The sequence below is a fragment of the Sphaeramia orbicularis genome, chromosome 21 (assembly GCF_902148855.1).
Source record: "Sphaeramia orbicularis chromosome 21, fSphaOr1.1, whole genome shotgun sequence".
Lineage (NCBI taxonomy): Eukaryota > Metazoa > Chordata > Actinopteri > Kurtiformes > Apogonidae > Sphaeramia > Sphaeramia orbicularis.
Genome location: NC_043977.1, coordinates 43,708,455 through 43,780,543, shown reverse-complemented (window position 1 = coordinate 43,780,543; position 72,089 = coordinate 43,708,455). Strand labels below are relative to the sequence as shown.

General features: G+C 39.9%; 5 protein-coding genes and 1 pseudogene across 5 annotated transcripts; all 6 read right to left on the bottom strand.

Moving 5' to 3' along the window:
- Nucleotides 1-922: 922 nt before the first annotated feature.
- Nucleotides 923-1,845, bottom strand: LOC115412050 (olfactory receptor 6N2-like; annotated as a pseudogene).
- A 21,111-nt stretch (nucleotides 1,846-22,956) lies between these two features.
- On the bottom strand, nucleotides 22,957-23,883 carry LOC115412049 (olfactory receptor 6N2-like). Its single transcript, XM_030124348.1, has one exon. The coding sequence runs from the start codon at nucleotides 23,881-23,883 to the stop codon at nucleotides 22,957-22,959; it is 927 nt and encodes a 308-aa protein (XP_029980208.1).
- A 4,616-nt stretch (nucleotides 23,884-28,499) lies between these two features.
- On the bottom strand, nucleotides 28,500-29,426 carry LOC115412048 (olfactory receptor 6N2-like). The gene has a single exon (XM_030124347.1). The coding sequence runs from the start codon at nucleotides 29,424-29,426 to the stop codon at nucleotides 28,500-28,502; it is 927 nt and encodes a 308-aa protein (XP_029980207.1).
- Nucleotides 29,427-40,911: 11,485 nt separating this feature from the next.
- On the bottom strand, nucleotides 40,912-41,835 carry LOC115412047 (olfactory receptor 6N2-like). Its single transcript, XM_030124346.1, has one exon. It carries the CDS (start codon nucleotides 41,833-41,835, stop codon nucleotides 40,912-40,914), a length of 924 nt encoding a protein of 307 aa, XP_029980206.1.
- A 12,827-nt stretch (nucleotides 41,836-54,662) lies between these two features.
- On the bottom strand, nucleotides 54,663-55,589 carry LOC115412046 (olfactory receptor 6N2-like). The gene has a single exon (XM_030124345.1). It carries the CDS (start codon nucleotides 55,587-55,589, stop codon nucleotides 54,663-54,665), a length of 927 nt encoding a protein of 308 aa, XP_029980205.1.
- A 12,919-nt stretch (nucleotides 55,590-68,508) lies between these two features.
- LOC115412045 (olfactory receptor 6N2-like) lies at nucleotides 68,509-69,438 on the bottom strand. The gene has a single exon (XM_030124343.1). It carries the CDS (start codon nucleotides 69,433-69,435, stop codon nucleotides 68,509-68,511), a length of 927 nt encoding a protein of 308 aa, XP_029980203.1. The 5' UTR covers nucleotides 69,436-69,438.
- Between the last annotated feature and the right edge of the window lie 2,651 nt (nucleotides 69,439-72,089).

Here is a 72,089-nt window from a genome sequence, read left to right as displayed (position 1 = left end):
CAGCTAAATTAGTGGAATAAATCAGGATTTCGATTGGTGACCTCATCAACCATTTGGTGCTGTTGGTACTTCTGAGAAAATTAGACCCTGTCCCATGTCTCCCAATAATGAGGAAACCATTAAAAAGTCTTCAATGTGAGTCTGGAACATCTTCTATGAGGACCAAAATATGGGAAAACCTACCTTGTCCAAGATTTTCAAGTCAAAACATGTCATAGGTTTTGAGTTACAAGTGTGGATGTTAAGCGTGAAATGTAGAAATCCATATTTAGATTATTACAAAAATTTTATAGGAAGAAAAACTCAAACTTAGTCAATGATATGATTTCTGAAATATTTATTGTTTATTATTGTTTACTGATATTTTAAAAAATATATATTTCCATTTAAAAACAAGATTAAAAGGTTGAAATAAAGGTTTCCATACAGACACATAAGAATGACCAGAAGTATGATCTATATATCTAGATTGGATGGACGTATGAGATGCTGTTGTGTTCACTGCTCACTTTGGCTACTGTTATACTAACTATAAGCACTATCTTTGATCAAAACAGACTTAAGGCTCGTTAAATTAAATCATCTCATTTTGTACTTCTGTGGGTATAAAGAAGTATAAGGCTTTGAAGTTATTTAAAGGGTTGACAGAAGCTTAGCAAAGTGATGAGTAAAATGCAAAGTACTGTATTTCACCTCAAAGACTAATGTGTGTGAATAAATAAATCCATTTTTCAAACAACGTGCTACATTGTGGTATTAGGCCATATGCATTCAGTGAGGACAGACGAGATGATCAAAAAAACAGCAGAATCATGCTTCCAAAAAAAAAACAAAACAGTAACAACCTGTTGACAACTAGTCTATCCTATTTATTACTCATTAAATAATTTCATGCAATTATCTCATAAAATAAAGAACTTTATCACTGTGAAATTTGACAAAACAACTTTTTTAGGTGTTTTAAAATTTCTTTCATTTTCAATCCATATATTATTGGATTTAAGAGAGGATTATACAGTACCATTTGTAAAGTCATTACTAAATGTACTGATCTAGAAAAATTAGATTCCAGTCGAGCTATAATTACATCATATGCACCTAAAAAGGAGAAGCTGAATAAAGCCATCAGGTGGGGTAAACATGTCTCTGCAGCCTTTTTCCTGACTTCTCTACCTCTATTATAGGTTATTATAAATATCTTTGCATATGTAAAAAGTACAAAAAGCACTGGTATAACTGCAAAGTTAATCAAACCAAACACACCATATATTGCAAGTGCTGCTGAAGGGACACAGTTAAGTTTCAAGATAGAATTGTTACAAAAAATTCCTGTCAAAGTAAAAGTACAGAGTTTCTTAAAACCACCCAGTACAACTCCCCCGCCATCTGAACAACAGGTAAAAGCCATGCAAGAAAAAGCAAAATACTCACAGTACTTTTCCTCATGATAGTAGGATACTGCAGAGGTTTACATATAGACACATATCTATCAAAGGCCATGGCTGCCAACAATAAGAAATCTGATGCTGCCAAAGAGTAATATATGGAACATTGAAAGATACAGGCTGACAAAGATATGATCTGTTTCACTGATAGAAAGTCAGTCAGTAGTTTTGGGTAGATAACAGTACTGAAAAGAACAGAGTTGAATGACAAAGCTGCAATGAAAACATACATAGGTTCATGGAGGTTTTTGTGAATCAAAATAAGATAAACAATAATACAATTACTGCACATTATCAGAACATACACCATGAACAAGATGAAAAAATAAACATACCTGTACTTATTCATGTCTACAAACCCATCAAGTATTAAATATGTTACATTTGATTTAACGTCCATTAAAACAGACTAAGTGATATGAAAATGACAGTATCTCACACTGAAGGTTCATGAACATGGAACATTAGTCAAACAAAACTGAACTTTAAATACATTTAGGATTAGTTCATTTCCATTATTGAGTAGATCAACAGTTTACGTCACAATATTTAGTTAAACTTCATTACACTCTAAGGATCTCATTATCAGACTAAACTACAGTACATGTCAACAAACTCTGGAGGTTTACACTATAGAGATGTTACATTTGACCAAGTGGTGGCTGATCAACAGACAACACTGAATATTTATTGAGATATTATGATATTTTCCTTCCAAAAAAAGGTACAAAGTGCTTCATAATCAATCTAATCAAAGAACCTTAAAAGTAAAGTATACACCACTTCTCCCTTAAAGAGAAATGTGTTCAAACCCCCCCCCCCAACTCAGAGAATGAGGAAGAAACAGACTGAATGTCAATGAGTTTATCAAAGACAAATGCTATGCAATAGGGAAAAAAAACACTCTTTCTGTCCCAGTGGTTATATTCTAACAAACCATACCCACACTCACACAGTACTAATAAACAGCTGAAACACAAGCCTCTTTATTTCTGTATGTGTCACCAGCCCAGCAGGTTTGTTAGAGATGACAGGCTGATAGACCACTGTCCTTATGTGTGATTTATCCTGTGTTTTGTCTCTCAAACAGAAAATATGTTAAGTGACAAGAGTTTTTATATTTTTACCCCCAGGCACGCTAGGTAGTAGTGTATGGCGCCATTCTGGGATCAAATGTTTTGTACATAAAAAAATTTAATTTTAAGTCAAAAATTAAAATTTTGATCTTACGGGACTTCAGGGCCCTGTAGTGCCTTCTTGAGGACAGCAAAGACAAGATATGGTGGAAGGGGTGAGTGATTTCTTTGATGATCTTGCAGGCCTTGCTTTGACAGTGTGACCTGTAGATGTCTCTCAGGGAAGGGAGGGGGAGATCGATGATTTTTTGAGCCATGTTAACTATACTCTGACCAAAATGCAGGGGACAACAGTGTTAAAAGCAGAGCTAAAATCCAAGAATAAAAGCCTTGCATAGGCCCCTTTCTGTTCCAGGTGGGACACTGCTATGCGGAGCACAGAGTTTAAGGCATCCTCCATGGATCTATTTGCCCCGTAAGTGTACTGATGCTGGTCCAAGGTGGGCGAGAGAGTCGTCTTCAGGTGCCCCAGGATGAGTCTCTCAAAGAACTTTAAAACGATTGGGGTTAGGGCCACTGGTCTGTAGTCGTTGAGGGAGCTGATGTTGGCTTGTTTTGGCACCGGGATCATGGTAGCCAATTTGAGGCAGGCAGGGACAGCGGCATGCATGAGGGCAAGATTAAAAATGTCTGTTAAAACCTCTCTGAGCTGGTGAGAGCAGTCTTTGAGAACCCTGCCTGGAATTCCATCAGAGCCTGCTGCTTTCTAAACGTTGACTGATTTCAGGACTTGTTCGACCTCATATGTCTGTAGGGTGAACGTGAAGTCAATTGTACTCAGTAAGGGTAGAGCAGCGTCATCTGATGGTCTCTCAAACCTGGCAAAGAAATTTTTTAATCCCTCTGCCAGTGATGTGTTGTTACCTGCAGGTGGGTCTCTGCTGCTCCTGAAGTTTGTTATGTGCTGGATTCCCTATTTGTGCAGTGTCCCCGGTTGAGCAGTGGCCCTTGATCCTCTCTCTGTAGGCCGCCTTAGCTGTTTTAAGGCCCCTTTTGAGGTTGTGTCTGGCCAGGCTGTACTCCCTGTCCCCGACTTGTAGGTGGCATCGTGTTCCCACAGAAGGAGCTGGACCTCTTTTGTCATCCATAGTTTCCTGTTTGGGAAGACACAGATTTGCCTGTTGATGGTAACAGTGTCCACACAGCTCCTTATATTAAAGAGAACAGTTGATGTGCATTCTTCAGTATTGTGGGTGCAAAACAGACTCCAGTCAATGCGTTCAAAGCAGTCCTGTAGCTGTGCAGAAGCTCCCTCTGGCCAGGATTTTATTGTTTTTATGGTGGGTTGGAGCCGTCTGATTATGGGACAATAGTCTGGAGTGAGAAACCTGGACACATGATCTGACTGTCCAAGGTGCAGGAGGGGAGAGGATCTGTGTGCTTTGGGGATGTTTGTGTACACACAGTCCAGTGTTTTCTCTCCTCTGGTGTGTTAGAATTATACAGTTGGACAACATACATGTATAAAAACTTAAGTGTGGCATGTCGGTGTGAACCTTTACCTGTGTGGTGATTGGTAGGTGGCACCGAGCAGAGCCTATAAGTAGTGGGGCCGTCTGTGCACGCTCACAGGACTTGGTTCAGGTGCGGCGGTTGCAGCGTTTGTTAACCGGTCAGAGTTTTCTTTGTCTGGAGCACGCCTGTGTGCCCGGGTGCTCTGGTTCAGCTTGTGCCGTGGGTTCGGGACGTCTGGCTCAGGGTAAGTCGCTCGTTGCTCTGCCTTGTAATTTGGGCCCTAGGCCAAGGCTGACCCAAATTATGCTTCACTTCAGGTCCTGAGCCGCTGATCCCCTCCATCCGGCTCTCCCCCTCCTCTCGCTGCCCACAAACACATGCCTTCTCCAGCAGGCATGAGAATTCCAGGTTGCGGTCCTCAACCAGGACTGCTGCTCCCAGAAAGGACCCGCTGTTTTGTCCAGCTTTGTCCCACCTCGTTCAGCATATCTGCCTCCAGTGTAGTCCAGCGCCACCGCTCAGTACCGGCTCCAAAACTGAAGACGCGGGAGCCCTGTTTGACAGCTACCCTGGGCATCCGAGTGGTGCATTTAGGTGCGCTTGGACAAAATCCTTCAAACACTCTCCACCTATACTAATGGGAAAATCGGACTATTAACGCTGGTTTTACTTCTTTTGAGTCGATTGGATTCCTCATTTGGTGAGCTTGGTTAAGTATTGCGTGCTTTACTTTTGCTTTATTACCTTCGCCAGGAGGTATTGTGATCGCTTTGCTTTGTGTGCGTGTTTGTTAGCAAGATAACTCAAAAAGTTATGGACAGATTTTCATGAAATTTTCAGGGTATGTTGATACCGGCACAAGGAAGAAATGATGAAATTTTGGTGGTGATCGGGGGGGCACTGATCTGCCTTGGCGGAGGTCTGCACTCTCTGAGTGCTTTTCTTGTTTATTTCTTTGCTTACTAGTGATGAGCTAGTCAGATTTTTTTTTTCAACCTGCAGGTGTGGAATTATTTGACCTGCATCAGACCAGTGAATAAAAACAGCTTTACTTCAGCCTCGATTGCAAGTAAATGTTACAAACTTCCTTTGTGTCACTTGTCAAAATAAAAACACTACCTGCACTATACCTCTGTCAGACAGCAAACTTCCTGCCATTCCACAAAGCCATGCTACAACATAAAATATAATAGGCTATACATCACTAAATATTTTAACATTCTATAGCAAATTTATACATGATACTGTACATATTATTTTGTGCCTCTGCTCAATCAATGACCCGCCCCAACCCGAACTGCAAATACAGTGACATTTTTTGACTAGCCCCAACCCGTTACCCGCTGATCCAGCATCATTTTTTACCACACATATCCATCAGCTTTGGTGAGGACGTTTAGGTGTATGGGCCTTTTGCAAGTGGGGCAGACCATGTAACGTGTTAAGATACCTCTTTTTTGCATCCACACAACTATTTACCTCCGGTTGCGTACGTTGTCCTCTTGCTGTATTAATCAACGAATTTCATCACTTAACAAATTTGCCATCTTTGCATCCAGTGATGATCTTTGCTCGCGCCCAAAATGGCCCTCTGGGACTGCTGCGTTCAAATTAAATTAGAGCGCTGGTAAAAAGGATTCGCGAAATGGTAAAAGTGAATTTAATATTTGTCCAAAGCATAATTCTTGACTGGGAACTTGTAAATTCTGCTGTCTTTCACAGGTAATATATTCAGAATTTTTTATGAGTATTTTATTTGTTATTTTACATTATATTGTTGTCTCACAACAGTAATTGCAATTTGTGAATGTTAACAGCTATTTCATTGATTAAATGGAAACATTAGTTGAGAGGTTATGTGAGTAAATGAAACTGAATCAACCAACTGAATTTATTTACAGCGTGACCAAAATTTAGTAATTAGCAGAATTCAGAACCTCCGAGTTCCGATTTGAAAAAACGTAGTGCAGGGCATTAGGAGGACAACGTGGAGACCAAATTGACTGCAGCTTGTCCTTGGTGAATGGCACATCAAACCACCGTCTCAGGTAATACCCTATATTTCAATGCAGAATGTATAAACATGAACAATACATATAAAGTTATTATTTGATTTTAGTTTTCCCCAAGTTTTTTTTAACCAAACTTAATATTAGCATCAAGGCGAAGTATTACACATGGCTAACTTATTTAAACTAATCCAGCCAACGTGTTGAACAAAGCTAATGTAAGCTAAGTTAGTGTGTAGTGTGAACATGGTAGCATCTTTTGTAAACATTTGAAGAAATTTCAAGCTAACATTAGCCAAATCATTACACTGCTAATATTAACCCTCTGTTGATCATGTTTTATGTACAGCCATGCATACGAGAAGGGGTGCTTTGAATCCTACGAAAGATGTTACTTCCACCTCTGCTGGGGATGAAGAGAGGATGGGTATGTATTTCCATTTTAGGTTGCCTCTTATTCTGTAAACTGTCTAATTTGCATTATTCAATGTGGGCTTTGTTTATAATATACAGACATGTAATTTAGAGCCAAAACCATGTTTTAACTGTCACTTAACAAATCTTAATTCTATTGGTAATGTGTGCTGTTGTGTTGTGTGCAGCACCAACAATCTAACATGAGCTGGCCATGACAAAACTTCAACTAGAGGAAGAAAAAGAATGAGGGAGGCTCAGAGAAGAAACAATTGCAATGCTGAAATTGGACAATGTTGTATTTTCTGCGTATTTCCTCAATTTATACTTAATACAACATGAATGAACGGGACATAGATCAGCTCGGGAACAGGGAGCAACATGTGCCTGCTTCATTCATCTACTACTCAACAACGTATTCAGGACAGTGAATAGCGTAATACCTACGTACAACAACGGGTGGCAGTAGTGGCCAATAACCCCAATACGCTCAATACATAAAAGACAAGGAGTACCTTCAGCGGGAACTGATCAGCAAAGGTGAAATAATGCGAGAATTACTCAGAACTGGAAACGGATCGATGGAGCCTTCATCCAGTTCAGGTGATCAGTTATGCCAGGTTGTGTTGCTCATTGGTCATTCCATTTCATTTCACACATAAAATGAATTTGACATCCACCATCTTGGATTGTTCTACAGTGCTTGTAACTTGTAATTTAGGCACCCAAATTGTACATTTTTTGGGGGTATGTTTTCATATTATTCTGGAAGTACCCAACATCCTATTTGTCCCAAACTGCGACTGGATAAAGATGAAGCCACAATGCAACCCCATGCAAACAGTTCCCTGTATTCTGAAAGTAAAGACAACTCAATGTATTTTGGTAAGGTGAACATAGGATTTCAAATCTGAAAAAAAAAAAAAATAAATAAATAAATTGATAAATAAATAAATAAATAAAAATAGATAGATAGATCGATCGATCAGTGGCGGCTGCTCGTCTTTCAGACAGGGGAAGCTCATTGTCGGCTTACATCAAAAAAAAATTGTCAAGTTATTTAAACATAAATTCGGCCCTCTGTTCCTTTTTAAGAAAATGGTCAGTGATCTTATCGTACCAAGTAGGCATCTTTTCCAGGGACTGGACCAGTGTCCTGTCCAGCAGAGCTAGGCTGCTTAGACGGCCTTGGCCCATTGTGTTGTGGGTGTAAGACTTCAGCCTTTATAAACAAGAGGTGCTCCTTTCACTCCAACCTAGCCGACAGTATGATTGATTTAACTATCTACAAAACGATATTAAACTCGAACAAGAAATGATTAAATTATGTAACTGAAACAAGAAAACGTTGAAATTATGTTAAATTGAAACAAGGAAGTCCAATGAGTGTGTTTTATTTACAGTGCAAGAAATGAACAAGTAATTTCGTAGTGGTTTCTCTGATTTCACAGCAGAATGCACAACAGTATTAAACTGAACTGTGTCAGTGAAGGAGGAGATCTCAAAATAGCTGTCAATCAAATGGGATTCAGCCTTATGACCGATCCTCCAATCAGCATGTGGGATTTTGGCATCCAGCCCAGCCGAGCTCCGCCCACAGCTCCATTCACCCCCAAAGATGTCCGGCGTCAGGAAAACATCGTGGCATTTATCCAATTACCGTCCAGTTTTGAGGCAATGAAAAAAACTGTTCCACTCAGTCCCATTGAAGCCCAGAGACACCCGGCATCTATGGACAAATGCACTGAGCAGAGATCGAATGAGAAAACAGTGCAACGGGAATGTATGAGAAGTGAACAACATCGCGTTTGTTGATTTGTGATAAAGCTGATTCTGAACGAACTCATCTTTGAGATAAATGTGTTCGAACACATTTTTAGTCAATGAAATGTCAACACAACCGTACATATTTAACCATTTAATTTTTGTAATTTTAGGGGAAGCCAGGCTTCCCTTGCAGTCTATGAGAAATCACCACTGATATATATATATATATATATATATATATATACACATCTCCAGTAAGGGAACACAAGGCTGTAAACATGGCTGAGGAACTGAAGTGATGACCCCATCCTGACTTTATTTTACTTGAGTATAATAGTTTTAAAAGTGTGCACCTGTCTGATATATTGCAGGAGAGTCTCCTAAGATGCAAAATCAGATGAAGAGTCTTGATCTCTGATGAAGAATCTGAGGCTGCTTCAGCATTGGCCATTGATTCATCATTGTCTGATTCATCCATGGAAGATGACTCGAAGAAGAAAAAAATAAAGAAGAGAACTCCAAAGTTGAGGGGAAGCCCCAAACCAGAAACCAGTCGTGTTCGTGGTAAGATTGTTTTGTAGCAAAATAAATGCATAAAGATAAGACGCTGGAGAAATTAGTGTATTAGTGTATACTACATACATACATACAAATCTGAATGAGTAAACAGGTTGTCTCCTCCAGTGGTGTTAGGTCACCCTTTGTACCACTCATACAAACCATCGTTCATTAAGCTGGGTTTCCTGAAACCGTGCATTTTCATGTATGTATCCATAGGTGGAGACTGATCCATAGTCCCACCCTCCACTTTCATGTTTGGGGACAACTTTTAGTATATTACCAGTTATTACCATTTATCAGAATTAGAAAGTGTTATTGATTCTAGAGGGGTAATTGAGTAATATTACTGTTGCAGTCATGAAATGACAGAAGAGTCATAAATAGAATAAAACATGTTAGTTGTATATACAACTAACTTCCCCTGCTCCCCCCTTCTCCCCCTCTCCTCCAGTCTCTATCTCTATTGCTCTCTCTTTTTCTCTTTCTTTACCCTCTCTCTTTAACCCCAACTGGTCAAGGCAGACGGCCATCCTCCAGGAGTCTGGGTCTGCTCCAGGTTTCTGCTGTTAAAGGGAAGTTTTTCTTCACCACTGTCACCAGTCACAAGTGTTTGCTCCTTTTGGGTTTCTGTAAATTGGCTTAGAGTCTGGTTTTGACCAACTCTATATATAAAGTGTCATGAGATAACTTTTTGTTGTGATCTGGCGCTATATAAATAAAGTTTGATTGATTGAGTGATTTGATTGGTTTTCCCCTGTAAGTCGCTTTGGAAAAAAGCGTCTGCCAAATGCATAAATGTAAATGTACAACAATATGTATACTCTTGTGTCATTAACGTAGCAGTATGTGCACTGTCTTTACAATGGCATTTGGACTTTTTAAAGGGGAGGCAGAGTGGCATTCTGCTCCAGGGATTGGCATGAAATGAAATTATGAATTTTATATTATATTTTATTATTATTTTATTTATTTACATTTTTCTTTCAGTGAAAAACTGCAGAGACATCATCAAAGTCAGTGCTGAAGACCTATAGTGTGTGTGTGGGGGGTGTGTCTATGAAATCTGCCTTTGAGGAAGTTTGTGTTGACCGCAACACGATCGCCAGAACGGCAGTCATCGCAGAGCTCAGCCTCACAGCCCCTGAAAAAAATCCAAAAAGCTCTCCACATTTGTGGATAGGTGTCGTGCAGCTATTACAGCTGAGATTAAAGAGCGCATAAGTGAAATGAAGGAGAATGGTACTTTCCTGCCTATTGCACATTAAGCTTATGGTTTGTTCTTCAAAGTGCATTGTTTAGTTTCTCACATGCTTGGTTTTAAGTTAAAAGTTATCAGATAAACATTGGTAGATATGGATTGTGGGAAAGAAGCAGTGTGGAGCAATTTAGTTTTTAGGGTGGGGAACTTTTATTAGGTTTTGTCACTTGTCCCCATACCCATCTATTTTAGGGATTTAATTTTTATTTAAAAAAAAAAAAAAAGGGTGTGTTTGAATAAAAGATTTAGAGCTGGCACATAATTTTTTATTTATGTACAAAGCAACATGTAACACTTCTGTGTGCTGTCTCTGTATGTTTAATGTTTTGTTTTTGCAAAATAAAGAGTTAATAAGAACATGATGTATAATTTTTGGCTTACACTTTACTTAGAGCCAGCAGATACTGCTCATAAGTCATCATGCTTGTGTTATCATATACAATTGCTAATAACCTTATACAGTGTTATCACTTTAGTAAAAGCTCTTAAAGTCATCCTGTAACTTATTATTGATGTTTATAAAGCATTATTCACTTTCATATACTACATATCAGAGCAGTTCTCTGTGTCTGTATAACTGGCTAGAGTTATGATGGTTATAATGTGTTATATATCTCTGCGCTTGAGATTCTTCCTTCAAACACTGTTGTCACTTTGACATGGAGGTATAAAACATGAAAACAGAATTTATAATACATTATGTATACACTTATAATACTTTATTAACCTTGGTATAAGTTGTTGTACATGATCATAAACTGTTGTAATGACTTTTATAATACATTATAAATGCATTATAATGTCTTATGCATATGTGCTTAAAGCATTACAAACCAGACCTTCAAATAAAGTGTTACCACAACTTTTTTAGGTGTTTTAAAATTTCTTTCATTTTCAATCCATATATTATTGGATTTAAGAGAGGATTATACAGTACCATTTGTAAAGTCATAACTAAATGTACTGTTCTAGAAAAATTTGATTCCAGCCGAGCTATAATTATATCATATGCACCTAAACAGGAGAAGCTGAATAAAGCCATCAGGTGGGGTAAACATGTCTCTGCAGCCTTTTTCCTGACTTCTGTACCTCTATTATAGGTTATTATAAATATCTTTGCATATGTAAAAAGTACAAAAAGCGCTGGTATAACTGCAAAGTTAATCAAACCAAACACACCATATATTGCAAGTGCTGCTGAAGGGACACAGTTAAGTTTCAAGATAGAATTGTTACAGAAAATTCCTGTCACAGTAGAAGTACAGAGTTTCTTAAAACCACCCAGTACAGCTGCCCCCGCCATCTGACCAACAGGTAAAAGCCAAGCAAGAAAAAGCAAAATACTCACAGTACTTCTCCGCATGATAGTAGGATACTGCAGAGGTTTACATATAGACACATATCTATCAAAGGCCATGGCTGCCAACAATAAGAAATCTGATGCTGCCAAAAAGTAATATATGGAACATTGAAAGATACAGGCTGACAAAGATATGATCTGTTTCTCTGATAGAAAGTCAGTCAGTAGTTTTGGGTAGATAACAGTACTGAAAAGAACAGAGTTGAATGACAAAGCTGCAATGAAAACATACATAGGTTCATGGAGGTTTTTGTGAATCAAAATAAGATAAACAATAATAGAATTACTGCACATTATCAGAACATACACCATGAACAAGATGAAAAAATAAACATACCTGTACTTATTCATGTCTACAAACCCACCAAGTATTAAATATGTTACATTTGATTTAACATCCATTAAAACAGACTAAGTGACATGAAAACGACAGTGTCTCACACTGAAGGTTCAGTAACATGGAACATTAGTCAAACAGAACTGACCTTTAAATACATTTAGGGTTTGTTTATTTCTACTATTGAGTAGATCAACAGTTTACGTCACATGTTTTTCAAACTTCATTACACTCTAAGGATCTCATTAACAGACTAAACTACAGTACATGTCAACAAACTCTAGAGGTTTACACTATAGAGATGTTACATTTGACCAAGGGGTGGCTGATCAACAGACAACACTGAATATTTATTGAGATATTATGATATTGTACCTTCTGAAAAAAAGTACAAAGTGCTTCATAATCAATCTAATCAAAGAACCTTAAAAGTAAAGTATACACCACTTCTCCCTTAAAGAGAAATGTTCAACACCCCCCCCCCCCCAACTCAGAGAATGAGGAAGAAACAGACTGAATGTCAAATCCTCAGTCTGTCCCAGTGGTTGTATTCTAACAAAACATGCCCACACTCACAATAAGAGATAAGATAAGATCATCTTTATTTGTCACATACACAATCATACACAGTACAATGCGCAGTGAAATGTGTTTTGTACCTGCATCCAGTTTCAATAGAAAATTTAGAAATAAAGGTTCAATAAAAAAAAAAAATAATAAAAATGAAGGTTCAATAGAAAAATAAGGTTCTGAAATATATGTACATATACATCAAATATGCAGGAGGAACACTGTTATACATTATATAAGGTGCATGAGTAAAAAGATGCCAGTGTGTAGTGCAATGTCTCGTTTAAGGCTCGGAGTTGATTAAACGGATGGCCTGAGGGAAGAAACTCTTTCTCATCCTCTCAGTTGCAGTCTTTATGCAGCGATAGTGTTGACCTGACGGCAACAGGGAGAACAGAGAGTTTCCAGGATGGCTACGCTGCTTCAAGATCTTCTCAGCCCTTGACCTGCCTCTCTTGATGTAAATGTCCTGCAGGTTGGGGAGGAGGATCTAATGGTCCACTCAGCTGAACGCACCACCCTTTTGAGGGCAGAGAAGTCCTGCTTGGTACAGCTGCCCATCCAGATGGTGATGCTCTGCACAGGATGCTCTCAGTGGTGCAAGTGTAAAAGTTCCTGAGCACTGTTAATGGGAGCTTGAAGTCTCTGAGGCGTCTGAGGTGGTAGAGACGCTGTCTGGCCTTCTTCACAATGGTCTTAATGTGAAGTGACCAAGACAGGTCTTGTGTGATTGTCACACCAAGATATTTGAAACTGTCCACTCTTTCCACCTCAGACCCACTGATGCGGAGTGGATGGAAGACCCTCTGCTTTTTCCTGCTGAAATCCACAATCAGTTCTTTAGGTTTGCTGACGTTCAACAGGAGATTATTCTCCTGGCACCAGTTCTCCAGGTGGATGACCTCCGTCCTGTAGGCCTGCTCATCACTGTGGGGAATGAGCCCCACAGCGGCTGTGTTGTCAGCAAACTTAATAATGATGTTACTGTCTGATGTGGATACGCAGTCATATGTGTATAGTGAGTACAGCAGAGGGCTCAGCACGCAGCCCTGAGGAGATCCAGTGTTGAGAGTGATGGGGGATGTTGTCTGTCGGTTAGAAAGCTGTGGACCCACCTACACAAGGAGGAGTTCAGTCCAAGGTCACACAGCTTAGTGACCAGCCTGGAGGGCACTATGGTGTTGAATGCTGCACTGTAATCCACGAACAGCACTCTTACATAGTTCCCTCTCCCATTGTCCATGTGGGAAAGAGTCTTGTGGAACATGAGGGCTATGGTATCATCTGTTGATCTGCCTGGGCAATATGCGAACTGTAATGGGTCCAGGGTGGCAGGTAGGGAGGAGGTGATGAAGGTTTTAATTAGGTTTTCAAAATATTTCATCACCACAGATGTGAGGGCTATGGGGCGATAGTCATTAGGACTACTGGGCTGAGTTTTCTTAGGGATGGGCACTATAACAGACTTTTTAAAACAGCTGGGAATTACACATTGAGTGAGGGAGATGTTAAATATTGTAATAAACACAGGTGCCAGTTGTTCAGCGCAAGCCTTAAGAACACGTCCACTGATGTCGTCTGGTCCAGCTGCCTTCCTTGTGTTCACACTCTTAAATATCCTCCTCACGTCATGCTCCATCACAGTGAGTGTCCCTGGTCACAAGCCCTGTGTTGTAGGCAGCAGTGCAGGATCTCAGGGCGTCATGGTTGGTTGCATCCACCCACGGCTTCTGGTTGGGAAATGTCCTGATGTTGACTTTAGGTGTGGTGTCCTCCACTACTTTCCCAATAAATCCCACAATGGCTTCTGTAAACACGTTGATGTCACCGCCTGAGCTGTCCCTGAACATGTCCCAGTTGGCTGAATCCAGCGCACCCTGCAGAGCGGCCTCTGATTGTCTGGTCCACCGCGTCACTTCTTTGACTGCAGGCGCCGCCTGCTTGAGTCGTTTATATTTTGGCATTAGAAGGATGGCGGCATGGTCTGATTTACCAAATGGGGGCAGAGGTGTGGCTTTGTAGCTGTCCTTGAGAGGAGAGTAGCAGTGGTCTAAAGTTCTCTCTCCTCTGATGGGGCAGGTGATGTGTTGTTTAAACTCCGGCATCACTTTCCTCAGGTTAGCGCTGTTAAAGTCACAATGAGGGCTGCATCCCGGTGGTTAGCCTGGTAGCTGGTAATAGCCTCATGTAGCCCAGTTAGTGCAGCGTCCGTGTCCGCTTGAGGTGGAATATAAACGGCTCTGGTGATGACCGAAGAAAACTCGCGGGGGAGGTAGAAGGGACGGCATTTAATGGTCAGGAGCTCCAGGTTAGGGGAACAAGAGTGACTCAGAGGAACAATGTTCTCCTTGTCACACCACTTACAGTTCACCAGAAGACACACTCCACCTCCCCTTGTTTTGTCATACTCACTCGTTCTGTCCGTGTGATGAACCGTAAAGAACTCCGCTGGTTGAACGGCGTGGTCCGGCTTCATGGGGGTCAGCCATGTCTTAGTGGGACAGATGCTGTTATAGTCCCATATGTCCCTCTGGTACCTTATTCTGGCCCTGAGTTCATCCAGCTTGTTCTCCAAAGACTGGACATTGGCTTGTAGGATACTTGGCAGTGGCGTTTGGTGTGCTCTGCGCCTCAGCCTGTTCCTAACGCCAGCTCATTTCCCCGGGGCCTTTTGTGGAGTCGGCTCGTCCTCCTTTGTTATTGTTGTTGGCCCCCCGCAGAATGTCCTGGGGCCAGGCCGGGTCTGGAGAAAAGTTCGTAGGAACACTGCTGGAGTGCTGCATTCCTATGTTCAGGAGTGTCTGCTTGTTTTATGTGAAACGACACAGCACAGACAAGATTAATACATTAAAAATAAAAAGTAAAACAACTAAACACAAACAGAAGGTCAGAGCAGGTACGACAGCAGCCAGCCTCACCGATGCCATCTTGTTTACTATACAATACTAATAAACAGCTGAAACACAAGCCTCTTTATTACCTCCGCCAAGGAGGTTATGTTTTTGCTGACGTTGGTTTGTCTGTTTGTCTGTCCGTGTGCAAGATAACTCAAAAAGTTATGGACAGATTTGGATGAAAATTTCTGGAAATGTTGATACTGCCACAAGGAACAAATGATTAAATTTTGGTGGTGATCGGGGGTGTGGGGGGCCCAGGGGGGCCCACTGATCTGCCTTGGCGGAGGTCTGCGCTCTCCGAGTGCTTTTCTAGTTTTTGTATGTCACCAGCAGGTTTGTTGGAGATGACAGGCTGAAAGACCAGTGTGTATATGTGTGATTTATCCTGTGTTTTGTCTCTCTACCAGAAAATATGATAAGTGACAAGAGTTTTTATAGTTTTACCCCCAGGCACGCTAGGTAGTAATGTATGGAGCCATTCTGGGGCCAAATGTTTTGTACATGAAAAAATACAATTTTAAATGGAAAATTTAAAATTTGATCTTACAGCACTTCAGGGCCCTGTAGTGCCTTCTTAAGGGCAGCAAAGAGAAGATATGGTGGAAGGGGTGAATGATTTCTTTAATGATCCTGCAGACCTTACTTTGGCAGTGTGACCTGTAGATGTCTCTCAGGGAAAGAAGGGGGAGACCGATGAGTTTCTGAGCCATGTTAACTACCCTCTGGAGAGCAGCCCTGTCTGCTTCTGTGCAGTTCCCAAACTACACCAGGATGGAGTAAGTCAGTATACCCTCTATGGAACAGTGGTAGAAAGTTTTCAGCAGACATGGGGAGATGTTGTTCTTCCTCAGGGTCCTGAGAATGTACAGACTCTGGTGGGCCTTCTTCACTGCAGCTGTGGTGTTGACGCTCCATTTCAGGTTGTTGCTGATGTGGGTCCTCAGGAACTTGAAACTGGAAAACTGCTCCACTTCCTGGTCTCCAAACCTCAGCGGCAGGTACTCGTTCTTGTTCCATCTGAAGTCCAGGTTGAGCTCCTTGGTTTTCTTGATGTTCAGGGTCAAGTTGTTTTCCCCGGTCAGTCTGCAGACTTCATCCCTGTATGCAGTCTCATCTTTGTTTGAGGTGACACCTACGACAGTTGTATCATCTGCAAACATTATTGTGGTGTTCATTGGGTGCGTGGGTGAGCAGTCCCAGGTGTAGAGGGAGTACAGGATAGGGCAGAGCACACATCATTGGGGTGCTCCTGTACCAAGTGTCAGGACAGGTGAGGTGTGAGGACCGAGTCACTCACTGTTTGTGATTGTTTGGTCAGAAAGTCTTTGATCCACAGGCTCAGATGTTCATGGAGGCCCAAGTCCTGTAATTTCTTGACCAAAATGCTGGGGACAACAGTATTAAAAGCAGAGCTAAAATCCATGAATAAAAGCCTTGCACATGCCCCTTTCTGTTCCAGGTGGGACACTGCTATGTGGAGCACAGAGTTTAAGGCATCCTCCATGGATCTATTTGCCCCGTAAGTGTACTGATGCTGGTCCAAGGTGGGCGAGAGAGTCGTCTTTGTCATATCAGTCCCCGGACTTTTACTTGTTTTGTCTGTCTTGTGTGTCGTTTCCTGTTTTATTTTGTTAAGTTTCCCTCATGTGTCATGTCTGGTGTCTTTACTTCCCTTCCCTGATTGTGTCCACCTGTGCTGATTACCTGACTCCTCCCTGATTGTCTCCACCTGTGTCCAATTGTCTTCCCGCCCTCTTGTGTATTTAAACCCTGTGTTTTCCCCTGTTCGTCGCCAGTTTGTTTTCTCCCTTTTGGTGTGATAACTTACCAGCGTTTTTTGATCCTGCCTGTTTGCCTGCCTGTTGTGACCTGTTTTGCCCTTCGACCACCGTCTCTGCCTGTTCCTCGTCTGCCTGCTCGTCTGTCTTCGACCTGGTTTGTCCATCACACCTGAGTATACGCCTGACCCCTGTCTGTTCTTCCGCCTCAGTGCCCTATCCTGGTTTCGACTCCTGCCTGGACTAGCGGTACGTGAGCCTGCCTAACCCTATGTACGTTTGCCTGTCTGATTGTCTGCCCGTGTATGACCTGGTCTGCCCCCTGACTCTCCTTTGTTCTCTCCTAGTCGGGTTCCCCTCGTGTGCTCCCGACCTGGGCTGTAAAGTGGTTCACTTGAGATCTGAAGCCGAGACGATTTCCCAACTCAGTCCAGCTGAAGATTTATTCATTACTATCCTGTGTGAACCTGTTACTCTGACTGTATCTAATAAATCCCTTTTAACTGTATTCCTGTCTGAGGGTCTTGCATCTGGGTCCAGTTCTCGTACCATCAGTCCTAACAGTCTTCAGGTGCCCCTGGATGAGTCTCTCAAAGAACTTTAAAACGATTGGGGTTAGGGCCACTGGTCTGTAGTCGTTGAGGGAGCTGATGTTGGCTTGTTTTGGCACCGGGATCATGGTAGCCAATTTGAGGCAGGCAGGGACAGCGGCATGCATGAGGGCAAGATTAAAAATGTCTGTTAAAACCTCTCTGAGCTGGTGAGAGCAGTCTTTGAGAACCCTGCCTGGAATTCCATCAGAGCCTGCTGCTTTCTAAACGTTGACTGATTTCAGGACTCGTTCGACCTCATATGTCTGTAGAGTAAATGTGTAGTCAATTGTACTCAGTTAGGGCAGAGCAGCGTCATCTGATGGTCTCTCAAACTTGGCAAAGAAATGTTTTAATTCCTCTGCCAGCGATGTGTTGTTACCTGCAGGTGGGTCTCTGCTGCTCCTGAAGTTTGTTATGTGCTGGATTCCCTATTTGTGCAGTGTCCCCGGTTGAGCAGTGGCCCTTGATCCTCTCTCTGTAGGCCGCCTTAGCTGTTTTAAGGCCCCTTTTGAGGTTGTGTCTGGCCAGGCTGTACTCCTGTCCCCGACTTGTAGGTGGCATCGTGTTCCCACAGAAGAAGCTGGACCTCTTTTGTCATCCATAGTTTCCTGTTTGGGAAGACACAGATTTGCCTGTTGATGGTAACAGTGTCCACACAGCTCCTTATATAAAAGAGGACAGTTGATGTGCATTCTTCAATATTTGGGTGCAAAACAGACTCCAGTCAATGCGTTCAAAGCAGTCCTGTAGCTGTGCAGAAGCTCCCTCTGGCCAGGATTTTATTGTTTTTATGGTGGGTTGGAGCCGTCTGATTATGGGACAATAGTCTGGAGTGAGAAACCTGGACACATGATCTGACTGTCCAAGGTGCAGGAGGGGAGAGGATCTGTGTGCTTTGGGGATGTTTGTGTACACACAGTCCAGTGTTTTCTCTCCTCTGGTGTGTTAGAATTATACAGTTGGACAACATACATGTATAAAAACTTAAGTGTAGCATGTCGGTGTGAACGTTTACCTGTGTGGTGATTGGTAGGTGGCACCGAGCAGAGCCTATAAGTAGTGGGGCCGTCTGTGCACGCTCACAGGACTTGGTTCAGGTGCGGCGGTTGCAGCGTTTGTTAAACGGTCAGAGTTTTCTTTGTCTGGAGCACGCCTGTGTGCCCGGGTGCTCTGGTTCAGCTTGCGCCGTGGGTTCGGGACGTCTGGCTCAGGGTAAGTCGCTCATTGCTCCGCCTTGTAATTTGGGCCCTAGGCCAAGGCTGACCCAAATTACGCTTCACTTCAGGTCCCGAGCCGCTGATCCCCTCCATCCGGCTCTCCCCCTCCTCTCGCTGCCCACGAACACATGCCTTCTCCAGCAGGCATGAGAATTCCAGGTTGCGGTCCTCGACCAGGACTGCTGCTCCCAGAAAGGACCCGCTGTTTTGTCCAGCTTTGTCCCACCTCGTTCAGCGTCCAGTGGAGTCCAGCGTCACCGCTCAGTACCGGCTCCAAAACTGAAGACGTGGGAGCACTGTTGACAGCTACCCTGAGCATCCGAGTGGTGCATTTAGGTGCACTCGGACAAAATCCTTCAAACACTCTCCACCTATACTAATGGGAAAATTGGACTATTAACGCTGGTTTTATTTCTTTTGAGTAGATCGGATTCCTTATTTGGTGAGTTTGGTTAAGTATTGCGTGCTTTATTTTTGCTTCATTACTTGCTGCATTATTAATTTTGATGTGATTATTTTATTATTTTCTCTGCATGTAATGCATATTTGCTGTGCATGGCTTATGTTTTTGACTTGCATGTTGCCATTTATTTTGCATGTTTTGCTGTGTTTTGCATTCTGTTTTGTTTGAGTTGAAGCGTGAATTGCTTTCCCTTTTCTCTTGCCATTCTGGAAAGGACCTCCTCTTTTAATGTTGATTAATGCTTGCTATTTATTGTACCTACAGGCTTATAGTGTTTTAACAAATTGGAAATGAAAACTTTAACTTTGTGATTTTGTTTAATTCGGTCTCACATCTCGCTTTATGTCCACACCAAGCGCGACCTTGTTTTCAATTGGTTTGGTCCTGGAGCCATCCCTCCAGGTGGCGTTGTCAAGTTAGTGCCATCTAAACTTTAAGTTGACACTAAAATTTACCCTCATGCCACATAAGCATTATATAATTAGAATGCAATATGTTATAATCATGATAACTATGTTTTGTAATTTTTATGTAATATGATACAGCTATGATTCCTGTATTTTACTGATTTGCTCAAAGTTGTGTGACATATTGACAATGGAAGGTTAACAGGTTTCAAAGGGTAAAATGGAAAAATACAGTATCACAGGTGGGTTTGCTTGGTTTTTAGGAGAGTAGAGTGTGGATTTAGAACGGACAAGGAAGGAGTACGATGTCACATTGTTAGACTAGGGATAAAGATAAGAGTTTTTGAGGCCTGAGGTGCAAGGATGAGGTAAGGATGAAACGATCAGGTGTAGCATGGGTGATATGTGAAGGTACTGGCTGAAGTTAGGAGTAGGAAGACAACACCCTATAGAAGAGTATAAAAAGCAAGAAAAAGGTAATTCGGGGCTCTTGAGGACAGGGAGTCAGATGTCTTTTGGCCATGGAGTCTGATTCTCTGTAACCCTGGGAGACCACAGATCTGTGTAAGTTTGATTAATGTTCATTAAATGATTGCTTCATTGTTATTCTTAAATCCTGTTTCAGGTCTGTTTTATGGTTAAAGTAATAACCAATGTAATGAACGCGGAGGATAGAGAATTGGAATCAGATTTGTAAGTAGAATCCCAGCAAGTGGCACAAGTCACATGCTGTTCAAATCATGGAAGCTCACCTGCCACGATAAAAAACCCATCTGGATAAGCACTCTAATGTTTGTTTACAGTTGTTAGCATGTAGCGGAGCTAGCATTAGCATCTAGTGGAATGATGGCTATGACAACCACAGCAGAAAACCTGGAGCCAAGTCAAACCCACCAATAGAAACTATTCTCTCATGCATCAGCGTAGGCCCTGCCCATTAAGCGCAGTTGAATTTGCAAGCAAAGAGGACTGATTTATAAACAAAATGATCATATGTTTTTACTTACACACATTAGTTTTGATTGAAGTTGAAGAAATATGCTTCAAAACATTTTTTTTTTTGCAATTGCAACCTATTCTGTTTAACTCTCAAATCTCTTTTTTGGTTGCAAATCTATTCTATTTGATTGAATATTAAAGAAACAAATATCTCTCCATACCATACTCCATGTTTAGTTTATTTAATTTGTTTATCCTTTATCTGTTCTGTCCAGTACAGTAGAAGGTAACTGAAGTCATAATTTACGTCCGTGCACAGCAATCTTCATGAACTAAAGACAAAGCATGATTGAAAAACAGATGCAGCTGTTAATGACTACAGAACTAACACCGTTCGACTCAGAGTTCAAACCCTTTTTCATCCCCACTGTCACATCACAAAAACAGTTTGTGATTATAAAATAATTGCATTGTATTGGTTACACGTCTCGGTTGCGAAACCTGGAAAACTACATCTCCATAGGTTCATAGCTGAAGTAACATTTGGTAGTGATTCTTTTCAGGATTCTAATTGGTTAATGGTACTTTATCATCCCACTACGCTGCCATCTACAGGCCTGGCATACTTTTGGTGGTATAGATCAGGGGTCGGCAACCCGCGGCTCCGGAGCCACATACGGCTCTTTCATCCTTATGATGCGGCTCCGCGTGGCTTGGGAAAATAAATTCTAAGTGTCCGATTGAAGTGTATGTTATTCGTCTCAAAAAGGTGCATCATGTCTTCTTATTAAGTCAAAGTTTTTAACTTCTTTCTTCAGACCTTGTGCAATTTCGGTGATCAGCATTCGCCTTCTTCAGAGACGTTTGATAGCACTTGACGTGTCAGCCGGCAGCCAGCATGCGCGGAATGCCCTGCAACACCAAAACTGCACAATATCTGAACAAAGTATTTTGTGTTTGTTCATTTGTTTAATTGTAGTTGTAAATTGTAAGATTATTGTGATCTCAAAATATTAAAATAGAATTATATATATATATATATATATATATGTGTGTGTATATATATATATATATATATATATATATATATATATATATATATATATATATATAGTATTATTTTTCATCGCTCAAAATATGCGTCACACTCTCCGACAGCCCGCCAAAACGCCGTACATTTATCGAGACTTTCAACCCCAGGGAGGCCAAATATGGAGAAATCTAAGAAAAGAAAAATATCTGAAGAAAATAGAACATTTAATGATGCCAGGTGCCATGGCACGACCAAGGTACCGCGGCACCTCGGGGCCAACGCTAGGTGCCGTGGCACTGCAGTACTACGGCTCAGTGCCAGGTGCCGTGGCACCGTGGTACCAGGGCTCGGTGCCGGGTGCCGTTGCACCGCAGTGCCACTGCTCGGTGTCAGGTGCCATGGCACCGCGGTGCCACAACTGGGTGCCACCGGTGCTGCGGCACCACCGGCACCTCGAGCCAAGGTGCCACCGCGGTGCCACGGCACCACCGAGGTACGCCGCGGCACCAAGCCATGGTACCGGTAAAATCGTTGTATAAGCCGCGTCGGAGTATAAGCCGCAGTGTTTAAAGTGTGGGAAAAAAGTAGTGGCTTATAGTCTGGAATTTACGGTATATATATATAGGCTAACCTCTTCATTTCAGATGTCAAAAAGTGTTTGCGGCTCCCAGTGTTGTCTTTTCCGTGGAAACCGGGTCGAAATGGCTCTTTGAGTGTTAAAGGTTGCCGACCCCTTCTATAGATACATGGGGCCATATAAATGCAGAGTTTTCCGAAAATGTTCACATCTGGCCAAGCTTTTTGTTTTAAAGCAGAGAGGGGGAAATCTTTGTTTTTAAAAATGCTCAGCTACATATAAAAATTGCCTAATTGTGTTAACCTTGCAGCTTGTCTTCACCATGTGATGACTGGACATTTTGAGATGCTGCATACACCAATCACTGAGACTCCAGATACAATAACTATCTAAAAGCTGTGTATTTCATCAAAACAGACTTAATGCTTGTTCAATCACATCATCTCTTTGTCTACATCTGTGAAATATGAGGTTAAAGGCTTTACCAGAGCTGGACGGTGATGAATACAATGTAATGAACTTTATGTCAACAAGTAATGTGAGTGAATAAATGAATACATATTCCAAGTAACTTGTTCCATACTGGTATAAGGCCATGTGTATTCAGTGAAGAAACAGAAGATGAGTAAAGAACAGCAGACAAATTAATGAAGAACTCATGACTGTACTTCTATTTACTACTGTTACACTGTAAATCAATATCATATGTAAAAAAAAAATATCTCATAGGAAACCGAACATTATCTCTGTGTGATTTGACAAAACAATTTCTTGAGGTGTTTTAAAATTTCTTTCATTTTCAATCCATATATGATTGGATTTAAGAGAGGATTATACAGTATTATTTGTAAAGTCATTACTAAACGTACTGTTTTAGAAAAATTCGATTCCACTCGAGCTATTATTATGTCATATGCAGCTACACAAAAGAAGCTGAATAAAATCATCAGGTGGGGTAAACATGTCTCTGCAGCCTTTTTCCTGACTTCTCTACCTCTTTTATGGGTTATTATAAATATTTTAGCATATGTAAAAAGTACAAAAAGCACTGGGAGAAGTCCAAGATAAATCAAATTAACCACACCATATATTGCAAGTGCTGCTGAAGGGACACATTTAAGTTTCAAGATGGAATTGTTACAGAAAATTCCTGTCAAAGTAACAGAACAGAGTTTCTTAAAACCACCCAGTGTAACTCCCCCTATCATGTGAGCAGCAGGCCAAAGCCAACAGAGAAAAAGCAAAACATTCACAGTACTTTTCCTCATGATAGTAGGATACTGCAGAGGTTTACATATAGACACATATCTATCAAAGGCCATGGCTGCCAATAGTAACATATCTGACATTGCCAAAGAGTAATATATGAAATATTGAAAGATACAGGCTGGCATAGATATGATCTGTTTCTCTGATAGAAAGTCAATCAGTAGTTTTGGGTAGATAACAGTACTGAACAGAACGGAGTTGAATGACAAAGCTGCAATGAAAACATACATAGGTTCATGGAGGTTTTTGTGAATCAAAATAAGATAAACAATAATACAATTACTGCACATTATCAGAACATACACTGTAAACATAAGGAAAAAATAAACATACCTGTACTTATTCATGTCTACAAACCCACCAAGTATTAAATATGTTACATTTGATTTAATGTCCATGCTGACTGATTGCCATGTGAGTTAGACAACAAAGTCTCATCGACATGGAACCGTAGTCCGTAGTCACACAGAACTGACCTTTAAATACATTTAAGATTTGTTTATCTTTAGCATTGAGAGAGTGAACAGTTTATGTCACAGAAAAGTGTCTGTCAAACTTCATCACACTCTAAGGATCTAATTAACTGACCTGTGATACTTTACATGTGAACAAAAACAAACTCAGGAGGCCTTTACATGTGAGACATTACATTTACCCATCATCATCATCATCATCATCATCAATATCATCAGCAGCATCATCATCAGCATGGAATTTCTTGCCGATACAGATACATATTAAGTTTATTGATCCCCAGGGAAATCCACTTTTTCCTTCAGCTAAATAAAAAGAAAGAAAGAAAGAAAGAAAGTGTAATGACGGTGGTGAATGATTGGACTCAATTGCTTGGTGCTGAAGGGATAAACAGATTTATTAACCAAACACAAACACAGGTGAGGGATAAACAAAACCTGAGGATGGTGACAGTAGGAGTACGTAGTGTACAGGATGAAAGTCCAGGTTATGGAGAGGATGAAAGTAACAATGATCCAGCGCTGCATGGCTGCAGAACCAAGCCTTAAATAAGCTTGATTGTGATGCGCTGCAGCCAAGCGGCTCGCCACAGATGAGTCTGAGGGTGGACAGAAGTGGAGAGGGAGGAGCCGGCAGTAACACTGGAGCGGACCATGGAAGAAAGAAAGAAAGAAAGAAAGAAAGAAAGAAAGACAGAAAGAAAGAAAGAAAGAAAGAAAGAAAGAAAGAAAGAAAGAAAGAAAGTCAGAGGCCAGAGCTGTCTCTGTATCATTGCGTCATCAATGTGTGACACGCCATTAAAAAAACTGATTCAGAAGTTTACAGTAAATATACCAGTAGGTTAATCCACATGATAGCAGACCGCAAAACTACACCATGGTTGGTCGAGGAGGTTCAGACATTTCTGTCCTTGGTGGCCGATGAAAATATTCAACATGTGCTTGACGGGGCAACATGCAATGAGCAAGTTTATCAGCCACTCTCTGAGCATGCGACACAGAAGCTACATGCTAAAGTCAGTAGTATCCTGTGATCAGTGGCGGCTGCTCGTCTGTCAGAGAGGGGAAGCTTATTGTCGGCTTACATAAAAAAAAAGGTCAAGTATTTAAACATAAATTCGGCCCTCTGTTCCTTTTTAAGAAAATGGTCAGTGACCTTATTGTTCCAACTAAACAAGAAAACGTTGAAATTATGTTAAATTGAAACAAGGAAGTACAGGGCCAGATTAACACTTCATTGTACCCTGGGCAACAATATTCAAGGGCCCCATCATCACAACTCCAGGATCCCTATAATCTGGCAAAATATAGAATAAGTTCCAGGAATATATGTATATATACCCCATACTTCAATATCTAACTATTATCAATTGCATTTTGATGTACAAATGTGTAAACGCTCGTAGAACTATAAGTGCACCACTATAGCCTCTTGTCAAGGCCACTCACTTGCATATGATGATATGAAAACAAAACACATCATCATCATCATCAGTATAATCTAAAATTGATCCACTACATTAGAAAGAGAGGGAAGTGTCCTCCATTTTCACAAAAAATAAATAAGAAACCATTTCCAGAGTATCCAGTATTTATTTAAGAACACTTTTTGCCAACACAAATGTATTGAATCGTCAGAAAAAACCCACAGACAAAACACAAACATAATCTGATAGAATCAGATATGAATTTTAAACAGAAATCCCCTTGTCACCTCAGAATTCAACAAGAGAGTTAAAATAAGTGCAATGTAAACATCTTTAAATCTGCTTTCTCTCAACAATAAACATATCTCAACATTTTCATGGAGCCACCACAAGGAAAAAATAAATATAATGCAGTATAATCTGCTAAAATAAACATTTTGGTCCCAGTTTAACTTTTAAACAGAAAACACATCACAATTCAAGGCATGTCAAGGCAAGGGTTAAACATTTTAATACTAAATACTACATATACTAAATACTATAACATCTGGAAAACCGTCAATTTCTCTCAAAGAAATACTTATCTGACCAATACAAAACTTCACTCTTAGCTGCTTCTCCATGTTTGCAATGTTTTGATTTGCGTATGTCGTGTATGTCGCGTAGTTCTTGACGTCTCACATCCCGCTCAGTGCACGCACATTGATTTGCGTCACCGCTGATTTGCTTTTTGGACTGACCAATGAGGAGAGGGTCTCAGCTCACGGTCACAGACAGCAGGAGCAGGGTTTCTGTGCAGTGCAATGGCTCTGGGCAGCGGACAGTTTCATTTATAAGCAAAAGATAACCAGATATTTTCGTTATGCCCGAGCTACCCAGGGCCCTTCAGAGGTCACGGGCCTCTGGGCAATTGCCCAGTTGCCCATATGGTTAACCCGGGTTTGAGGAAGTACAATGAGTGTGTTTTGTTGACAGTACAAGAAATGAACAAGTAATTTCGTAGTGGTTTCTCTCTTGATTTCACAGCAGAATGCATGACAGTATTAAACTGAACTCTGTCAGGTGAAGGAGTAGATCTCAAACTAGCTGTCAATCAAATGGGATTCAGCCTTTCGACTGATCCTCCAATCAGCACGTGGAAGCTCAGCGTCCAGCCCAGCCGAGGTCCACCCACAGCTCCATTCACCCCCAGGGACGCCGAGCGTCCGGGGGCGGGACAACATCGTGGCATTTATCCAATTACCATCCAGTTTTGAGGCAGTGAAAAAAACTGTTCCACTCAGTCCCATTGAAGTGCATGGACGCCAAGCGTCTACGAGCAAATGCACTGAGCAGAGATCGAATGAGAAAACAGCGCAACGGGAATGTATGAGAAGTGAACAACATCGAGTCCGTTGGTTTGTGATAAAGCTGATTCTGAACGAACTTGTGTGAGATGAACGTGTTCTAACACATTTGTAGTCAATGAAATGTCAACACAACTGTACATATTTAACCATTTCATTTTCATAATTTTAGGGGAAGCCGAGCTTCCCTTGCAGTCTATGAGAAATCACCACTGCCTGTAATGGAAATGGTCTCCAGGAATAGTACCTGGTACCTGAGTCGAGCCAGTTCCATGTAGTGGAAACATGGCGTAAGTGAGTGAGTGTGATGGTTGTGTGAACTAGGGATATACAGATCTGATCTAAAGAGCCACTGAGAGCTGGGGGGAGACCACGAGAGAGTCGGCGTCGGTCTTCAAATTCTTCGCTTTCAGGCGTCTCCATGTTTCAAAAGCATCTCCTATACATATCCTTGTTTTGTTTCTCACTTTGTCATGATGTATTTGGGAATAATAAGAGGCCTTTTAGGTTTAGTAACGACAGACATTTGTGATCAGAAATGTTCCAGCTGCAGCTCAGTGGGATCTGGCAACCTGGCTGGGTGGAGCATCTGACCAAAACACAAAATGACAATATATACATTACATCTGGGCTGATACTTAACTTTTCAAATGCAAATACTGTGGCTGGACTATTACTGTCAGTGAAATCAGTATTTGAAAAGAACATGATTCCTTAATATCTGGTGACATTCAGGGCCATTTTATGATTACTTGGAACATAATTCTTACATACAGCACCTTTAATAGTTTAAGGTGACCTCAATAATACTATAGAGAGAAAGCTGAATTACTAATTTTGTTTAAATGCTCTTATTTGTAATTTGACCCTATTTATTTATGTATGTATGTAAATTTGTTAGACATCAGCATCTGTAACTTTTGTAACTAATGAAGCCAATCTTTACCTTTCTTTCATTGCTTTCTGGATGAAGGTATTTTTATATTTATTTTATGTCCAAGTACCTTAGTTCCACTAAAAATGAGGGTCAATGTGTTCGAAGTCTTTTGCTAGGTTTTCAGTTGATAAATGAATGAAACAGCCTGATATCATTTTTCTTTTGAACAGAGGAAGCAGGATGAAAATCTGAATTTCCATATCCAAGAAGGAAAAAAATAAACTTAGACAACAATGTGGTTTCTTCAACATTTATTTATTTATTTACAAGTACTTAAAAGAATACTTTTTGCTGTCTAAGAAATGGTCATAAATTCCTAAAAACATTTATTTCTCAGAGGTCACAAGCACTGTGGAGCTCAGCATATGATTTACACATCTGGAGTTTCTAATTGTGTTTACCTTGCAGCTTGTCTTCACCTTGTGATGACGGGACAGTTTGAGATGCTGTGTATACTAATCACTGGAACTACAGATACAATAACTATCTAAAAGCTGTGTATTTCATCAAAACAGTTCAATCACATCACCTCTTTTTCGACATCTATGGAATATAATGTTGTGGAGTTATGTAAAAGGCTTTACCAGAGCTGGACAGTGATAAACAAAATGTAATGAACTTTATGTCAACAAGTAATGTGAGTGAATAAATAAACATATATTCCAAGTAACTTGTTCCATACTGGTATAAGGCCATGTGCAGTAGAGAAAAAGAAGATGAGTAAAGAACAGCAGACAAATTAATGAAGAACTCATGATTGTGCTTCTATTTACTACTGTTACACTGTAAATCAATATCATATGTAAAAAATATCTCATAGGAAACTGAACGTTATCTCTGTGTGATTTGACAAAACAACTTCTTGAGGTGTTTTAAAATTTCTTTCATTTTCAATCCATATATGATTGGATTTAAGAGAGGATTATACAATATTGTTTGTAAAGTCATTACTAAACGTACTGTTTTAGAAAAATTCGATTCCACTCGAGCTATTATTATGTCATATGCAGCTAAACAGGAGAAGCTGAATAAAATCATCAGGTGGGGTAAACATGTCTCTGCAGCCTTTTTCCTGACTTCTCTACCTCTTCTATGGGTTATTATAAATATTTTTGCGTATGTAAAAATGACAAAAAACACCGGCACAAGTACAAAATTTGTCAAACCATAAACACCATATATTGCAAGTGCTGCTGAAGGGACACATTTAAGTTTCAAGATGGAATTGTTACAGAAAATTCCTGTCAAAGTAACAGAACAGAGTTTCTTAAAACCACCCAGTGTAACTCCCCCTATCATGTGAGCAGCAGGCCAAAGCCAACAGAGACAAAGGAAAATACTCACAGTACTTTTCCTCATGATAGTAGGATACTGCAGAGGTTTACATATAGACACATATCTATCAAAGGCCATGGCTGCCAATAGTAACATATCTGACATTGCCAAAGAGTAATATATGAAATATTGAAAGATACAGGCTGACAGAGATATGATCTGTTTCTCTGATAGAAAGTCAGTCAGTAGTTTTGGGTAGATAACAGTACTGAAAAGAACGGAGTTGAATGACAAAGCTGCAATGAAAACATACATAGGTTCATGGAGGTTTTTGTGAATCAAAATAAGATAAACAATAATACAATTACTGCACATTATCAGAACATACACCGTGAACAAGATGAAAAAATAAACATACCTGTACTTATTCATGTCTACAAACCCACCAAGTATTAAATATGTTACATTTGATTTAATGTCCATGCTGACTGATTGCCATGTGAGTTAGACAACAAAGTCTCATCGACATGGAACCGCAGTCCGTAGTCACACAGAACTGACCTTTAAATACATTTAAGATTTGTTTATCTTTAGCATTGAGAGAGTGAACAGTTTACGTCACAGAAAAGTGTCTGTCAAACGTCATGACACTCTAAGGATCTAATTAACTGGCCAACGATACGAAAAAAACAAACTCTGGAGACCTTTACATGTGAGACATTACATTTACTCATCATCATCATCATCATCATCATCATCATCATCTTTAGCAGCAGCATCCTGGAAGTTCTTTCCAATACAGATACATATTATGTTTATTGATATTTTTGGTCAAGGAACAGACTAGCAAAACTACCAAGTTGATCGGACCAGTGTTTTGAGAGATATTAGTAATTTTGGAATACAGTAGCCTTATAATCATGTTGCTATGGCCAGAATGCTTTGGTGGTGACTGCTGGTCAAATGCGGTACAGGCTGCACGAATACACAAGCGCATAAAAACTACCACATCTAGAACAGTGTTGGGCAGTAGCGTCACTACTTGTAGTGAAGCTAGTAACTTACTACAATTTTCAGTAGCTTGGCGGTAACGTCACTATTTCCTGAATCAAGTAACGTTTCAGTAGCTTAACTCTTATTGGTCAAGTAGCATGGTAACAACCACAGACGCTATTTTTATATGGCTTAACACAGTGGAAAAGCAGTTTGTAGACTAGAAAATGTAATTTTATTATCCACAACACAACCACTCAAGATTGTTCGGAACGTGGCACACATACACTGTCTGCACTGGATTCACTATAAACCAGGATTTTCGCTCGGAGTGGGCGTGTCTTACTGGAATGTGGTCGTGCACATTCTTGGAAGCGTCGTGCCCGCGCATAGCAAACTGGGCAGTGATGGAGCTTTTCCTCACTTCCTGTTCTCTGACATCCTCCTGCGTCGTTGCTGGCGGTACCAAAGAGTGGACAGCAGATAGGGTATGGAGCGGACCAGGCACGTCATGCGGGGTTGAGTTTTCATTGCAGAGTTGGAGATGAGACCCACACCTGGTATAACCCTGGAGCACCTGTCAGATGACGGCGTCCACTTTACTGCAGAGGGAACCGGTGTTCTGCAGAACATCTGATGGTCGTTGGCTGAGGCATGTGGACGATGATATTAAACAATAATAATAATACATCGGTTTTGTATAGCACTTTGTAAGTACTCAAAGACACTTTACAACGATCACCAAATGATCACCACAAAGGCTCTTTTCAGAGCTGCCAAACCTACAGTACAGAGCACTACAGCCGGATTCCCTCTTAAAAATAACTTAGATTTTTGCTAAATAAACTCAACCAGACTGCTTACTGAGACAATAGTTTTTCCTAATCAAAATGGGAATTGCGCAATTATCTACAACTGTGACAATAAAGCTACTTTTTTTAGAACAACTTATTTGGTACCACAGATGAACATGTGACCAGTATCAGTGGGTCAGTGAGCCCGTTTCCATTGCACATCTCAGAACATTAAAGTCCAAACTGGTCCAAAACACAAACATGTCCCATGTGTCTTTTCCAGTCCAGTCCTTGTTTGTTGTCCAAACCCAAAAACTCTTTGTGTAGTCCAGTGACAGATCACCATGGCAGTAGATTGGTTTGGTGTACGTCCATAAAATGAGTCCAGGGTGCTCCAAACATCAAACATTAGTTCAACCTGATACATGTTCTAACCTGAAGAACAAAACAACATCCAGGACTGATCCCATGACCCCCCTGAAAGACTTCACACCCCCCAGTTTGACAAACACTGCACTAAAGGAACCAGTTTGTCAGCGGTGCAGTGGTCCCTGGAAAAGTGGGTATACTCTCAATTTTTGCTTTCTTTTTTTCTTTTTAAAGTAGTCTACACCCTGTTTTAGAAACAGTGACATGTCAGACTACTCTATTTAGTTTACCCAAAAATCCATCAGTGTATTTGTTCACTATTATAAAATTAACATGACTTGATCAGGAGCAGTTAGGTTTTACTGATCACACAAGCAGCTGCATGAATGTAAATGTATTCAACATGAGGCAAACATAGTTTTAAATTTTTTTTTGAACATTTGTTTAAATAAAATTCTTAAATCCGAAGCTGACAATGCATCCTTGTTCATATTTCACCTTAAATAAATTGTTCTCTTCCACACATCAAAACCAATCACATAAACTCAAAAGTGCACTGTCCACGATGTGTGTGACGCAGGACGTAAAGCCCCACCCCTGAGTGAAACGCCTGGTTTTTAGTCAGTCCCTTGTCTGCACAGCCATCCAAAGTATTCTGTTTACTACCCTCCACTTCCATGTGACTTTGAACTCCAACTGGACCATAGTGAGCATTGTTAACTACCCGGTCTGCAGATGTCAGTAACTGGCCAGGAATTTTGTTCTTTGGTCTGTAATTATAGTAACTGGGGCATATTGATAACCCAATGGAAATGACTTTGCATGTATTTGGTAATTTAAACATGTAGTTTCTTATGTTTATTGCCATGTTAAGTTGGCGCAACTTCAAGTAGCTTCACATGTAGTGAGCTACTTCTGCGGTGTTTGTGTAACTTAGCTTGCTATATTTGACTGGGTGGTAGCTTCTGTGTAGTGAAGCTTCATTTATGGCAAAGTAACTGGTAGCTTAGCTCACTACATTTTCCAAGTAGCTCGCCCATCACTGATCTAGAACCCGTGGATCCCCATGGGTCAGCGTGCTCGCACAGTATACTGTTTCTAGGCCAGGGGTGTCAAACTCATTTTCTTCCGGGGGCCACATTCAGCCCAATTTAATCTGAAGTGGGCTGGACCGGAAAATAATAGGATGATAGCCAACAAATAATGACAACTCCAAATTGTTTTAGTGCAAAAAATAACATTCAATTATGCCAGTATTTACATTTACAAAGTATCTAAACAAAAAGGATGTGACTAACCTGAAAAAAATTACATTTGTTAAGAAATATAAGTACAATTTTATCAATATTATGCCTCGACTTATCATTTATATACATATGCATTACAGATCAGATCTACATATGCACAAAACACTTAGTAACAGGCAGAAAATAGTTAAAACTGCACTTAATTTTCTTTAGACATTTCAGGTTGTTCATATTTGTTCAGGTTATTCACATTTTATTGTTAAAGGATAGTTTGTAAATGTAAATATTTTCATAATTTAATGTTTTTTGCACTAAATCAAAGAGAAAAAATTGGTGTTGTCATTATTCATAGATTATTATGATATTATTTTTGAGTTTGATGCCCTAACTTGCACTTTGTAAGTTCATCCTGTGGGCCGGATTGGAACCTTTGGCGGGGTGGTTTTGGCCCCTGGGCCGCATGTTTGACACCTGTGCTCTAGGCTATCTGCAGCCTAAAAACTGTGACACATGATGCAGTGTCCATGAGGCCTTATCCTCCCTCCTACATCAGCAGCCACAGTATTGGTGATCTCAGCCAATGGTGTTCAGAACAAAAGAAAACCAGACCTGCCTTCTAAACGGCAGAACCCCTAAGGGAGGACTAACAACCTGTGAGCTGAGGCAACCAATCAGGGCTATGCCCCTGTATGAAAGGTTGACTTTTTCAATTACAATTAATAAAGAAAATGGAATAAATGTAAACTGTACAATCAGATGGCAGACCCCCACCTCCTTACATCATATGCTGAATAACTCTGCTTTATTTTAGATTTATGTTGTCGTCAGTTGTTTTAGCATCATTTGTTGTGGAATAAATCCAACAAGAAAAACACAAACTCAGATAATAATGTGGTTTATTAAATATTTATTATTTTTTTCCAGATGTTTTAAAGAATAAATTTTGCCAAGTCCTAAAACAACCTTTTTTCTCGTATTGTCATAAGCAGCGTTGAGTCAAGCATATCTGTGTGGTTGTGTTAACCTTGCAGGTTGTCTTAACTTTATGATGACTGTAGATTTTGAGACGCTCTGTGCACTGATTACTGGGACAACTATTTATAGTCAGTGTATTTCATCTAAACAGAGTTAATGCTTATTAAAACACATCATCTCTTTTTCTAATTCTACAGAATTAGAAAAATGATGTAAAGGCTGTACAAGAGCTTGGCAAAGTGATGAATAAAATGCAAAGTAATGTACTTCAGCCAACATCAACATGTAATGTGTTAGAATAAATTAATACGTATATATGGCTAAAATTAAACTAACTATAATCAGTATATTTAATCAAAACACAGTTGATGAGTTTTAATTCACATCATTTATACTTCCATAGGTGTTAAGGAGTATAAGGCTCTGGAGTTACTTAAAGCCTGTACAAGAGCTCAACAAAGTGATAAATAATTAAAGTAATGTACTTTACACTGGTATTAGGCCATATTCATTCAGTAGTGATGTCATATCAGTCCCTGGACTCTTGTATGTTTTGTCAGTCTTGTGTGTTGTTTCCTGTTTTATTTTGTTAAGTTCTCCTCTTGTGTCATGTCTGGTGTCTTTGCTTCCCTTCCCTGATTGTTTCACCTGTGTTGATTACCTGTCCCCGTCCTGATTTGTTTCACCTGTGTCTCATTGTCTTCCCTCCCTTCTGTGTATATAAGCCCTGTGTTTTCCCCTGTCCTGTGCCAGTTCGTATTCCTCCCTCGTGGTGTGTCTACCTACCAGCGTTTCTTCTGATCCTGTTTGTCTGCCTGCCTGTTTGTTCCTGACCTGGATTGTCCCTCGACTTCTGAGATTGCCTGACTCCCTATCGGTACCTCTGCCTGATCTGCCACTCTAGTGTTTGACCTTTTTGCCCGGATTCATGGTTAGTGTTTTTGCCTTTCCCCTTATGTACCGTTGCCTGTTTGCTAGACTCCCCGTGTATGACCTGGTCTGTCCCCTGACGCTTCTCTGCTTTCTCCTAGTCGAGTTCCCCTCGTGTGCTCCCGACCCGGGCAGTGAGCTTCCTCTTTTGGATTCGGACACCGTGACGAATCCACACAAACAGTCCTGCAAGGATTCACTCAAGAACCCTTTTTGTGAACTGTTTTTCCTGTCTGTGTTTAATAAACACCCTTTAACTGTATTTTTGTCTGTGGGTTGTGCATTTGGGTCCAGACCTCGTGCTACCGGTTCTAACAAGTGACAGAGGAGATGACCAGAGAGCAGTGGACAAATTAATCATACATGCAAATAACAGAAGAACTCATGATTGTGCTTCTATTCACCACTACTGACAGCTGGTCTATCTTGTTATTACAGTATGAATCACTGTCTCATAGGAGCCAGAACATTATCTCTGTGTGATTTGACTAAACAAATTCTTGAGGTGTTTTAAAATTTTTTTCATTTTCAATCCATATATTATTGGATTTAAGAGAGGATTATACAATACCATTTGTAAAGTCATCATTAAACTTATAGTTTTGGAAAAATTTGATTCCACTCGAGTTATAATTATATGCAACTAAACAGGAGACGCTGAATAAAATCATCAGGTGGGGTAAACATGTCTCTGCAGCCTTTTTCCTGACTTCTCTACCTCTTTTATGAGTTACTGTAAATATCTTTGCATATGTAAAAAGTACAAAAAGCACTGGTATAACTGCAAGGTTAATCAAACCAACCACGCCATATATTGCAACTACTGCTGAAGGGACACAGTTAAGTTTGAAGATAGAATTGTTACAAAAAATTCCTGTCAAAGTAAAAGTACAGAGTTTCTTAAAACCACCCAGTGCAACTGACCCTGCCACCTGAGCAGGAGGCAAAAGCCAAGCAACAAAAAGGAAAATACTCGCAGTACTTTTCCTCATGATAGTAGGATACTGCAGAGGTTTACATATAGACACATATCTATCATAGGCCATGGCTGCCAACAATAAGAAATCTGATGATGCCAAGGAGTAATATATAAAATATTGAAAGATACAGGCTGACAAAGATATGATCTGTTTCTCTGATAGAAAGTCAATCAGTAGTTTTGTTCCAACACCAGTTGACGGGGGTGGGACCTTTTTGTGTGGAGTTTGCATGTTCTCCTCGTGTCTGTGCGGGTTCTCTCCGGGTTCTCCGGCTTCGTCCCACATGCACTGATAGGTTAATTGGTTAATCTAAATTGCCCATAGGTGTGAATATGAGAGTGATTGTTTGTCTCTATATGTCAGCCCTGTGATGAACTGGTGACATGTCCATGGTGTACCCCGCATTCGCCCCTTTGTAGCTGGGATAGGCTCCAAGTGACTCCCGTGACCCTAGTGAAGATAAAGCGGGTGTCATGCGTCGAAGTTTATGTTGATTTAGTTTTGGGTTTTTGTCTCTTCCTGTTTTATTTTGGTGATAGTGGTCTCCTTCCTGTTTTGTCTGCACTTTGTCAGTCTTGTCTCTGTCTTCCCTAATCCCATCATTGCCTGCACCTGGTGTTCCTCTTGAAATTGTCCACACCTGTTTGTGATCCCTGCTTCCCTTATATATTCTCCTCGCTCCCTTTGTCTCTTGTCAGTGCATCGTTTCTGTGATCTTGTGAAGACCATCTAGTGTTAAGTATCTTGAATCTTGAATCTTGCACCTCATGTTATCTACTCAGGTGGTGATGGAGAAACCGAAGCTTTCTGAACCACTGAATCAATCTGAAGCAATTGTGTTGAAATGGTTCAGTGTTTCGAAGCATTTGAAGCACTAAGTATGGCGACATTTTCTGGCCAGACATGCACATAGCATTTGCATGAAACAGGGAAAAGGGTCAGGAAACAGCAAGGCACTGTTACGTATGTTTACCAATAAAGGGTCTGTGTTAATCTTGAATTTTTTTGTCTTCTTTCTTAAAAGACATTAATGATATTCTTGTGTTATAATGTGATTGTGCCATCAAATATTGTATGGATTGGGGACATGCTTTTGCAAGACTGACAGAAATTCCAAAATATATTTACAAAAAAACAAACAGAAAAAAGTAAAATGCTTGTGCAACTAGGAACTGTTAGGACAACAGTTACAAAGAACAAAATGCTGGTGAAACTGGGAAGAGGGTTTGGATGTTTTAAAGATTGTTATTTAAAAACAAAATCATTTGGGCTTCAGTCTGTTTCTCTTCTTGCTCACTACATCTCCAGCTTTGAAGAAGACCCTTTCACATGGCACAGAGGTAGCGGGCATGTGCAGATACTGTATCCTTTGGCAAGTTTGTAAAGATTCAGATACACCACTTCCCTCGACTTCCAGTATTGTAAAGGGTCTTCTCCTCTGGAGAGGTAGGGCTTGGACAAATAACGTTGCACTTCCACTGTTGCCTCTGCTGTTGCATTTTTGTTTCTTTGAGTTGCACCTGTAGGAAATCAGAACAGAAGGAGGTGGTTATGGAGAAGAATGTTTTGTCTCAATGAAAAGAATGTTTTTATACAGAGTAATGCAACCAACCAACACGGCAGTCCAGCAGTTCCCACAGGTTGTCAGACTCAGCTTCTTTCGTTGTTGGATGATGAGCTTCATCTGTTGTGGACTGTATAAAAAAAGGAACATATAGGCCCCCATAGTTATTTTATACAGCCTATATAAGTAAAGATAAAGAAAAGTGGAAGTTAATACCTGTGATGTTGAGGGTGTGATATCCTCAGATCTCCTCATCCCTGCACATTCTGCTGTGACCCTTGCAACTGCCTCCTGTGCACAGGCTTGACTTCCAAAGGCCAGTGTTTTAAATCTTGGGTCCAGAACAGTAGCCACTGCCAGGACCCGAAGGTTTTCGACACTGCATCGTCCCATTAAAAAGTGCAACAGATTTTTACTGAGGAGCTTTGCGCAAGGATGGTTGATGGAATTGGCCTTTTCAGTGATTTTATGTTGGATCATACGAATGATGGGTATTACTTTTGATGCAGACACTTTTTTCTCATGAGAAAGCTCAGTTGTGGCAACAGACAGTGGTCCCAGAACTTCTAGGCACTCAGCCATGGCCTCATAGTCCAAGCAGGTTAGTGGTGCCACATCTGTCACAAGTGAAGCAAGTGCTGCTCCCACTGGCTCACGCTACTCATGCAGCCGCTGCAACATGAAAAAGGTGGAGTTCCACCTAGTTTCCACCTCTTGTATCAACTTGTGAGGAGGTTTCTCCAGTTGTTCCTGAATTTGTTGGTTTTTCCTTGGCCCTTGTGCTGTTTTTGAAAAAAGCAACTATTTTTCTTGCTCTCAAGCAGATGTCGGCTAGGTCTGGTGTTGCCTCCAGTGCCTTTTTTGCCACCAAATTCAAGCTATGAGCAAAACAAGGGATGTTACGAATTTTTAGTAGTTTTGCACAAGCCACCATATTTGCAGCATTGTCGGTGATTAGGCAGTGGATTTTATTTTTCAGGCCCCATTCATTAATTAGAAGTTCCTTTGCAGTTTTCAAGTTTTCAGCCTTGTGGGACTGGGGGAACTTAGTTACACCCAACAGTGCTGATGAAAGAGTCAGATCTTCATTGATATAGTGACAGGTGACTCCGAGGAATGCATCCATATTTACAGAAGTCCACGTCTGCTGTCAGGGTAACTGCCACAGTGTTTGCCAGCTCCTGTTTGGTTTTCTCTTTGGCCTCTTCATATTTTCTCTCCACCATGGCTCTCAAAGCTTGCCTTGTGGGCAGGACATACATTGGGTCAAGCTTGTTGATAAAGGCTTTAAAGCCTTTATTCTCAACCACTGAAAATGGCTGGCAGTCCTGCACAGTCATTTCCACCAAGGCCTCATCCAGTTCAGCTTGTCGCCCTTTAAACCAGAAAATTTTAATAAGTATACATAATGTTTAAAAAAAGGTGTTAGTTGTTTTGTATATTTGAAATTTGAATATTGGTATTGGTATTTTTTAAAACATATACATGGAAGTTGACATAACTTACCCAGTCCCATGACTCCAGGAGCAGCTCCAGTAGCAGCAGGAGCTGCTGGATTGGGTGTTTTTTCAGGGTGCTTTGAGCAGAGATGCCTCAGCATTGAAGACATATTGCTGTTAAAGGCCAGCTCCTGAGCACAGATGAGACACTTGACCTTTTTTGGCTGAATGAGATCAAAGTGTTCCCACGCATACGATCTGGCTCTTTTAGGTGGCCTTGCCTCCATTCTCCCTCTCTATTCTTTCCTCACTCTCACTATCACACACACTGTCAAACTCACTTTACATTCACACTTTCACACATTCACTAACTCACCTGTTTTTATGTTATGTGTGCTCCGTATGTGTAAGCATGTATGTGTATGTGAATATGTCAATCAGTATGTGTTGTGTATGGATGTCTGCGTATGCAAGTTAACTAATGTTAACTGCCTACCTAAACCTACCTGCTACCTACTACCTGCTAACTTCACTCTCCCTATTTGTCTATAAATCAGTGAAATCAATCGCAAAAATTCTCCTCCTCTCAAAACCCCACAATGTTCAGAGGGATTCTGTCCTCTTATAAGCACTGAGAGATTGACTTTCCCGCCCAGGATTCAAAATCGACGTGACACGTTGCCAGTACGTGTGTGACGTCATGAAGCTTCATTTGGGGAGTCACAAGATTTTTTGCTTGACTAAGTGAGGCATCGAAACGTCTTGTCGCGATACTTCTGCTTTGAAAGCTTGATACCGTGTCGAGCGTCTGATTCGAGCGTAACATCTCTATACTCAGGTTTTTTAAGTTCTTATAGAGTACGTTGTACTTCTCTTTAGTTCATTAGGATTTTTTTAGGTTTATGTAGAGCACGTTGTGCTTTCTCTTTTTGTTATCCTTTTGTGCTTTTGATTTTTGTAAAATAAATCCCTTTTTGACCACTGACCCTTGAGTCTCGTTGCATTTGGGTCCACACCAAGTGTTGTGCCTTAACAGCGGGTTCAGATAATGAATGAATGAATTTGTCAATGATCTTCAAAGATTGATTATTTCGGATATGGTAACATTAAATATATACAAACTACAAAATGGGCGGCCATGGCTCAGATGGTAGATGGTAATAACTGAAGGGTTGGTGGTTTGAATCCCGCTCTGTCCCAGTCATGTGCTGTTGTGTCCTTCACCCTCCTTGCCTCCAGTGCTCCTACTCACACTGGTGTATGAATGTGTATGAATGTTCAGTGGTGGCTGGAGCGGCCTAAAAATATGAAACTGGCCAACAGGAAGTCATATCACATCTGTGACGCTGAAATATTGCATTAATCCGAAGACATTTATTAAAACTTAACTGTTACTCCAGATATTAACTTTAATTATTTGTAATTTTCTCCTTCATCATCATTCAAACCTGTGCTACCTGGGTTTCCTCAGTGTCAAGTTGACCCTGGAGCCTGTGAATATTGGAATCCAATTCAGTACTTTTCACAGTACACGGATTATGTAGTTTTTGAAGATTTGTCAGCTTTTACTCATCAAATAGAGCTGCAAACTACAGCAGTGTCACTAAATACTACTGCCCAAGAAATCAAGATTTTCTGTGGCATATCAGTTCACATGGTCTGCCTTGGCTGTGTAAGAATTAATGTGTTTTGGGTTGAAAAACAAGTTTCAGTTACTTGTATGGAAATGACAAGGGATAGGTTGTACAAGATGAGAAGCTAACTCAAGATTGTTGATGACTTGGATTTAATGGAGGAAACAAACATGTCAAACATTCTTCGAACAGTCAGACCATTGCTTGACCATTGAGAGGCAAAGTTGTCTCAGGCTTCCAAGGTTTTGCATTGATGAGCAAATTATTCCTTTCACTGGCTGCTGTCCAGGCAGGCCAAATCATACTGGTCTAAAAGTCTTTGTCCATGCCTCTCATAATGGCCTTGTACTGGATTTCGATGTGCACCAAGGGGAGAATACATTCAGGGGCCAAAGACTGGTCATTGGAGCTGCGCACACACACCCCCTGGATTTTCATGCCCCCATCAAAACCAGAGCAGTCACATTGTTCTTGTTCAGCTTACTGGTACATCTGTGAGCAGCTGGCCATCCCCTTGAGAGGTGTTTTAAAACATTTGGGTTATCTATGCACAGGCTTGGTTATCAGTAACATTAAAAAGCCTACACAGTGTCACTGAAGGATGCATTGTCACAGTACTACTCCAAAATCAACATTGCGGAAAGACTAAACAACTGTTTTCCACAATAAATTATACAAGAAGTAATGTACTTCAGCCAAGTAATGTGTGTGAATAGATAAATACATATTCCAAATAACTTGCCCCATACTGGTGTAAATCCATGTGCATTCAAAAGAGACAAAGAAGATGAGTGTAGAACAGGAGACAAATCAGTTGGACTCCAGAGGGGGTGTTTTCCAGTTTCCTCACCATTAAAAACAGGTACATATAGGTTCATTCGTCTGTCAAAATTAGCCATGGTGCTAATAAAGATCTGAAGCTGGTCCATGAGATCCTAATGTGTGTAAATTGATGGGGGATAAAAAAAAAAAAAAAAAAAAAAACCTTTAAGTTGATCATACTTCCAAAAATAACTCATCATTAACACTTTCTGGGAGACAAATCATCTCTGTGTGATTTTACAAAATGTCTTTAGGTGTTTTAAAACTTCTTTCATTTTCAATCCATATATTATTGGATTTAAGAGAGGATTATACAATATTGTTTGTAAAGTCATCATTAAATGTATTGTTTTGGGAAAATTCGATTCCACTCGAGCTATAATCACATCATATGCAGCTAAACAGGAGAAGCTGAATAAAACCATCAGGTGGGGTAAACAGGTCTCTGCAGCCTTTTTCCAAATTTCTTTACCTCTTTTATAGGTAATCATAAATATCTTTGCATATGTAAAAAGTACAAAAAGCACTGGGAGAAGTCCAAAGTAAATCAAACCAAACACACCATATATTGCAAGTGCTGCTGAAGGGACACAGTTAAGTTTCAAGATGGAATTGTTACAGAAAATTCCCGTCAAAGTAAAAATACAAAGTTTCTTAAAACCACCCAGTACAATTCCCCCCGCCACATGACCAACAGGTAAAAGCCAAGCAAGAAAAAGCAAAAGACTCACAGTACTTTTCCTCATGATAGTAGGATACTGCAGAGGTTTACATATAGACACATATCTATCAAAGGCCATGGCTGCCAACAATAAGAAATCTGATGCTGCCAAAGAGTAATATATGAAATATTGAAAGATACAGGCTGAAAAAGATATGATCTGTTTCTCTGATAGAAAGTCAGTCAGTAGTTTTGGGTAGATAACAGTACTGAAAAGAACAGAGTTGAATGACAAAGCTGCAATGAAAACATACATAGGTTCATGGAGGTTTTTGTGAATCAAAATAAGATAAACAATAATAGAATTACTGCACATTATCAGAACATACACCATGAACAAGAGGAAAAAATAAACATACCTGTACTTATTCAGGTCTACAAACCCACCAAGTATTAAATATGTTACATTTGATGTAATGTCCATTAAGACAAGTGACATGAAAACAAGTGTCTCACACTGAAGGTTCAATAACATGGAACATTAGTCAAGCATAACTGACCTTTAAATACATTTAGGATTTACAATTTATGCTGGAGGTTTACCCCACCCCCCCCCCTCCACACACACACACACACACACACACACACACACACACACACACACCAGTGGTAAAATCAGCAACAGACTGAATGACTGTGAGTTTATCAAAGACAAAGCTATGCAATAGAAAAAGAAAATCCTCTTTCTGTCTCTGTGGTTATATTCTAACAAAACATACCCACAGTCGTACAATACTAATAAACAGATGAAACACAAGCCACTTGATTTCTGTATGTGTCCCCAGCAGGTCTGTGGCAGATAGACCAGTGTATATATGTGTGATTTATCCTGCATTTTATCTCTCAAACAGAAAATGTAGCATGACAAGAAAAGTGACAAGAGTTTTTTTTATACTTTTACTCCCAGGCACACTACATAATACTTACAGGTACTGCCTGGTGATACAAGCTCAAGAATGTCAACATCCAAAATTATCCCTGTTAACCCCACAAATGTAATTAACCGCAAACAAAATAAAAATTTGCAGCTTTTAACGTCATAATCCCACAAATGTAATAACTTTCCCACAAGCGTAATCCCTCCTTTTCCCACAGTGTGCTCCTACCCTCTCCATTGTTATCATAATCATATCCAGACATTTTATTTACATGGTTCAAACATAGGCTTCTATTATACTTAACAGTGTTGGGGAAGTTACTTTTAAAAAGTAACTTTTGCTCGTTGCGGGTTACTTCCTTAAAAAGTAACCCACTACTTTACTTAGTTGCCCTCTATGGAAAGTAACTTTTTACGCTACTCGTTACTTTTACTTATACGTTGCTCGACTTTGCGCAAAACCACATATGAGTTCCTAAATGTGTAGGGCTACATAAAGTTCTACTATGGAGGACATAACAGGTATTTCATTTGTGCTCTTTATTATAAAAAATGCCACAAAACAGGGAACTTAACAGGAAAACACTGGACTTAACACAAGGCTTAGTCTTCAACACGACCACTAAGCCCTATCAAATGATTTATATAGGTGAACACAAAATACATAAAGCTTAATGTCTCCTGCTAACGGTATCCTTCTAATTGTTTTTCTGAAAGTGGGAAATTCGACAGCATTGATGGGTAAGTTTATACAGATCTTGTTTACTTTCCTGGTGAAACTAAAGTTTCAGCTGCTTGGATCATTTGACATGTCATCATTTCCCTGGGGATCTAGGGCTACAAGCTTCATGTTAGCATGTTTTCCTTCCAATTGCTTGGTGAGGTTAGTGGTTGAGTTAACGGGAGTGGACAACAGTTTTTCACCAGGGCACAGTGCACACTTGACACTCACATTCCTCAGTGTAGTTTTGATGAGTTGAAAGTAATGAGAATACCCCCATCCCTCCAAAGTTATCATTGGCTGCTTCTCATTCGCTAACGTCACCATGCTACCACCAGCCTCTGTGGCGTACTGTGCGGAATGAAAGCTCACAACTGTAGCACAGTTGCAGCTGTTTCACTACCAGATGACTACAAAGCTAAAAATTGTACATGACACTAAATCTGTCTGTAAGAAAAGTAATGTTGTATCGAATTTAAAGAGGAACTACATTTTGTTACCAGCTTTTCAGTAGTAACATGTTACAATACTTTTTACCCGAAAAAAACGTTACGTTACCTTGTAACACGTTACACACAACACTGATACTTAATGAGAATAAATAATATCCAGTTCATACTGAAGCTTTTATAATAAAACCTTTACAAGATTTCCGCCCATTCTGGTTTTTTTTCTCCACTTGTATTTGTAATTAAACACCTATTAATCTGGAATTAGTACCATGTGGTGTAACTGCAACAGCTGATCAGTCTAAAAAGGCAAGCATCCAAAGGACAAGAATAAATAGGAAGAAAAAGGAAAGATGAAAGAATATTCATGCGTGCATTACTTAAATGTATGTGATGTAATTTATTACATTTGTAGGAAGTTATTACAATTTTGGGAAACTGAAGATTTTTACCGTCCCACTAACGTAATAAATCACCACAAAAGTAATAATTACAAGTAATAATTATTACTTTAGTGGGAAATGAGGTATTACATTTGTGGTAGACAACCGTTATTACATTTGTGGGATTGTTATGTTAAAAGCTGCTAATTTTTCTTACGTTTGCGGTTTATTACATTTGTGGGGTTAACAATCCCTAACACAGCTCAACAAGAGGAACATAGACAATACAGGCAGAGGGCAGTGTTTGTGCAAGTAAATAGACCACCACACACTGATAGAGGTCTGGGAGAAAATCTTTCAATATTAAATGTTATCTAAAAGCCTTTTACCCCCATGTCCACAGGGATTCCAATATAATGCCAGTTATCACTTCTAACACTGGCAAGTAATGTCAACTACTCCTTTGCGTACTCATTCATTCATTCATTCATTCAATCATTTCGAGCAAGTAAGCATTTTACAACACAAAAGACCTACATACAACAGTATAGGGCTGTGCAATTAATCGAAATTCAATTACGATTTTGATTATTACACGCAACGATTACAAAAATTATGTAGTCGAGAAAAAACGATTATTAATTTTGAGTTGTTTTAATTCACGCGCACGCAAGCTACCATGAGCTGCTCTGCCCCGCCCCCTCTAAGCTACTGCTGCCAGCTAGCCGACAGGTCCACCCCAAGAGGACAGTTGTACTCAGTGGTCTGGAAAAATGGCAGGAGAATCCCAGCAGAAGTGCTTGGTAAACAAAAAAGGCAAGTCAAATTCAATTGTATGGAATCACTTTGGGTTTGATGAAGAAGACGAAGAGCAAAAACACATCACGTGCAAAAAGTGTTTCGTAGTTGTGTCCGCACCGACCGGTTACACAACAAACCTTTTTAACCATCTAAAGTTTAACCACCGCCACCTTTATCATAATCTTATGAAAAACTAAAACGCATAAAAACAACTTCGTCCACAATGCAATCTTCAGTCTCCGAATCTCTTTAGGCTGCAACTCCCGTATTAACCTAACCCGTATAACCCTAACGTGCGATTTCTAGATGGCTGATGTATACAGAAGGCCTGAACTGAAACCTCACGGCACGCCACTGAATTTACTAAGTTTCATACTACATTGAACATACTTGAATTTATAATTTGCACTTTACGTGACTTTTTTTTTTTATTGCTACAGTTCTATGGCAAGTCTATAGCAGTTTAATTACAGTGCACTATTTATTTACAAAAGGAAACATACTTGAATTTACAGTACACTTATTTGCATTCAAAGATTTTTTTGTTTCATACAAAAGTGAACATACTTTGTTTTAGTGGTTAAAAGCTTTATTTATGTTTAAAGAGTATATTTTACATTGCTTTGCAAGAAAAAAAATAAACAACTTTAAGGTTAACAAATGATCGTTTTTAATAATCGTGATTTCAATTATTGCTAAAATAATCGTGATTATTTTTTTTTCTATAATCGAGCAGCCCTACAACAGTATCTGATAATGCAAATACATTCAACAGAATACATGCACGTTCAATATTTCAAATCATTAATTTACACTTGAAAAGAAGTGGGAAGAAAAAAACTTATTTAATCCCACTCCCATTTCTCATCAATAACTTAACATAATGAAGTTTCAAATACTTACTCCTGTCTTGAAACTTCAAACCAGGACAATGAACAAATAGGCCTATACCAGATTATGACTAGAAGCACTCGGAGAGCGCAGACCTCCGCCAAGGCTGATAAGTGGCGCCCCCCGTGGGCCCCCCCCACCCCCGATCACCACCAAAATTTAATCATTTCTTCCTTATCCCATTTCCAACAAACCCTGAAAATTTCATCCAAATCTGTCCATAACTTTTTGAGTTATGTTGCACACTAACAGACAAACAAACAAACAAACCCTGGCAAAAACATAACCTCCTTGGCGGAGGTAATAAACTCATTCAACAGTATTTACATGATATAACCAAAACATGTGTGAAAAAATAGGAACAATATACATTCACTAGTGCAGTGATACTCTGAGTGACCTGCAAGTGCCCCCAAGTTGTCCGCAAGAGGACGTCATAAAAGTCAAATTTATATCAGTGTTTCTCAAATCACCATCATCTGACTTTCAAAGCAAAGTTACGAGTACAGATAATTGTTTTCTAAATTAGAAGTGAATGAAACGTAGCCTAAATAAATCTAAGAGTAGACTTTAATTGAATTTGTCTTTGCAAACCCATGTTTTACGCCACTGTCTCTATACCGTTAGGTTACCTCAGTTGCCTATTGTCATATCAAAGACCTCTTGTGACTTGTGGTGGAAATGAAGTAGAATAGCTAACTAATCAGAAACAAAGAGTGAAATGAAATGAAAAAAAGAGTGACTTGAACAGTTCTAAGATGTGACAATGGATTGGTGACTGAAGAGAAAAGCTGGAGAAACGATGACCAATGTTAGCAGCTGATAGCATCAAGCGTTTAGCACCATTTGTTATATAGACCATTCTGATGTTGGTAAACAGTGTTGATGTATTTTGTGGGCGGGGCCTAACTGGTGGCAAAAAGTCACAGTTGTGGTATCAGCCGTACATGGAAGATAGTGTCAGGAATGTGAAAATTAGGACAGAAACAGAGTAATGGAAGACACAGAGGTCTTCTCTGATCATTTTAATGGTATGTCACCGAGCGACAGGGTGTAAAGATAAGTTGACCATTAGCAGCGGGGTGAGGAGGTTTCCTGATCCAGACTCACTGTCATGAAATGGCCGAAGCTACAGTGGACGGACATCTTTTTATATCCTGTTAAAAAACTCAGCATTTACACTAAAGAAAACCTCAAGGCAGACAAACCCCTCCATGCCTAGAACTTTGTACTTTGCGGTCATGCGAAAAATATTGAATACACCGGACATTTTAAGGGTAGGAATACCGTGGTAAGTTGCACAATTCACAGGAGAAAAATCACATCTGCAGCCATTGGTAACGTTGAGCCTGTGTTTTTATTAGTGAACGTCCTGTTTGACCCTTCAGTTTAAGAACACAAAGAACGCATAACAGGTTGAATACAGAACACCCAGATTTGTCTGATGGTTTTCGTGTGTTGAGGACCGACATGCTGCCTTGTCATCGTCAAGGACATAAAACACAGTTTGACCAGATGTGGGCGATCATGGACAAGTGGACCAACTCTATACTGACAGCCACCTGCACTTGCACAGCTGGGTAAGTGCTGTTTAATGGACATTAAAACAATGTAAATCACTGCTGATTCAGTCAGTTTCATCAGTCCAGTCCGTCTGTTTAATGGCGCCAACCATAAGCGTTGATGGTTTGCCTCAAATGGCATCTTTAACAGCGGTATTCGATAAAAGTGAAGGTTGCTTTTTTGTAGCATTTCGATTCTGACAACGTACATTTTTCCTCCTCTTTTCCCTCTATTCTCTCCTATCTCTTCATTTACCCACATTGATATACAGTGTTTTTCTGCCACCAAACTGCAGTGACGTAGACCATGACGTCGACTCTGAAGTGGTCTATACTGCAGACTTGATTTGTAATGCACAAAATGTAATAATATTGTAACATAGGCTGTTTAAAAAGTTTTTTTTTTTTTTTTTTTTAGAGTGGGAGTGGGAAACTGGCCAGCTGGTTAGGTGGTCCGTGAATTTTTTTTTTATGATAAAGTGGTCCTTGGTGTGAAAAAGTTTGAGAACCCCTGCACTAGTGCATTGACCTGTGGCAATCCATGGGTTCTAGAATCAGTTGAAAATGGGAAGTTGAGCTAAGCTTAGTGGTGTAACACACAGATTAGGAAAAAAATATAATGGCCCTCATTTTTGTTTTGTAATGAAATCAAAAGTAACAGAAAATAATGCATTCGTAGTTACCCTATCTTTTATCATTGCTGTATGACTTCATCACATTCCCATTACTTGCTGACTTGACTAAGCTTACTAGTGTAACGCACTGATTAAAGTAAACATGGCATTGCATTCCGCATTTATGCTTTAAAGGAGTGATATTTTGCTTTATTAAATGGAATTACCGTATTTGCCGGACTATAGAGTGCACCTGAATATAAGCCGCACCCACCAAATTTTAAAAGAACAAAAATATTTGTACATATATAGGCTGTACCTAACTATTAGCCGCAGGTGTCCACATTGTAATGTGATATTTACACAGAAAGATGTTAAACGGAAAGATTACTTAAATATTTATTTCCATACCTTAACTGCTTTTTTCCAAACAGTGCCTGTAACATGGCAGAAAAACAGCAGGAACACGGCTGGTTAAAACACCCAGAAAAGTCATTGATTGCTATCGTCATCTTCCTTCTGTGCATTGAAACCACTGAAGTTGTCTTCTTCAGTGTCGGAGTTGAACAGCCTCAGAAAGGCTTCATCACACACCTGCTCAGTCTCTCTTTCATTGTCGCTCTCATGGCACTTGTGTGCAGCAGCTCTGTTTCCTTCTTGGACAGACAGATTGATTACGTTTAACTTAAAAGCTGCATCATATGTATTTCTTTGTGTGTTTTCCATGATGAGGGTTTGTGCATGACACAGAAAATGATTGTTAAAAGTTAAGCTTAAAACTTGTCCTCTTCATCACCTCTTCCACCTGTCTGTCTCGCTTTTCCGCTTCCTGCTAGAGTGCCCCCTGGTGGCCGTTAGCCCATAATAATCTATACTTGAGCCACATCATTGTATAAGCTGCAGGGTTCAAAGCATGACAAAAAAGTAGCGGGTTATAGTCCAGAAAGTATGGTATGCATTTTAAAACATTTCCCTGTGGTCCACATAAACTGTAAATGCTGTGCTTGGGTCTGAATTCCTCATTAAGTAGCCACTTCACGCCCCACCCCTCCAGGTTGTTGACTGTGCTGCTCTGTCCCGTTCAGCTACTTGTGTTCGTTAATACAACCAACAACTGAAGATTTTAGGTAATCGACTCGATGTTTAGACATGTTTTCAGTATGGACTACAACTGCTGCTGCTGCTAAACAATTATGTTGTACTCTGAGAAAAGTTTGTTGGGAGTCTCGACCTTATACAGGGTGGGGAAGCAAAATTTGCAATGAACATTTAGTTGTTTTTTCTCAGCAGGCACTACGTCAATTGTTTTGAAACCAAACATATATTGATGTCATAATCATACCTAACACTATTATCCATACCTTTTCAGAAATTTTTGCCCATATGAGTAATCAGGAAAGCAAATGTCAAAGAGTGTGTGATTTGCTGAATGCACTCGTCACACCAAAGGAGATTTCAAAAATAGTTGGAGTGTCCATAAAGACTGTTTATAATGTAAAGAAGAGAATGACTATGAGAAAAACTACAGTCTGCTCTCGTTAAACCGCCCGCCGTTATACCGCCATTTCCGCTTATCGCCATCCGTCAGCCCAGTTCCATGCACAAACAACACTTATACCATTGATTTCCCGACCGTTATACCGCCAGTGTCGCGGCGCGGCACCTCCGAGGTGCGCCGCAGTGGCACCTCCGAGGTGCGGCTCCCAGTGTTGTCTTTTCCGTGGAAACCGGGTCGAAATGGCTCTTTGAGTGTTAAAGGTTGCCGATCCCTGCCTTACAACATAACAGAATCAAGATTTATTTAGAAACGCAATTAGAACGGGTTAACGGAGGCAGCATAGACATCATATAATAAAGACATGCACATTATGGACGCAACCCGTTGTAACGCCATTTTCGCTATACCGCCAATTTGGCCGTGAACGGAAGTTGGCGGTATAACGAGAGTAGACTGTATTACAGAAAGTCTGGAAGATACTATTAAAGAAGAATGGGAGAAGTTGTCACCCGAATATTTGAGGAACACTTCCGCAAGTTTCAGGAAGCGTGTGAAGGCAGTTATTGAGAAAGAAGGAGGACACATAGAAGAAAAACATTTTCTATTATGTAAATTTTCTTGGGGCAAATAAATTTTCATGACTTTCAATAAACTAATTGGTCATACATTGTCTTTCAATCCCTACCTCAAAATATTGTAAATTTTGCTTCCCCATCCTGTATGTGCAAATGTTGTAATGTAACTAATTATAAAATGGAACAAATTAAGCAGGAATTAAAACGGGTTGTAGAAATCACTGCAGGAAAGTTGCATCATGTCTTCCTGCTGTTCCTCATAAGCACTGTTGAGTCAAGCATATGATTTATACATCTGGGGCCTCATGTATATAGACTTGTGTGGATTTCATACTGAAACCTGGCGTACACTTAAATCCAGAAAAGTCCGTACGCAGAAAAAAATCCAGATGAATAAAACTGAGTGTACGCCTGAATCCCAGTGCACTTCCTTTGTGCATCCCAATCAGCATGGAATTGAGCGCATATGTTGGGGTACCTGACTCCTCCCTTTCTATGCCACATTTAAATATGCAAATGAGTATAAACGAAGCCTCCAGGTGGGATTCCCTCTGGGATTCCCCTCTCTGCATGATCAGATGATGACGTCAAGATGGACACGAAGCGGAGGCCAAAACAGGCGGAAGGAGAAAAGAGGATGAACGGATGACCGTTTGAGCAGAGTCAACGATTTTGTGGGTGACACTTTTCTCACAGGGCTGACGTGGACCATCCCCAAGATAAATACTGTATATATTTAGTATTAGTGTAACTCACACATTAGTTCATTCCATGGGTCATACAACAGTCTGATCACAGCCAAACTAGATAAAGGTTCATGTGTAATCATGTCAGGATATCAAAGAGGAAATCAAAAGCTTTGACTCATTTTTAATCACTCAATTTATTATTTTCCAACAATGACGCAGTAGACGATGAGACGCAGTATCAACCTCCTGTCACAGAGGCTTCCTGTTGACTCCCCAGTGTCAGCCGATCCTCCGGTCCAACAGCCAGCTGCTGATGCCCATCTGACTGGCATGGGTCTGTGCTCACCCGAGTCACCAGAGGACATCATGAGGACAATCAGCAGTGTCAATGAGCACCTGGACTGACTAATAAGTGTTCTCACAGACATTAACACTACATTAAATGCATTTATCAGCCAGTGAATTTTGTGTTCTTGTCTCTTAATGTGGTTGTTGCTGAATGTCCTCCTGGGCAGGATTGGCATTGATGGGTCCAGGGTCTGGTTCTGGTTGGTCTGGTTCTGGTGGTGGATGTGCTGCTCTGACAGTAGGTGTGTTAATTGTTCATCTGTGTGTCTCCGGTGTGCACATCAATCGAAGGAATGACCTTCGTCACTTTATTAACAGTTTCTCAGTATCACCTCTAAGTGTTGCCAATGGTTCCAAAGCACTAGAGACGTGCGTACACCAGCTGTGGACTTGGCGTGGAGCACCACACATTTCCGCGGTCATTTCACTCTTTGTACATTTGAACGTAAGTGTGGAAAAGGCCACGTTTTTGTCTGTACACACACTTTATACATGAGGCCCCAGAAGTTTCTGGTTGTGTTAACCTTGCATCTTGCCTTAACCTTATGATGACAGTACCTTTTGAGATGCTTTGTACACTGATTACTGGGACTACCATTACAAGAAATTTTTATAAGCCAGTATATTTCATCAAAACAGAAATATTAAATCATTTCTTTTTCTAATTCTACAAGATTTAAGGTTGTGAAGTTATGTAAAGGCTTTACAAGATAGAGAACAAGTAACGTATGCATAAATTAATACATTTTCTGGTAGAAGGCCATGTGCATTCAGTAGTGTTGGAAGAAATGAGTAAAGAACAAGACAAATTACTTATGATTCCAAAAAAGAAGAAGAAAAAAAAAAAATCACTATTTTGCTTCTATTTGCAGTAGTCCTTTTTATTACATTGTAAATCAAATTCTTATGTAAATATTTCATAGGATACAGAATATTATCTCTGTGTGATTTGACAAATCTTTAGATGTTTTAAATTTTCTTTCATTTTCAATCCATATATGATTGGGTTTAAGAGAGGATTATACAGAACTATTTGTACAGGCATTTCTACATGTATTGTTTTGGGAAAAAAATGTATTCCAGTCGAGCTATAGGTAGCGGCTTGAAAATGTAAGACTGAGCAAAAACAGACACCCCTACATTTTTTTTATTTTCTTGTTGAATTATTTTATTTTCATGTAATAATTCATGTGGCTCCAATGCAAGCTCTTTTGAGTTGAATGTAATCCCTGTGCTGTCCAGTAGATGGCGCATGTCACGAACTGATGGAGAGTAGCTGAGGCACCACAGAGGAAGAAAACATCCTCTAGTGTGAAGGAAACGCAGCGAAACACACGTGTGCTCTCTGTTCTTTGCCACAGGTTGATAAACACTAAAAATCCATCAGCAAAGTACATATTATCTGTATTCTAAGGTGTGCGAGATGATAATATGTTGTGTAAGAAGCAGAGAAACACTGTTTGTTCAAGGTTTATGAGTAAAATGTGATCGTGTTGCAAGCTAACCTGCTAAGCTAATGGTCAGGTGTAAGGGAACAACAGTGTGGCATAAGCCAATGTAAACCAGTTTTTGGTGCAAGGAACCACTTGAATATAAAACTTAGAGACAATTTTGAAATGTTTTTCATACAATATGCAATTTACTGAGTTTGTGTGTAACAAAAGGGTTTATTACCAAGTACCAGTAAGGCTATTAAAGTGTATTTGGCAGCCATTTGAAATGTGAAGGCTACCACAGCAAAACTAGCTTAATGCATTTTAAATTAAGCATAGTTATATACTTATATTTCATGGGGTTATTGTTATAAATATAAATATCTGTACATGTTAAAAGTCATACGTTTAAATAGAGATTTAAAAGAGTAATTCATTTAATGATAAGGAGAATTATTAAAAAGGTTAAAAGCATAAATATGGCAAATACATTGGTTTAAAAACAAGGTACACATTTTATTGTATTTTAAGTTGCTTTGGGGAATCTGTGAAGTTGTATTGTAATTGTAAATTGTTAATAGAGTAGCTTACTAAGCTATGGCCATTTGGACTTTTTTGGACTCTTTAAGGCCATTCAGTATTCATGGTAATTATCTGGATTCTTGAGGTTGTTATTTGTAAAAATGTTAGAAGAAAACATAATCTTGTGTGAAGTAAACACAGCGAAATATACGTGTGCTCTCTCTATTCTTTGTCACAGATTGATTGTTTGCTGGTTTCTTCACCCTGTATGCCCTCTGAACCCCAGAGGAGCAACATATAATTATATCATATGTAACTAAACAGGAGAGGCTGAATAAAACCATCAGGTGGGGAAAACAGGTCTCCGTAGCCTTTTTCCTGACTTCTCTACCTCACTTATGGGTTATTTTAAATATCTTTGCAAATGAAAAAAGGACAAAAACCACTGGGAGAAGTCAAACTAACCCCACCATATTTTGCAACTGCTGCTGAAGGGACACTCAGGGGAATTACTCCCACCATGTGAGCAGCAGGCCAAAGCCAAGCAAGAAAAAGGAAAATACTCATAGTACTTTTCCTCATGATAGTAGGATACTGCAGAGGTTTACATATAGACACATCTCTATCAAAGGCCATGGCTGCCAACAATAAGAAATCTGAACCTGCCAAAGAGTAATATATGAAATATTGAAAGATACATCTACTGAAAGATATATAGTATGTCTATAAATAACTTACATAAAATCCCATTACATTATGACAATATTTACATTAACAAACTATCCTTTAATAACAAACTGTAAATAACCTGAACAAATATGAACTGAAAGAAGGACAAAGCAGCTTTTATGACACATCTACAGTTAGAATAATAAAATAATTCCAAACAGTCTGTTTCACTGAAATATTTTCTCAGGGTTCATGGATGCTTGCACAGATTACTATGGTATTTACATAGTGTGTGCTCAAGTATGCTGAGACGGAGCCAAGTGTCCTTTTTTTTTTGGAAATCAAAATATGATCACCCTACTCAATATAGATTCTCACGACAAACTTATGCCAGTTAAAATGGGACCTAAATAAGTGAGCTTCAACTTTATAAAAACACATGATATGTGGAATAAACAAAATGAGAGGAGGCTTTATTATATAACAGTAAATCCAGTGACTGAGCTACAGAGTAACTGGACTATATGACACTATTGTGGTTTGTCTGTCACTCACCAGCAGTGAACAACTGACCGGTCTGGATCAGATCCCCCTAACATGTTTTAAAATCCTCATTCTTTCAGAACATTTACATTTGTTCATTGAACAGTTCAGGAAAATATGATTGTGTTTCACTTTCTATTTGTGTGTGTACAATAGTGTATATGTGTGACATTGTGAATGATTTGATATGGAAAATGAAGATGATGAAATAAACAACATACTTTTTAGAATTAAAGTTTTGTTTAGTGACTCAATAGTATAGCAGTGGGGCTCAACAAACAATAAGGACCCCGTCTTTTTTGGTGAGCTAAGTCCTAGAACTCAGTCAGACCAATTTGTAGATGAAACATTGTGATACAGTACATGTGAACCTCTAAACCGGATGATGACTGTACATTTTGAGATGCTCTGTGCACTGATCACTGGGACTACCATTACAACTATTTATAAGCAGAATATTTCATTAAAACAGAAATATCACATTTATTTTTCTAATTCTACAAAATATCAGGCATCGGAACAAAACCATGTGCATTCAGTACTGTCAGAAGAGATAAAGAACAGCAAATTAGTCATCATTCCAAAAAAAAAAAAAAAAAAAGACCACTATTGTGCTTCGATTGATGACACTTGGTCTGTCAAAGTCTTATGTAAACATCTCATAGGATACAACGTGTTACTTTTGTGTGATTTGATAAATCAACATCTTTAAGTGTCTTAAAATTTTTTTCATTTTTAATCCATATATGATTGGATTTAAGAGAGGATTATACACTATTGTTTGTGAAGTCATTACTAAACGTGCTGTTTTGGAAAAATTAGATTCCAGTCGAGCTATAACTATATCATATGTAACTAAACAGGAGAAGCTGAATAAAACCATCAGGTGGGGTAAACATGTCTCTGCAGCCTTTTTCCTGACTTCTCTACCTCTATTATAGGTTATTATAAATATCTTTGCATATGTAAAAAGTACAAAAAGCACTGGTATAATTAACGAGTTAATCAAACCGAACACACCATATATTGCAAGTCCTGCTGAAGAGACACAGTAAAGTTTAAATATGGAATTGTTACAGAAAATTCCTGTAAAAGTAAAACGACAGAGTTTCTTAAAACCTACCAGTACAGCTGCCGTCGCTGTCTGAGCAGCAGGCCAAAGCCAAGCAAGAAAAAGGAAAAGAGTCACAGTACTTTTCCTCATGATAGTAGGATACTGCAGAGGTTTGCATATAGACACATATCTATCAAAGGCCATGGCTGCCAACAATAAGAAATCTGAACCTGCCAAAGAGTAATATATGAAATATTGAAAGAGACAGGCTGACAAAGATATGATCTGTTTCTCTGACAGAAAGTCAGTCAGTAGTTTTGGGTAGATAACAGTACTGAAAAGAACAGAGTTGAATGACAAAGCTGCAATGAAAACATACATAGGTTCATGGAGGTTTTTGTGAATCAAAATAAGACAAACAATAATAGAATTACTGCACATTATCAGAACATACACTGTAAACATAAGGAAAAAATAAGCATACCTGTACTTATTCAGGTCTACAAACCCATCAATTATTAAATATGTTACATTTGATTTAACGTCCATTAAAACAGATTAAGTGACATGAAAACGACAGTGTCTCACACTGAAGGTTCCCTAACATGGAACATTAGTCAAACAGAACTGAGCTTTAAATACATTTAGGGTTTGTTTATTTCCACTATTGAGTAGATCAACAGTTTACGTCACATAATAGTTTGTCAAACTTAATTGCACTCTAAGGATCTCATTAACAGACTAAACTACTGTACATGTCAACAAACTCTGGAGGTTTATACTATAGAGATGTTACATTTGACCAAGTGGTGGCTGATCAACAGACAACACTGAATATTTATTAAGATATTATTATATTGTACCTTCCAAGTCAAGATAAAAAAAAGTGCTAGATAATAAATCAGTATAAAAGAAGCACCTTTAAAGTAAAGTATGACCTGTTTGTCAGTTCAACAGAAATGTTCAAACTTGGCCCCTCCTGTCCTCATTCCTTCACTGTGGGTTATTCTAACAATTACACACCCACATTTTCACAAACTGGAGCAATAAATGAAACAATACAGTGATACAATGAAAATGTGGAGCACAGAATACAACAATTTAATGAACATTCACAAAAACAGTTGTGAAAATGTGCAAAGCCTGCAGCACATTAACTTTACATGAAAAACAATAAATGCATCCCACTTCCTTTGTTTGCATATCTCTTTTTTTTTCCACCTCTGACTTCAGTGAAGAAATTCTTAAAAGTCCATATCTTGTTAAAAACTCATCATTCTGAATCAATCTTTCTTGTTTTGACGTTAGCTGACATCTTCATGGGCTGAAACAGACCAACAAACCAATCATGCTATAATAATATTGAAAACAGTGTTTCCACTGGCAAGGTTTTGCTGGAATCTTATGTACCGGCTTGACTTGACTCTGCTCAGTGTTGGGGGGGGGGGGGGGGGGGGATTACCGAAAATTACTTTTTCAACCCTGAAAACCTGGGGTTTTTGTCAACTTTCAAACCTTCTTCACTTTTGATAAAGTACAATGTAGCAATCTGCTCATGCTGGGCCCTTAAATGTTTTTTTTTGTGAGACATGTCATGTCTTAAGAGTGCTTTGCATTACAAAAGGTGGAGTGTCAAGGTCAAATTATTGGTCAAAGGTCACCCAAATGGTCAAAAATGCATATTTCATGGAATTAAGCTGTTAATGTGGGTTCTTCCAAATGTTGGGCTCTGGTTCTCTCCTCGTAACACATCTACTGACCACAAACAGCTTCCATTCAATAAGACACATTAAACAGAACTATTTACTCAATGTATTATCCATATAGACATGTCAAAAGTAACAAACGTTAATTTCACATGACTTTGACATTTACATGAATATGTCCCGTTGCAGGCGACACAGTGGTGCAGTGGATAGCACTGGTGCCTCACAGACAGAAAGTCCTGGGTTTAATTCCAACACCAGTCGATGGGGGTGGGACCTTTTTGTGTGGAGTTTGCATGTTCTCCCTGTGTCTGCATGGGTTCTCTCCGGGTACTCCGGCTCCTCCCACTATTCAAACACATGCACTGATAGCTTAATTGGTTAATCTAAATTGCCCATAGGTGTGAATGTGAGAGTGATTGTTTGTCTCTGCGTTAAGACGAAGCCGCTATGATAACGATCTGCGTTAACATGAGTCCGCGAGGACAGCTGAATACGCTGTAGTTGCCATGCCAGACCAGTAGCTGGCGATCTCCTAACTGTCCTCCTTCGATGGTACGTTAGGGATTGACTCAGGCATTGGCGAATATAAGAAATGCGTCTCCGCTGGTAAGAGTGTAGACACAGTAAGTCTAACTTTTGGTGGAGAAGCGACAGCAAACTGAGCACAGTTAGCAGCACGCATGTTGTTCTGAAACCGGCCGTTGTTGTTGTGGTTGTTCCTTCTTTTTCTGCAGCTTTATCGTGTCATAGAGGCTGGCAAACCAGCTTGGAGGCACATTACCGCCACCAACTGGCCTGGAGTGGGTTAACTGGCGGTTCTTGGCTGCGCGCGCATGCGGTTGACGTCATATTTCACCCCGGAACGCTCCGATTCGCGTTAACACGGAGCTGAAATGCGGAGCGTATCGATAACATTCCACCCTGGACCCTGGTATCAAAAGTTTCCAGATTCAGGCACTCTAGGCACCGTTTCCATGTTAACAGAAGGCTAATCTGCGATGAAATCTTCCCGGAGTCGACTGAATCCTACGCCGTGTAAACGGCCCCTATATGTTCAGCCCTGTAATGAACTGGCAAAATGTCCAGGGTGAACCCTGCCTTCGCCCTAAAGTTGCTGGGATAGGCTCCAGCAACCCTAGTGCGGATAAAGCGGGTTCAGAAAATGAAGTGTTAGTGATTCCCGCCAAAATGTGTGCTAGTGTTTCCCTCCACACTAATGGCGGCAAATTCAAATGGAATGTACATGTTGCAATATTTAGTCTCTAATGTGGCTTTGAAAGGGCCAAAGGCCTTGGGGGATCCCACCAGGAAACCAGAGGGAAGAGAACTTAGGACAGATTTGATAAAATGTCAGAATGGTATGAATTTTTGAAAAAACTAGGCATTTTGGTGACCTTTAACCTACAACATGACCTTGACATTAGACTTTTCATAGTACAAAGTACTCTTACGATACAATATGGCACTTACAAAATCGTTAAATGGCCCATCATGAACAGATTTATACATTGCACTGGACAAAAGAGTGGAGAAGCTGTGAAAGTTGCGATTTTCAGAGTTAAAAAAGAAATTTTCGGGGTGGGGTGGGGGATTTGGATGAAAATTAAAAAAAAAATACATAGGAGTGCTTAGAATATCTTGTTACATCAGAAAATCAGGGCTAAAGTGATATTTGATATTAAGCCCCCCCGCCCAGTACCAGGCAGTATTCTTGGAGACCATTTCCATTACAGGATACTACCGACTTTAGAGTACCTGGACGTCAAAGTGATGCTGTGCGTAACTTCCGTGACGCCTGCTCAGAGTTGCTGATAAATTCACCCGTTGCGAGTTGCCCCGTCAAGCTCACACTGAATCTTTTCCTCGGCCACCAAGGACAGAAATGTCTGAACCTCCTCGACCGGCCATGGTCTAGTTTTGCGGGCTGACACCATGGATTAGCCTACCGGCAGGGGTGATTCTAGGTTCTGGCCTTTGGGGGGGCTGAGCCCCCAGGAAGCAGCTGACATCTGTTCTTGACAAAGAATTATTCGGCTATTGAATTTAATCCAGTTTTTACATTTTTTAGAAAAGGCAAAGGTTTTTCATAAAGCATATATAACAAGAATGTGTGATAATCCAACTATGATCTAAGTACAAGTTCCACTGACATACAGTTCCACCACTATATCAGCCATTTCACCAGATGAGAGTCTAATATCATCTTAAATCTATGATGTATAATGTTAATGATTGAGGATGAACAATTATCACATTTTCTCCAACATTAGTGAATGTAAACAGAGGAGAAGGCTCAGCTGACCCCAGCTGTCTATCATATTGTGTCTCAGCTTTTTTGGCCTATTAAGGGATAAAAGATCATAATGGACTTTAGGCTATTTTTGGGCTGTTTCTAAAAGCCTATGCCCTCTAAATGTGATTTAGTACTGTGTAAATATGAAATGGAATTATGTGCTGTCCATGACATGGAGGAAGGTAGTTCATGTCTCATTACCCCTTTTCCACCAAAAAGAACCTGGTGCTAGTTTGGTGCCAGTGCTAGAGCCAGTGCTTAACTGGTTCCAACCTGGAGCCTCCAAAGAACCGGTTTGCTTTTCCATATGCTAAGAGCTAAGCGGAGCCAAGTCAGAGCTGCGTCATTACGTCATCGTAAAACATGATCACGTGACTGGGTCTGGTGTGGGAGATACTCACCCAGAAACAAGCGCTGCTCTTGTGTTTACAGCCTATATTGTAATCCACAGGAGAAAAACACAAATATTCACTCTGTGGCATGTGTCAAACATAAATATGTGGGTTTCTATATGACATACGTACACACATAATGTAAGGATAGTCTGTAAACAGATAATTAGTGACGTCACCAGAACAGTATTATTACCCAAGTTCATGTGAGGAATAGGAAAACACAGACAAAATGAACTTCATGCATTTCAAACAGGTTTATTCACACTGAAGTAAAATAAATAAATAAATTGGCTCATATAAAAAAATGCTTTAAAAACGGGAAGTAAAATCCAGATGGTGTTTCTATGAATCTCATCCATGGACAACAGCTGTAAAGAACAAAGCAAAGAAACCACGCTTTAATTGGACATGTTCTCCCCAGTGTGGACAATAACCCTGTCTACTGGAACACAGGTCTGTGAACTACTGGGTTTAGTTCTGCCTTTTATCAACCCACCGAGGAAACAGTGTTTCAGAGACAACATAGAAATGTTATTAATAGCTTACTGTTAGCATACCAGTAGCTAGCATTTTAACATCCGCAATGTTTGAAGCTTGCTTTAACCTCTAAAGTCAACTGTTTGTGAGCTATTAACAATGCGTTTGAGAAACAAAACTTACCAGTATCGTTTACCACTGTTTGAACAACAGACTCATCCACAATCCAAAGCCTCCAGTTTGTGTCTGCTGTGTCCCAGTTCAGTGCACCGGCTGTCGGGTTCACCTGCCTGTCCCCTAAAACCCAGTCCAGCAGGTCCAAATGTGGGATTCTTGGCAGTCTGGCCCCAGTTTAGCCCAGTTCAAAGTTAGTGCTTGCCTGGAACCTGTTTGGAACCAGTTTCACTGGTGCTTGGGCAAAAAGAACTGGTGCTAAGTTTGACATCGGCCCCGAACCAGCCCTGGAATCAGTTTGGTGGAAAGGGGTATGTGTGCTACAAAGGTAGACAAGTGCAAGCAAGGTTGCAGGGAAAATGCGGACTGGGTTTTCAGTGATGTGGGCGTATTCTATATGGACAAGTGGAATGGACTGGATAAGGACGCACTGAAGGGGCTCTACCTCATGCTGCGTTTCCACTACGTGGAACTGGCTCGACACAGCTCGGGTCCCAGATACTATTCCTGGAGACCGTTTCCATTACAGGACACTACTGACTTTACAGTACCTGGATGTCATCGTGATGCGGTGCATTTCCGTGTCGTCTGCTCAGAATCGCTGATAAACTCGTGTGTTCCGTGATGTCTGGTCAAGCTCATGCTGAATTTTTACATCGGCCACCAAAGACTGAATCTCCTGACTGAATGTTGTAGTTTTACAGGTTATCGTCATGTGGATTAACCTACTGCTACATTTACTGTAAACTTCCGCATCTGTTTTTTGTAAAACGGTGGGTCACACAGACAACTCTCTGACCAATCAGTGGTCTGCAGTGTTTACATGTCACATTTTAGTATCTGGTCACCAGTCTTGGAACCTCGGCGGAGGTGATACCAAAAAATTAGTACCAGGTACCAGATTCCAGGTCCTTCTTCGTAATGGAAATGTAAAAAGGCCGAGTCGAGTCAAGTCGAGCTGAGCCGGTACCATGTAGTGGAAACGTGGCATTAAATTATGGTAAAATATGGAAAAAAGAAAACAATATAATTTGTCATCAAAGCTATGGTCTTAGATTCCAAAAACAAACTTTTTCCTCACATGCTCATAAGCACTGTTGAGTCAAACATATGATTTATACAGTACATGTGGAGTTTCTGGTTGTGTTCACCTTGTATCTTGCCTTAACCTTATGATGACTTTACATTTTGAGATGCTTTGTACACTGATCGCTGGGACTACCATTACAATAACTAGTATTTTTATAGTATATTTCAGCAAATCAGAAGTATCACATAATTTCTTTATGTAATTCTGTAAGATTAGTTATGTTAAAGCTTTACAAGATCGGCAACATAAACAAGTAATGTTATCACAGGTAGTACAGAGGACCCAAAAGCAGAAACACCAGTTAAAGGTTCTGAACAGTGTATTAACCAACAGGCTAATAACAGACAGGGAACAGGCAGTAGGAGAGTCGGGGGTGGGCGGTAGGTCAGAAGCCGGGGAATCCTCCCTTAAACCAGGTGGGCGCAGACTGAAGACGTGGTCGTGGGCAGAAGGCGGTTCGACATCCAGGGCTCAGGCAGAGAGGCGAGGCGAAACAATGGCAGGTTGTTACTGGGGGATGAGAACAGGCAGGTGAGGTCAGGCAGGCGAGCAGGGTCGAAACCAGGCGGCAGGCAGAACGTGTCAGGACAGGCTGGGTTTAGGATCTGAGAACAGGCTTAAAGAATAACGCTGGAGAGTACACATGAAGTGAACAATCTGGTGAAGAGGCTAGGCCAGATACCAGGTATATATACGCCCCTGCCAAATGAGCCGTGGCTGCGACCACAGGTGGAGAGGGTTAGGCTGATTAGTGGGAGCAGGAACAGAGAATGAGGAGGTGTGGCCAAGGAAGAGTGAGGAGAAAAGAGAGCAGAGTAGATAGGGATGTGACAGAACCCCCCTCTCAAGGGACGGCCCCTGACGTCCCAAAACAGAAAAAGAACAGAAAACAAAGAAAAAACAGGAAAAAACAAACTAGAGATGGGTGGGCGGAGGGGGTCTGGAGGAGGGTATACATGTGACATCACTGCTAGCAGAAGTCACTGCGGTTACGCCTCCTGAGTGGCAGAAAAAGGGAGATGAGTGGCAAGGTTGGCTTCACTACCATCGAGCGGGTGCGGGGGTTAACAGCTCGCAGAGGTGTGAACGACCCTCATTTACATTTGAATGTCACTGGTGCCTGCCATGTCCGACCACAGAGACACACATTGGATGTTTTTTTTTCTTTTTATAGCATCCCATTGGATGTTCCCACAAAGGACAGCTCACATGTGATTGGTCATCTGTGCAGCATTATAATATGCCCCATCCATTAAAATATTATTATTATTGTTGTTATTATTATGTTTATTATTCAGATATTTATTTACATATTTATTTATTGTTGCAGGGTAATAATTCACATACTGAAAACATCACCACCAATATCAATTAAGAAAGAACACGACTGCCAAGATCATGTTAAAAAATAAAGACAAGCTTTAATAAAATGCAGAATGCAAAAAGCACACTTACATATTTAAGAAAACAGTGCCAACACTTTCAAATTAAACAAACTTAGAACTTCTACAGTCAGTTCAGTCAGATGTGCTGTCCTCACAACATGTGACTGTGCAGCTACAGCCACAAACAACAACACAGTAGAGTCCAAACAAGGCTTTCTGTTCTGAGCTGGAGGTTCTCCTTTACTTGACGTTTTCATTAACGTTTTTGTAACTGCAACATATAAAATACATCCAACTTAAATTACTAACAGACAGTTCTTATTAATTACTCTACACACTTAATGCACTCACATCACTAGCTTGAATATCATAAACGTTAGCTTCATTACACGTTCACAGAACAGTTTCAATCAACCAACATCTAGAACCTAATGTTGTTTTCGGATATATACACTTACAAAGAAGAAAATTTTCCAAGGCACACAGTAGTAGAGCACACTTATCGAACATGAGTTTTTCTGAACTTTAACTGCAGAGAAAATAGCGAACGGCAAATATACGTCAAAGATCATCTCTAGCAAAAGAGCGCCCACTCTGTATACAACCTTAGCGCACAGCGAACACAAAGATCCTTAAGGAGAAGACATCTCACTCCTATCAATTCTTAAGCCAACTGCATTTTAACAGATTTTAACAGATTTATCTATTATCAACTTATTGTAACTTATGAAAGTAATTTATACAACGTATGAAATAAGTTTGATCTTTGACCTAAAAACATCACATCAGACAAGTGTTGGTGCCATCTTCTCTGAGGGTGGTCCAGTCCAGTCTTCTGTGGTGGTAGAACATGTATTGGTTCTGGTGTAGTGTCTGTGGTGGTAGAACATGTGTTGGTTCTGCTGTAGTGTCTGTGGTGGTAGAACATGTGTTGGTTCTGGTGTAGTGTCTGTGGTGGTAGAACATATGCTGGTTCTGCTGTAGTGTGTGTTAGAGTGCAGCTCAAAGGTTAGAGAGCTCCAGACTCTGGAAGGATGGAGGCCTTACAGTCAACCCAGATGTCCCATCAGCAGTGCCATCTTCTTCATCAGACGTCATATCCATTGTGATCCCCTCCATAAATCTCCTCCTTGTTGTCCAGTTCCTCCTCTTTTGCCTCCAGCTGCTGTACAGACAGAAATACCATCAGTGCTGCACTGTGAGGCTAACAGTAGTAGAATGTGGTGTTTGTGTCAGATTCAGATTAAACACAGATTCTTATAAATCTTACCGTCTTTCTTCTCTGCTGTGGGCTGAAATGTTCATGGCTTCTGCCTGGACTGTTAGATCTGGTTGGCTGTATGTGTAGTTCCATTGGACTGTTTCTTTATGTCTTACAGGCCACTGGAATTAAAATATACAAGTTAGGAAGAGTAAAAAAAATAGATGCATAGGATTATAACAATAGAGAAACAAAACACAACAAACTATTAAAGTTACTTAATCAACAGGACTCCACTTTCTACTCCATTCAAGCCTGGACTTGCAGCTGGAGCTGCCATTAAATGAGCAGTCACTACTTCACTGTGGGTGAGCTCAGTCTGAAAACCAAATAGAAATAGTTCAGAAAAAGCAGACATTAAAGGCATACATTTACTTCTACAGAGCAGAATGGATCCAAACTCTTTAAAATCTTACCTTTGCTCTGGATCATACCATCTGTTGTTTCCTTCACTGTTTTGCAGACGGCGCACACCTTCCTAAAAAAATACAAGACTAAGTCACTTTGAGGAACAAACACCTCCAGGTTCAAGCAGTTCAATGTGACACATTCATTACTTTAATCAGTTCCACAAGTCAAACCACACTATCATACACTGTGCAATTAACTAAGAAAGTCACACTAAGATAAAATTCCCACCTAAATAGCACACATGTAATAATTAATTGAATATATACTTACCACAATTTTTGGATTGTGCTCCAGCCTTTTTCTGGTTCTTGTCCACAGTCTGGTGGCTCATCCAGCAGTGTCTGCCTGGTTCAAGTCAGTGAGTTGTTGTCTCACCTCCACTGTAAACTGCTGTGTCATGTACGACTCCATTTGCATTTGTATACCTCACAGCAGGACCATTTACATACGAAAACCTCACATAGCCCAAGGGGCTGGGGAGGGGTTATTGCCAAGGCTCTCTAACCAGAGGGGGGGAATTCACGGCAATTCCCGGCAGTTAGAGAGAATTTTCTGTGGTGACTTCAAATTCCCACCAGTAGGCGTTAATTTCAAGTTCCACAGCAATTTACAGGGACGTTAACTGACGAAAACCCCACTTTTCATGCAGTGATTGTTGTCATTTTAAATTTCACAAATGGTTTTAATATTTGGTGCTTTCCATAAATTATTTATATATTATGTGAGCGTGCTGAGACTAACTAAAAAGTCCAGATGTGGGTTAGGGGTTAGGGTTCGGGTTAGGTTGGTAGGATCAGAGTTTCTACCAGTAGAGACTCCGATCGGAGTTTCTACTGGCAGGATCGGAGTTTCTACCGGTAGAGACTCTGATCGGAGTTTCTACTGGTAGAATCGCCAATCCTACCAGATCGCAGTCTCTACCCTGACACATATATTCACTGGGGTCAGTACACTGTCAGTTGGTTCTCTGCTTAGTTTTGGACCCTGGTTGTCAGTAACGATGAAACCATGTATATTTGTTTCAGGTAAAAATAGCGATGATCCCCTTCACCCTGGATGTCCAGATACGCGATTTCTGTCCATCAGTGGCGGCTGCTCATCTTTCAGACAGGGGAAGCTCATTGTCAGCTTACATCAACAAAAAATTGTCAAGTCATTTAACATAAATTCGACCCTCCGTTCCTTTTTAAGAAAATGCTCAGTGACCTTATCGTACCAAGTGGGCGTCTTTTCCAGGGACTGGACCAGTGTCCTCTGAATGTCCAGCAAAGCTAGGCTGCTCAGATTTCCTTGGCCCAGTGTGTTGCGGGTGTAAGACTTCAGCCTTTTTAAACAACAGATGTTCCTTTCACTCCAACCTAGCCGACAGTTTGATTGATTTAACTATCTACAAAACGATATTAAACTCGAACAAGAAATGATTAAATTATGTAACTGAAACAAGAAAACGCTGAAATTATGTTAAATTTAAACAAGGAAGTCCAATGACTGTGTTTTATTTACAGTGCAAGAAATGAACGAGTTATTTCGAAGTGGTTTCTCTCTTGATTTCACAGCAGAATGTGCGACGGTATTAAACTGAACTGTGTCAGTGAGGGAGTAGATCTGAAAATAGCTGTCAATCAAACGGGGTTCAGCCTTTCGACTGATCCTCCAGTCAGCACGTGGGATTCTGGCGTCCAGCCCGGCCGAGCTCCGCCCACAGCTCCATTCACTCCCAGAGACGCCCGGTGTCCGGGGGCGGGACAACATCATGGCATTTATCCAATTACCATCCAGTTTTGACGCAATGAAAAAAACTGTTCCACTCAGTCCCACTGAAGCCCATAGACGCCCGCAGTCTACGGACAAATGCACTGAGCAGAGATCGAATGAGAAAACAGCGCAACATGAATGTATGAGAAGTGAACAACATCGCGTCTATTGATTTGTGATAAAGCTGATTCTGAACGAACTCATCTTTGAGATGAACGTGTTTTAACACATTTGCAGTCAATGAAATGTCAACACAACCGAACATAGTTAACCATTTAATTTTCGTAATTTTAGGGGAAGCCGGGCTTCCCTTGCAGTCTATGAGAAATCACCACTGCTGTCCATATGTCAATGTTCATGGTCCACTTTTTCTTTGGTAGCTCGTATGGATCCATGTCCAGTCCAACTGTCCTTCATTTAATTTCATGTTTCACATCTTCCCGGTCTTGTTGTGTTTACTGCTATACTCCGTTATGTTGAGCAGGTTGGTTTTTGCCACTCAGTCTGATTTAGAGGGGCGTGGCCCAGAAGGGAAGTGACGTATGTGTATACCCTCTATACATTAATACATATTCCAAGAAACTGGTAGAAAGGCCATGTGCATTCAGTAGTATCGGAAGAAATGAGTAAAGAACAGGAGACAAATCACTTACACTTCTAAAAAAGAAAAAAAAAAATCACTATTTTGCTTCTATTTGCCTTTTTTATTACATTGTAAATCAAAATCTTATGTAAATATCTCATAGGATACAGAATATTATCTCTGTGTGATTTGACAAATCCTCTTTATATGTCTTAAATTTTCTTTTATTTCCAATCCATATATGATTGGGTTTAAGAGAGGATTATACAAAACTATTTGTAAAGGCATTACTACGTGTATTGTTTTGGGAAAAAATGTATCCCAGTTGAGCTATAATTATATCAAATGTAACTAAACAGGAGCAGCTGAATAAAACCATCAGGTGGGGTAAACGGCTCTCTGCAGCCTTTTTCCTGATTTCTCTACCTCACTTATGGGTTATTATGAATATCTTTGCATGTGTAAAAAGTACAAAAACCACTGGGAGAAGTCCAACATAAGTCAAACTAACCCCACCATATTTTGCAACTGCTGCTGAAGGGACACTCGGGAATTACTCCCACCATGTGAGCAGCAGGCCAAAGCCAAGCAAGAAAAAGGAAAATACTCATAGTACTTTTCCTCATGATAGTAGGATACTGCAGAGGTTTACATATAGACACATATCTATCAAAGGCCATGGCTGTTAACAATAAGAAATCTGAACCTGCCAAAGAGTAATATATGAAATATTGAAAGATACATCTACTGAAAGATATATAGTATGTCTATAAATAACTTACATAAAACCCCATTATAATTTGAAAATATTTACACTAACAAACTATCCTTTAATAATGAACTGTAAATAACCTGAACAAATATGAACTGAAAGAAGGACAAAGCAGCTTTTATGACACGTCTACAGTTAGAATAATAAAATAATTCCAAACAGTCTGTTTCACTGAAATATTTTCTCAGGGTTCATGGATGCTTGCACAGATTACTATGGTATTTACATAGTGTGTGCTCAAGTATGCTGAGACGGAGCCAAGTGTCCTTTTTTTTTGGAAATCAAAATATGATCACCCTACTCAATATAGATTCTCACAACAAACTTATGCCAGTTAAAATGGGACCTAAATAAGTGAGCTTCAACTTTATAAAAACACATGATATGTGGAATAAACAAAATGAGAGGAGGCTTTATTATATAACAGTAAATCCAGTGACTGAGCTACAGAGTAACTGGACTATATGACACTATTGTGGTTTGTCTGTCACTCACCAGGAGTGAACCACTGACCGGTCTGGATCAGATCCCCCTAACATGTTTTAAAATCCTCATTCTTTCAGAACATTTACATTTGTTCATTGAACAGTTCAGGAAAGTATGACTGTGTTTCACTTTCTATTTGTGTGTGTACAATAGTGTATATGTGTGACATTGTGAATGATTTGATATGGAAAATGAAGATGATGAAATAAACAACATACTTTTTAGAATTAAAGTTTTGTTTAGTGACTCAATAGTATAGCAGTGGGGCTCAACAAACAATAAGGACCCCGTCTTTTTTGGTGAGCTAAGTCCTAGAACTCAGTCAGACCAATTTGTAGATGAAACATTGTGATACAGTACATGTGAACCTCTAAACCGGATGATGACTGTACATTTTGAGATGCTCTGTGCACTGATCACTGGGACTACCATTACAACTATTTATAAGCAGAATATTTCATTAAAACAGAAATATCACATTTATTTTTCTAATTCTACAAAATATCAGGCATCGGAACAAAACCATGTGCATTCAGTACTGTCAGAAGAGATAAAGAACAGCAAATTAGTCATCATTCCAAAAAAAAAAAAAAAAAAAAAAAGACCACTATTGTGCTTCGATTGATGACACTTGGTCTGTCAAAGTCTTATGTAAACATCTCATAGGATACAATGTGTTACTTTTGTGTGATTTGACAAAACAACATCTTTAAGTGTCTTAAAATTTTTTTCATTTTTAATCCATATATGATTGGATTTAAGAGAGGATTATACAATATTGTTTGTGAAGTCATTACTAAACGTACTGTTTTGGAAAAATCAGATTCCAGTCGAGCTATAACTATATCATATGTAACTAAACAGGAGAAGCTGAATAAAACCATCAGGTGGGGTAAACATGTCTCTGCAGCCTTTTTCCTGACTTCTCTACCTCTATTATAGGTTATTATAAATATCTTTGCATATGTAAAAAGTACAAAAAGCACTGGTATAATTAACGAGTTAATCAAACCAAACATACCATATATGACAAGTGCTGCTGAAGGGACACAGTAAAGTTTAAATATGGAATTGTTACAGAAAATTCCTGTAAAAGTAAAACTACAGAGTTTCTTAAAACCTACCAGTACAGCTGCCGTCGCTGTCTGAGCAGCAGGCCAAAGCCAACATAGAAAAAGGAAAAGAGTCACAGTACTTTTCCTCATGATAGTAGGATACTGCAGAGGTTTGCATATAGACACATATCTATCAAAGGCCATGGCTGCCAACAATAAGAAATCTGACGCTGCCAAAGAGTAATATATGAAATATTGAAAGATACAGGCTGACAAAGATATGATCTGTTTCTCTGATAGAAAGTCAGTCAGTAGTTTTGGGTAGATAACAGTACTGAAAAGAACAGAGTTGAATGACAAAGCTGCAATGAAAACATACATAGGTTCATGGAGGTTTTTGTGAATCAAAATAAGATAAACAATAATACAATTACTGCACATTATCAGAACATACACTGTAAACATAAGGAAAAAATAAACATACCTGTACTTATTCAGGTCTACAAACCCATCAATTATTAAATATGTTACATTTGATTTAACGTCCATTAAAACAGATTAAGTGACATGAAAACGACAGTGTCTCACACTGAAGGTTCCCTAACATGGAACATTAGTCAAACAGAACTGAGCTTTAAATACATTTAGGGTTTGTTTATTTCCACTATTGAGTAGATCAACAGTTTACGTCACATAATAGTTTGTCAAACTTAATTACACTCTAAGGATCTCATTAACAGACTAAACTACAGTACATGTCAACAAACTCTGGAGGTTTATACTATAGAGATGTTACATTTGACCAAGTGGTGGCTGATCAACAGACAACACTGAATATTTATTGAGATATTATTATATTGTACCTTCCAAGTCAAGATTAAAAAAAAGTGCTAGATAATAAATCAGTATAAATGAAGCACCTTTAAATTAAAGTATGACCCGTTTGTCAGTTCAACAGAAATGTTCAAACTTGGCTCCTCCTGTCCTCATTCCTTCACTGTGGGTTATTCTAACAATTACACACCCACATTTTCACAAACTGGAGCAGTAAATGAAACAATACAGTGATACAATGAAAATGTGGAGCACAGAATACAACAATTTAATGAACATTCACAAAAACAGTTGTGAAAATGTGCAAAGCCTGCAGCACATTAACTTTACATGAAAAACAATAAATGCATCCCACTTCCTTTGTTTGCATATCTTTTTTTTTCCACCTCTGACTTCAGTGAAGAAATACTTAAAAGTCCATGTCTTGTTAAAAACTCATCATTCTGAATCAATCTTTCTTGTTTTGACGTTAGCTGACATCTTCATGGGCTGAAACTGACCAACAAACCGATCATGCTATAATAATATTGAAAACAGTGTTTCCACTGGCAAGGTTTTGCTGGAATCTTATGTACCGGCTTGACTTGACTCTGCTCAGTGTTGGGGGGGGGGGTTACCGAAAATTACTTTTTCAACCCTGAAAACCTGGGGTTTTTGTCAACCTTCAAACCTTCTTCACTTCTGATAAAGTACAATGTAGCAATATGCTCATGCTGGGCCCTTAAATGTTTTTTGTGAGACATGTCATGTCTTAAGAGTGCTTTGCACTACAAAAGGTGGAGTGTCAAGGTCAAATTATAGGTCAAAGGTCACCCAAATGGTCAAAAATGCATATTTCATGGAATTAAGCTGTTAATGTGGGTTCTTCCAAATGTTGGGCTCAGGTTCTCTCCTCGTAACACATCTACTGACCACAAACAGCTTCCATTCAATAAGACACATTAAACAGAACTATTTACTCAATGTATTATCCATATAGACATGTCAAAAGTAACAAACGTTAATTTCACATGACTTTGACATTTACATGAATATGTCCCGTTGCAGGCGACACAGTGGTGTAGTGGATAGCACTGGTGCCTCACAGACAGAAAGTCCTGGGTTTAATTCCAACACCAGTCGATGGGGGTGGGACCTTTCTGTGTGGAGTTTGCATGTTCTCCCTGTGTCTGCGTGGGTTCTCTCCGGGTACTCCGGCTCCCCCCACTATTCAAACACATGCACTGATATCTTAATTGGTTAATCTAAATTGCCCATAGGTGTGAATTTGAGAGTGATTGTTTGTCTCTATATGTTCAGCCCTGTGATGAACTGGCAAAATGTCCAGGGTGAACCCCGCCTTCGCCCTAAAGTTGCTGGGATAGGCTCCAAGCGACCCTAGTGAGGATAAAGCAGGTTCAGAAAATGAAGTGTTAGTGATTCCCGCCAAAATGTGTGCTAGTGTTTCCCTTCACACTAATGGCGGCAAATTCAAATGGAATGTACATGTTGCAATATTTAGTCTCTAATGTGGCTTTGAAAGGGCCAAAGGCCTTGGGGGATCCCACCAGGAAACCAGAGGAAAGAGAACTTAGGACAGATTTGATAAAATGTCAGAATGGTATGAATTTTTGAAAAAACTAGGCATTTTGGTGACCTTTAACCTACAACATGACCTTGACATTAGACTTTTCATAGTACAAAGTAGTCTTACGATACAATATGGCACTAACAAGATCATTAAATGGCCCATCATGAACAGATTTATACATTGCACTGGACAAAAGAGTGGAGAAGCTGTGAAAGTTGCGATTTTCAGAGTTAAAAAAGTAATTTTCGGGGTGGGGTGAGGGGTTTGGATGAAAATTTAAATAAAAAATACACAGGAGTGCTTAGAATATCTTGTTGCATCAGAAAATCAGGGCTAATGTGATATTTGATATTAAGACCCCCCGCCCAGTACCAGGCAGTATTCTTGGAGACCATTTCCATTACAGGATACTACCGACTTTAGAGTACCTGGACGTCAAAGTGATGCTGTGCGTAACTTCCGTGACGCCTGCTCAGAGTTGCTGATAAATTCACCCGTTGCGAGTTGCCCCGTCAAGCTCACACTGAATCTTTTCCTCGGCCACCAAGGACAGAAATGTCTGAACCTCCTCGACCGGCCATGGTCTAGTTTTGCGGGCTGACACCATGGATTAGCCTACCGGCAGGGGTGATTCTAGGTTCTGGCCTTTGGGGGGGCTGAGCCCCCAGGAAGCAGCTGACATCTGTTCTTGACAAAGAATTATTCGGCTATTGAATTTAATCCAGTTTTTACATTTTTTAGAAAAGGCAAAGATTTTTCATAAAAGCATATATAACAAGAATGTGTGATAATCCAACTA

Bases quoted from the DNA above. Each gene is read 5' to 3' on its own strand.
- LOC115412049 (XM_030124348.1), bottom strand. From the start codon at position 23,883: ATGGACATTAAATCAAATGTAACATATTTAATACTTGGTGGGTTTGTA.
- LOC115412048 (XM_030124347.1), bottom strand. From the start codon at position 29,426: ATGGACATTAAATCAAATGTAACATATTTAATACTTGGTGGGTTTGTA.
- LOC115412047 (XM_030124346.1), bottom strand. From the start codon at position 41,835: ATGGACATTACATCAAATGTAACATATTTAATACTTGGTGGGTTTGTA.
- LOC115412046 (XM_030124345.1), bottom strand. From the start codon at position 55,589: ATGGACGTTAAATCAAATGTAACATATTTAATAATTGATGGGTTTGTA.
- LOC115412045 (XM_030124343.1), bottom strand. From the start codon at position 69,435: ATGGACGTTAAATCAAATGTAACATATTTAATAATTGATGGGTTTGTA.